The sequence below is a fragment of the Amblyomma mixtum genome, chromosome 1 (genome assembly GCF_055824585.1).
Source record: "Amblyomma mixtum isolate Tamu chromosome 1, ASM5582458v1, whole genome shotgun sequence".
NCBI lineage: Eukaryota > Metazoa > Arthropoda > Arachnida > Ixodida > Ixodidae > Amblyomma > Amblyomma mixtum.
In genome coordinates, this window is record NC_143012.1 from 57520287 (window position 1) to 57592375 (window position 72089).

The following is a 72089-nucleotide window of genomic DNA, read 5'->3' on the forward strand; positions in this document are numbered from 1 at the left end:
CATCGAATTATGGACGACTAAAGGCTCCATAGGAGAGGCGCAAGACACTTTACAATTGGCAGTTGATATCATCACCTTGAACCTGACCAATATAAGCCTTAGGTGCTCCCCGCTCAAGTCGGAACTGCTGATGATCAGTCCACTTCCCCGGGATCCATGCATACACCTCCGTATGTACGACGACCACATACCCCTGGTTTCCTGGAGTTGGTCTACAGACTTCTTGGACTCCAACGTCATTGACTCCATATACATATACAGGACGCTTTGGATGCAACCTTAACTATACAACTCCGAAAGAAGCAAAAAAAACAAATTGAGGGCCTTGACCGCAGTGTGGCCACATGCAACCAGGGCCTGTCGGAAAGGGAAACCCTTAATATGGCAGACGCCCTCATCACCAGGCACTTGACTTTTCACGTTCCTTACCGCTTTCTCACAAGACAAAGCTGTTGTTTTTATTATAAAGGCGATCACCTCAACGCTCCGCCTACTGCAGTCGCTTAGCACAATGGAGCGCATATTGCAACCGCGCAAAACGACCAGGAACGAAGAGAGGAAAGCGCAGGACAAGACGCGGAATATGGTGCAGGGAAGTGGAAAAAAGAATGAGTGCCGCACTGAGCACGTAGACAGGTTCGTTCCCTGCAAAACTGGGGTGGTAACACAAAATACCCCTCACATGTGGGAATTGCTACATAGGGCAAACTGGACGTTGCCTGAATGTTAGACTTGAGGAGCATCGCGCCGCCGTTGAATCATTGGCGGGGGCGGGGAACTGGCAAAACATTGTCGCCATTGTCGTAACTCAACGCCCAGGTTCCGCGACACAAGTGTCTTGAAAAAATTAACGACCCGGCTTAGCAAGGAAATTTTTGAAGCCTAATGCATAAAAAAAGAAAATGACCATTGCATCAGCTCCACTTCAGTATCTTTATCCAAGAAAGAATTCAACTGTATAGATGCTAACTTGTGCCACGCGCGCCAACGTGCCTGCATGATGTGATGGCGTCGGCTGTTCATCAGGTGTGATTACGAATCTTGTATAAATGTGATTTTCTTTGTAGTGCACCTTAGTTGAAGTTCCGCGTCTTGTCCTGTGCTTTCCTCTCTTCGTCCCTTGTCATTTTACGCGGTTGCAATATGCACTCCATTGCAACCACCAACTAGCTCGTCTTGACTTGCTACTTAGCACAAATCACTACTCGCAACGGGCATCTACAAAACTATCTCGGAACTACGCGAAGCCCAACGAAGCGACCAGATATTTCAACTAACCCGCACAGAAACCGGCCAATATCTCTTACGGCATCTTCGCCAGGCCCCAGTTTGCCTGCTCACCTGCCACCAGCTATCAAATCATTACACCTCACATCCAGGACCAACTGCGCATACAACCTCTACCCAGAAATATGAACTCCGAGCGACCCAGTGGCAGACGCCAGGCCCGAGCTTAGTATAGCAACAAGCACTATAGAGGCAGACGCGACATCTATGTAGGCGCGGCATAACACACCCTACCAGGCTATTGTACCGCTGTCCCCGCCTACTATCGAGGATGGCACCATCGGGGCTGCAGCCACCCTCGCCAACAACAACCCTACGGAGGCTGAAGGCGCGGCCATGGGCTTGGTGCTTATACACTATGCACAAGATCCCGACATCACGGATATCTCCACCGTCTCCAAAGCTGTGTACCATCCCTCAGCAAAGGATCACCACGTCAATCGCCCGACGCATTCTCGCATCAGGGCACACGCTTACCCAAGAGATAACCCTCAAGTCGGTTCCTGGGTATGCTTCGATCCCCGGTAACCGGCGCGTTCATGCGCTAACTCGAGAACTATCCCCTGGTCCACGAGAGATCGGACACCCCAAACCCACGCAGGAAGACTCTCGGGCTCTTCTCACATACCATTAAAATCAGCATTTATTACAAAAACAGCCGCTTACCCTCCCACCACCTCACCGTACACGAGATTCAAAATACAGTGCAGTCTGGCGGCAACTGCAGCCAAAGTGCTACATTCATCGTACCTCCTTCATCGCCACCACCCTACCTTGACCTTCCTACTCTGCTTAACATATGGCGCGGCCAAGGCACCCTCATACACTACCTGTGGAATGGTTTATGGGGTTTAACGTCCCAAAGCGCCTCGGGCTATGAAGGACGCTGTAGTGAAGTGGTACAGAAATTTCGACCACCTGGGGTTTTTGAACATGCACTGTCATCGCACACAGTACACGGTGTGGGAATGCCCCCAACCGATGGCAGTTCCCCCATACCCAACCCGTCCACCTCCTCATGGGATGACATACTGTTAGTTGCTCAACCAGCTAGCCAAACATGGTAAGTGTAGAGTTCTCAGTGAAACCCATGCGCCTGGACTTTTGGTCAAGAACAGAAGGTTCTTTTTGTTAAAATAAAGCTGTCCCTACCCCATCCCCACACTATCAAAGGCGATATGCTGGCCACGCCCAGGTAGCACCGAACATTAGAACATAATCTTATGAAAACTTTATGCAAGTTCAGTAACATTGTTACATTGAAACATTCCATTAACGGTTAGAAATTAACACTTAAGTTTATATGTTACAAATAAAAATTAGTTTAACACTGAAAGTAAATATTATTCTAATCCTTGCTTTCAATTCTTGTTATAAAGTTAAAATGAACAAATGATGGTAAATGTTGCAGCATAAACATTTCTTTAACGTTCCAAGTCAGCAATATTTCATTATTGTTTTTTAAACGTTATTGTGTTTGAATCATAAATATAAAAAACTGCAAATACATTTCTAGCAGTGGGTCCCAGAACACTCTCCACTAATTTTACAATAAACATGTTTTTCAACTACCAGTGCTTCGCAACTAAATCTCTTAGATTGTGCTCTTCATAGGTAACGTGCTCAAGCAGATTACTTTGTTACAAAACTGCTTATTACCCTTTCGCCACTATCGCTCATGGGACACCCCTCAGTAATCGGCGTATGAGCTTGACTCCACTGCATGCTTTCGGAGGTAAGTACATACTAGTCACATGTTGGGCTCTACTGTGGAGATGTAGTGGCGCCTTCGTTGCTTGTCCATGCAAAGCGTTGATTAAATTGCCACATTGGTGGGCCTGCATACTAGGGCAGGGCTGCTTCATTATTTTCTACAATGTTAAATTTACGTTGCTAAAATGTTTAATTAATGTTAGGAAAAGTTTATTAGGACGTTAATCTGTAACGTTAAGAAAATGTTAGAAAAAAGGACATTAAGAACACTTAACGTTTGACCAGAACAAAAATGTAACATTGTTGTAATGTTTCGGTGCTACCTGGCCGGCAGAGGGAAATGAGTGTGTTTTTAATACACCACAGGTAATGACGATCAAGTGCCTCGGTACTGATCTGTCTACTGCCGAAGCACTCGTAAAAACTGACTTTGCGGTAAAGAGAAAACGTCATGGTAATTCACCAGAACTGACAAGCCCCTGCACGCAAGAAAACGTAGTAAAGTTTGTAATGTGGCTCATCATAGAGATACGTAACGATTACAAAAGGCAGGCAGGACTATAAATGTGACTTCCAAAGCAAGCCATTTCTTGGGTGAATTAACTTTTTCCTGGAATCATCGAAAGAATGTCGGCATAGCAGCGACAGTGACTCATGTGCCCGACAGTCGTGGGGATCGAAGTGGCCGAGGCTTGCGATGCCAGTGCACGTTAAAAAACCCCATGTGGTCGAAATTTCCGGAGCGCTTCACTACGGCGTCTCTCATAGCCTCAGCCGCATTGGGACGTTAAATCCCCCCTCCCCAATCCCACTCATTCTTCCTGGGAGGCTGCTTTACGGACCGCTCAGCCCGCCGGCCAGAAATGGCTGGTGGATCGGGCTTCACGTGAAGCACAAGCCCGTGGACTCCTGGACCAGCAGGGGACTACCCTGGAAGATTTTTTGTGTGTGTGTGTTTAATAAAGTTGTTTCCATCCATCCAGCTCTCGATTCCACGCTGTTCAAGCCAAACTTTGAACACTGTGACCACAGACGCCATGAACGGACACTATGGCGCTCACTGTGACTTGAAATACTCAAGTTATAGGCGCTCCAATCACAAAGCAGCGGTCGTCCAGCTGTGTCGGAAAGTTATGCACGCAGCTGGCAACAGAAAGTGCATTGTCTTTCTGCAGTGTCCAGCACGACACATTCAAGCGATGTCTATCTATCAAAAGGTAAAAACAGGCCTAATTTAACACAAACCACTCAGAAACACCCGTCCTGTCCGTGTGTCTGAGTGGTGTGTGTTGAATTAGAGATATGTTTACCTTTTCTTATACAATGCTCCACCAACTAACCTAGCGGAATGTACTGTTAAACATTCAAGGGACCGCGTAGCGCATACCGCTGCATAGTCGACGCCGAATGCAGGCGCTGAACTGAATGCTGAGCATGATAGTATAGTCTGGCGATTTGCAGGTGATCACTTCGGGCCTAATTCACCCACATTAAAGTACTCTAACGCTGTACAACACCGCAAGAAGGCTCAGTACATCACACATCAGCGCAGCTAGTCATTAGGCTTCTCAACACTACGTCATTTTTATTATTGGCTGGCGAGTAAGCGAACCTCACAGCAGTGAAAAGTGATTGGTAGCTTTCGGCCTAAGCGACAGTGAACCTCTATGTTGCGTTGGACTATGCAACCGCTGTAGGAAAACAGCCAAAAAAAAGTTTGTTTATATGACGTGTAGTGGGGCAGTCTATCGCGCTTTGGGAGGTCCGACCCCGGGAAGGTAAAGAACAACAGTTCGTCTCACAGCCGAGAGATTTGGACCGCCAAAGCGAGCCGCGGTGCATGGCCCGGATTCAAACCCGGTAGGCTGTATACATACCGAGTGTTTCACCTAAGAAGAGCTGCGAGTTTTGAAAATGGGCTTTTTGATCTATAAGAGCGCTTTTTCAGCATAGCATTGTCAGCAGTGTAGCGCGACAGAATGCAGTTAAGACTTACTAACCAGTAGGATGGTAACGGATATAAGTAGTTAACTTTTAATTATTATGTTAGTCTCCTTATTTACTGATAGGCAGCGTAAATAATATCAATATCAGTCTTTAGAATTGCGAAAATGCTGTGGCCCTCAGCGCTCTGGCCCAACATATTTTGCCTATTTGGACGTGTTACGAGCACTGGAGGGGTTGTTGCTTCGCCTGCAAGCTTTTCGAGAGCGCGTGCATTTTGACGCGATGTAGGTAAAATTGTTGGGTCACGCGCCGAAAGTAATTGCGTTTTCGAAATTCTAAAAAAACTGGTATTGATATTACTCACGAAGGATTTCACGCATCTCACTAAATAAGAAGACTGAGCAATAATTACAAAATTTAGTTAACAAGCCGACTAGTTAGCACGTTTTAGCTGTACTCTGATGAGCTATACCGCTGGCAATTCTATTCAGAAAAAAAGCACTCTTTGCAGTGCTTCTGAAGATGTTCTGAAAAATTGCAGAACATCTTCGGTGAAACACATAAGGTGTCTTTGACAAAGCCCGTATGCAAACATCTTCGCGAACAGTTTCCAACATTGCGAAATCATAAGTGAAAAACTGCGATATTTCGCCAGCCTTCTAATCACGTCTGGCGCGCATACGCCAGTCGTGGCTAAAGACGATGCTAAGGCCTTGCGTCGGCGGTGACCAACAAGATAGCTGAGGGGAAAGCTAATCGCAACAAAGCGCTAAATAGATAGCCGAATGATTCCCGGTAGCGTCGGAACTTCGCAGCGCCTCGTGTCTGCGGCAGCTTGCATGAATGTGGTCCTACTTCTTGCCATGGCCGAACAAAAGGTATCAAAAATAAAAAGAACGCGACGAGTTAATGCAGACCAGTGCGACACGGTTATGTATGCCAGAGCCGAATAGTTGGGAATTTCACGCCAAGGGCTTTTGCGACAACGTTGCGAAGGCTCTCTCCTTCTGCGTACAAATTGTGGCTAATTAAGGGGGCGCGGGCTCAGTTGTGCGAACGCAGAACGGCACATCAAGCTGAGGCAGGCCGCGGGCAGCCAGCAGCAAAATGCCCTCCACAAAGTTCAGCAAATGGCCCCCCCTTCACCTCCACACAGTGCAACAAAATGCCCTCCACATAGTTAATGCTAGTGCAAATGTGTTAGTGCAACTTGAGTGGGCTAAAGTCTCGGCGAAACTTGGAGCCCCCTCGCCAATGTGTGCGTGCCAGTGCAATCGATGCGAAAGACGGAGCACTCGGGCCGATGCGAGTCAATTGCGTGCCTTTCTATGACCTAAAAAGTGAAGGCTTCTAAGGTGTTATGAAGGGGAACGGCTTTTCATTCTTTAGAGAACAGTTCTCTACCGTTCCTCGTGCACCTTGATGCATCCTCTCATCCATTTCCCCCAGTGCAGGGTATTGATCCGGTATCCTCTTCCAGCTAATCTCCCCACATTTCCTTTCCTCTCTCTTAAGGGAGAATGTTTTAACCCACTGGTACGAAGGTTCAATCCCTGCGGTACCGGGAAGAACAGCGCTTCTGATTCCTAAACCTGCAGTACTCGCTGAGCGACAACTTCGGTGCTTACATCCCTCCCTGCTTTCCAGAACAAACGATCCCGTCGGGGCGTGCCTTTAACTTCTATAGATCACCGATCACCCCTCAGCTACACATCACTGCGTGCTGCCTATCAGTGATTGCAACTGCGTCTCCGCGACTGGCGCGAGAAATCACATGGGGTAAATACAGGTCGTTACGGTATCTTCGTAAGTGCGTTCAACGCATTTTCCACACTAACAAAACCTCGAGTCGCGCAAAAATCGCGAATTCAGCAGGGCGAGTAGCAGAACTGACCCATTGTAATCGCACTTACCGTTCTTGCGGCCGCATGTGAAGCTTTGGGAAGGCATCGTCCATGCAAGTCGAGTTCACCCTTTGAAGAGGCGACGCCGAAAACACCGCACTTCGTTGACAGGCTCTGGCAGCAGTGGCACCTTTGCAGAAGTTCGTTGTTTCGCGATTGAAGAGGTTATCCGCCGTGTTTAGCGATGGACAGGCGAACAGCTGGCACGAACACGACGTTGTCAGGCGCCGGTGATTGCTGGGTTCTTCAATTCCTCTCCGTTTATAACTTGACAATACTTTCAAGGCCCCAGTTAATGCAGGGTTTCACCTGGCATCACAGTTCGACGAGGGAGGCACGAAGGGTTTCATTAGTTCACTCAGTCAAGGTCAGTTTCCAACGACGTCACCAATAATTAAGATAATTACACCCGAGTATCACTGAAAGGGCGCGGCCATGCTGCCGCCCCATCGGCACTGCCCGGTAGGCTTAGGCCTAATCTCGCTAATTCTCGCCAATTCTCGCCCGCCGTGCCGAGAAAAAGCGGGTGGCCTTATCCTTTTTCTTCCTTCGCACGTGTACCATCTGACGCTACAGCAAAAACCTTTGTTTCTTTTCTTTTTTTTTAGGCGGCGATCGCATTGTTTCACCTAGGTTATAGGCTCTCGCTCGACTGACTTTTTTCAGGCTGCTGCATGAAAATGCAATGTCACCTGTTCACCCCGATAGGAGAGACGGCAACGGAATAAGGCTGGCTACCGACAAAATCGCTTCACTTGACCGGGTGCCCTGGATCGTTACCGTAATATCACAAGAGCATGAACAGCGAAGGAAAGCACATTGCGGATACTGCGAATATCGCGAATATTGCCAGAGCACCCCCCCCCCCCCCCCAAATTTTCTGAGCGCCGCATCTCCCCTCTCTCCCTCACTCCTTTCGGCTTTTTTTTCGCCGATGCTATTCCCATCGCATTCATATATAAAAAATCGCTGTGGCTTAGCTTGGTTAAGCCCGGTAATTGCGAAAGCAATATCCGTACCTACGCCATGGTTCAGCTGGTAGTGTAGCTGGTGGTGGTGCTTGTGGTTAGACTTGTGGTGATGTATCGGTTATGCAATCCAATTCAATGCAATCCAATCTAATCTTATCTAATCCAATACCATGCAATCCAATCCACGCCGCACGCGGCGGGCGCAGGAGTTAGGCAGCAGCTACCAAGCGCGGCCTCGCCTCGCGACGGCACAAGTTGGAGTCCTGCTCTTGCAGCTGTGACGTCACATCGCTAGGCGCGCCGCTCAAGGTCAGTGGTAGCTGCCACGGCCTAATAGTACGCGGAACTTATTGCTGAGAAGAATCACACCTCTTCGCTACCGCACGAAGTATGGCACTCCTTTTAGTAACTGTAGGCACAGTTCGTACCTCTTCACGTCAGCCTACTTTTTCATCCTTTGAGTTGTCCTCATATGATCATAAACTATTACGAAAATAAAGAGTGGTTTTTTTAAGCGCCTCTGCGGCCGGGCGCAGGTTCACACGCATGAAGTATTTTTGACAAATGCCATTCATTCGCAGTTACTGACTGTTATTGAGCAGAAGTTCTTGTGTTGTTGTAAATCACATGAAAGTATATAAAACTGCCGCGACTTTTCGTTCTTTACGCATGTTCTTTATGAATCAAGTCCTCGCAATCCTGTGTACACTCCTATTTTTATGTAGATAATAGAGTGAACGAAACGACGGACCGTCCGGCTTTATTAGAGCAATTAAAAGTATTTTAACTCTACGGACTACGATACTGTTTGGGCGCAGGCTTTCTTTTACTTTTTTTACCGGCGGCGAATAACACCCCCGAAAAATATTTTTGGCTACCTCTTGCACTCTTGCCAAGGCCTTGGACTGCATGCTTCCCATGCTTTTGAGGGAGCTATAACCAGGTCTGCTGGAGGCAGATCTTCCACGCAATACCAAATTATCTGATCCAGCGTTCCTAGTTCGCTGCAACGCTGGCAGTAAGGATTTACCAGATCAGAAATATATTTGCACTGACCCGCGAATTTGGCAGCGACCGCGTCTGCAGTCGCAAAGCAGACATTTGGGCTAGTTGGTGTGAATTCATGGTGGAAAGCAGCGCAAACTAAGACAGAAAATACAGAACAAGAGGGGAGACACTACAAGCGCTGAAGTCGCCTCCCCGCGGTGGCTTGACCTCGGCCGAGCGACGAATGCGGGGGAGGCAGACTCGCCCCAAGATCTCTGTAATAACTCGCAATGGCCTGGCAGCTGTCCAGCGTCTCGCTTCGCAAGGCCCGCGCGTCGCAGTCCTCCTCACCAGCACGGCTGACAAAACCTCGAGCGTATTGGTGAGCGACCCCGTTCACGGGGATCACTGCATAAGCCGGGACCCATCATCATCATCATTATCATCATCAGCCTATCTACTCCCACTGCAGGGCAAAGGCCTCTCCCATGTCTCTCCAATTAACCCTGTCCTTTGTCAGTTTCCGCCACTGTATCCACGCAAACTTCTTAATCTCATCCGCCCACCTAACTTTCTGCCATCCCCTGCTACGTTTGCTTTCTCTTGGAATCCACTCCGTTACCCTTAAGGACCAGCGGTTATCTTGCCTTCGCATTACATGCCCTGCCCAAGCCCAAGCCGGGACCCAAACCAGGCCAATTACTTTCCTGCCTTTTGACATCGTGGTACTCGGTGGCGGAGATTCGCCCTCGCGCAAAGTTGCGGAGGACCGTCTTGGAATCGCAAAGAATGGTGCTGGCGCCTTCCTGAGTAATTCCCAGCGTTGTAGTATCCTCTTCAGCCATCAGAACTCTGCTCGCGTAACTGCCGAGGCTGCTACATTACGCTGCATCCACAAACACGGTGCTTCCATCCCCCCGAGTATTTTTCTCTGAGCAGCTGTGCCTTGGGCCTCTCCGTCCATCGTGACAGCCCACCAGCACATTCTTACCCGATGGGCACTAAACCTCCCTTGGACATCTTGTAGACATCCTAAAGATCCGCAGGACGTCCCTGGGACTTTCAGTGCCCACTGGGCAGGGAGTGGTCCGACTCTAATGCATTGACGGATTTCTACCGGCAAAACTACCCGGTCGAGGGAGTTTCCGTCCCTAATATCCTCAGGCTTCGTGGAGTCCCGCTTACGTCGTCCGGAGCCTCTGCTCCTGCGACGTCAGCTGAGCTTCCATGAGTTACTCTATGGTATTGTGCATCCACGGTGCCGCAGTGGAGGTCTCCAGAATAATGTCGACCAGCTATGGATTTTTTACGTGCACTAACATCGCACAGCACACGGGCGCCTACGCATTTCGCTTCCACTGAGACGCGGCCGCCGCGGTCGGGTTCGCACCCGGGTACTGCGGCTCAGTGGCGGGCGCCTAACAACCGAGTCACCGCGGCGGGTGTAAGCCAATCACTGACAAAGGCGTTCCAAACAAAGGACACTAAAACTGCGCTCAGCCTTTCTGCGCATGTGCAGCCCCTCGGCACTTCATAGCAGCATGTATCAGATTTAATGCAAAGGCGCAGGTTTGCGCAATTGGCGCAGCATTCCCACCACTGACTTTTTTTGTTTGCCCACTGCAAGTAAACCGTTAGATTTAGCTCTGCTTTTCTATCGTCCTTTAAAATATGTATTTTTTTAAATTACGACTGCTACCACGGTAACAGCGGCAGTGACACCACGTCCACAATTGTGTGCCTCGATGTGGTTACGAGTCACCCTAGTCTTCAACCAGCAAAATAACAGTTGCCGATATTGGTGACAGAAATCAATAACATTGTTTCAGTGAGATACAAGTGTTCTAAAGCACACTAATGCTTTAAACTGGCTGTGTATGCGATTTCGACGCTGGTGACAGTCTTCACTCCTCTAATGTAAGTCAATGTGCGAGGGTTTGCACAAAGCCGCTTACCATGCGGAAAGAAACGCTCTATATGCCCAAAAAATAGAATTTTAAAATGTTTTGCTACGTTTCTCAGCAGCACAGCTGGGCTTACGTTTATGTTCGCGAGGAGCTTTCGATTGCCGCCGAGGAACCATGGCCAATTTCAGCGCAGCAGACTGCGCGTGGAAGCTTATGCAATCGTTTGCCCTGGTTACTGACGCGCGACCTCTGGGCTGTGGATGCCCGACGGCAAATCGCTGCTCAGACTGAGCGAATTAACAGTGGCACCCATTCATTCAACTTACTCGGCATTTTTCCTTACTGAGATGCACGTAATTTAGACGAGGCCAATTCGTCAGTTCGAATGAACAAAAAGCTCGATTCGGGCGAGTTCGAATTTTCGATATTCTAATTTTAGTTCTGTTAATGCAAACAAGGAAAATATTGGATGAAAGTACTGTGAACATTGAGCTCCACTTACTAACAACACATTTTGCTCCTTGAAATCAACCAAGCTGTACACTTTCCATATGCAGCTAATGTCTGTTGTTTAAAAGCTTAAACGGAAAAAGAACAATTCACAAGGCCACTTTAAAAGGGGTGCTGAGGTGTAGACAGTACAGGCGTTCTCAGTTAAGCATTCATGTTTATTGAATAAGAAAAAATAAAACAAAAACAAGCAAGTGATAATGGAGTTATTTCGGCTTTGTCTCTTGATTAGTGACACAACGCACAAAGATGGCGTCGGGCGGTGTGTTACCAAACTCGCCCTGTTGTAGAGGTATGAAGAACCAATGGACAACAGCGAGCCATCAGGGCTAAAAGCCAGGGATGCAATGCTCGATGGGTACTTGTGGAACTGACAGAGACGCTTCTTGTTGAAGCCGTCCCAGATGTTCACGTGGCCGTCACTGCCTCCCGTCGCAAATGTGTTGTACAAGTTGTGGAATGCAATGGCGTTCACAGGGTAGATGAGCTCGATGCCATTGCTGTCTTTGGCACGGTGAAACTTGAAGGCGTACTTCTTTTGCACTTCGGGGTTTGGATCCAAGTATTAAACAGCCACGCGCCCTGTGGAGAACCATATAATCAGGAACCTGATGAAACAAGTGTAGGCAGGACAGACAAGAAGGTCAACCACCGGAAGTACAATGAGAAGTGGCCTTCCTGTTGTGGTCATTATTCTGACTGCTCTAAGTTCTCTCTCCAGTGGATAGCCAACTTGATCGAAATGAAACAGTCTAATGCATCTTGCCACCAGAAAACAAAGTTAAGCAAGTTGATTACTAGGAGGCTTTTTATACTTAGCTAGTACAAGCTAAGCGCCCTAATTCAATGGTTACACAAAAGCTCAGCGGCTGAGGCACTTAGCTGACGAGCACCACACCACGGTTTCAATGCCCATTTGCATTTAGCTAGGGTCAAAAACCTGACAGGACACTTAAGCTCCGCCTTTAGGGTATGATGTGATGGCGTAAATGGGTCCCTTCTGTGGCCTAGGGTTCTCTTGGCATATCACTTCACAGCCACGGAAACTATACGTTCCTTGGCCTAATGTAACGCTTAACCTACACTTAAGAATGCAATGCAATAGCATTACTGATCCCTCTCGCACAAGTACTCCTTCTCTGTCGCCTAGGTTCTACCTACATGCCCAAGTATGCAATATTGGCCATTCCATACTTCACATTTATTGAACGGAGGAAGTCCTCCTACCGACCCTGGCATAGTGGAGGAGCGGTTAAGTGACGTGCCACTGTCACAGCAGGTGGCTATGTTTGGAACAGCGGCTGTTTCATACACAGCAACTAGGCTTGTGAGATCCAGGCTGTGATAACGTCACAAGGTCACGTGACTTAGTGACAGGTGGGCCACCGGAATTTTTTCTCTTAATGCCGACGACAACGACAACAGCATTTATGCATTTTAACAATATTGTACAAAAGAACGCTTGTCCTCCCCTGTGGTTGTCGTTTTTTGCGCTGTCTTCCCACCAAGTATGAATGACCAACTAGCCCCGCACCATGTTTTATTGAAGTTCATAACAATACTGTGTCAAAATGCATGAGTACCAGTACACATTACAAAACTGCCGGTGGTCAAAAGTAACCTGGACTCCGCAGCAGGGCATCGTTCAGTGTCCTCTGTCTAGCTTTGGAGCATTAATTGGCAAGTATTATGCACTTTCCCAAGAGTTTCCTGTGTTGTCTTTGAATAAGAAATAAGCCGTGTAATAAGAAGTAAGTCCGGCGCGAGTGTGACAGTACTATAAGGCTTCCCGTTCACGAGCGCCTTGTACGCCCTTTGACAAACGGCACAAGTACGCTATAGGCTCCGAAATTACCAATTCGTGCCATCCAATCCAGATCCAAGAAGGACGGCTGCTAGGGAAAGCGAGCAGTCTTGCAGATGGCGATGCGGACTACTCGCTCGAGTGGTATGGAACCATGAGCGTCGCCGTGATGTTGTTGTCCTCACGATAATAGCTGGCTAATAACATTTCGCTGGAGGATAAATGCTAGAGGCCCGTGCACTATGCGATATCAGTGCACTTTAAAGAACTCGAGGTGGTCTAAATTATCCGAAGCCTCCCCACTATGGCGTCCCGCATAGCCGGACTTGATTTGGCCTAAACATAAACCCATAAACGAGTGTTTCGCTTTCCTAGTGGCCGCCGGAGCACAAAGTGAGACTGTGGGACTTCAAAGAAGCTAGCAAAGCCTGATTTGTTTTTCAGTTTGGAAAAGCAGAAAACCAGGTGTTGTATAAAATAATTCTGACGACCAAATGTCGTATCTGTGCGAAATTTGTCCCTCCACGGCTGATTTGTCCATCTCTTAGCTTGGAAGAGTCCACCGGTGCGAGCCGTCAGATCTCGTGTTTCAAAACGGCAGGATCACCGCATAGCAGCCAACGACCCTTTGGGCCTGGTCGGGCCGCGGCAGACCAAAGCCTGCAGTCAGGCTTTCCACCACCCGTTCTCCAAGCAGTGGCGGAATCTCTGTTGTGGAAACTGCGGAACAAGGTGCGTGGCCATGAGGAGGCGATCCCTCTGGACAAAAGGCCGCTTGAAGTTGTCCCCTATGTGCACAAGATGGCCCATAACCTCAAGAGGGTGGCAGGTAGGCAAGGCATTCAAATTGTTTTCTCAGCCCCTTGCAAGCTATCGCAGCTCTGCGGGCGTGTGGCGGAAGGTAAGCGCAGGGTCGCGTGCACGACGAAGCATGAGCACAGATATGTCAACTGTGCCACTGATGTGGTATACCAGTTCCCGTTGCGATGCGGCAGAGTATACGTTGGCCAGACAGGTCAATGTCTAAACGATAGGCTGCGACAGCACTTCCGCTCCTTGAAACCTGATAATGGCGCAAATCTGCCGAGACACTGCAGGGAATGCGATGGCTGCTACCCACAGTTCAACAAAGCCACCATCATCGGAAGGGGCAGGTCGAGGCTCGAAAGAGAGATTTTAGAGGCGGCACACATGCGCAAACTTGGGCTTGATATGTGTGTGAGTGAGCCTTCCGTGGCGCTTTTAGATAAAGAGACCCGGTTTCTGTTAAACCTGTGACGGGCATTTCTTTGTTGTTTTTTGTTCGTTTCTTGTTCGTTTCGATGTATATCATTAATTATCTTGTGTGTTCCACGTGTCACTATCTCAGTTCTCGTACGCTATGCGCAGATGCAACCTTTGCTGCAACATGTCTTTTTTCAATAAACTTCAGTTGCTAGTTACCGCTCGTCCTGTCCTCTTCTCGATCTTCAGTCCTGTCAAGTTTGCGGTTATTCCTCCTTCCCAACATGTCTGACCAACTGGCCCAAAGCTTCCCCTTGTCAGACCAAAGAGTTCGCGACTGCAGGGCGCCAAAGTTCCTCCTTGCCAGCACTTGTTTCTGTGGTGTGTGCGCGGAAACGTAGGGAGGGCGGAGCCTATGAGGAGGCTAAAGTCCCATTGGACATCGACCAGCTACCGGATTCCCTACCTAGGTGCCTGGGGAATATGAACTGCATTTAAGCCGCAAACTGTTGTGTGTCGGGAGCTTCATTTCCGACTTTTGGTCTCTCTGTTTATGTTGTAAATAAGTAAAATAACCCAACAAACCAAACCAAACCTAAACCTTCATTTGCAGCCGTGTTGTCTACGACTGAAACTATTTGTTCATGGAACGAAATAATTGCGAAATTGAAGTTTTCCAGAGCGCTCTTTAGTGCACCTTTAACCAACTCACTTAAGAGACAGTTCACCTTGAGCGCAGCTTTTTCATACAATCCTTCGGGGAACCAACCAAATGGTCTCATATTGTTTGTCTTATCTGAGAATTCATCTTAACTGAGTTCGTCTTAGTGGGAGTCTACTATCATATTCTTGTATTAAAGAGTTATTTTTGGGGGCAAAACGCAATGCTCTTGCTTCACTGTTGGGTGACGTTCTTTGCAAATCTGTAGCTTGACACAGTAGAAAGACTGTGCATCAAGGTTTTACAGATGCAAACTGTGGGCTTTGCACCAGATCTCAGAGGGCGCAAAGCAAGTATTTTTTACATCGGATGTATGCATGTGTGTGTATAAAAATTAATTAGTGGATTTTCAGCGGTTATGAAAGCAGTCCCAACAGAATTCTTGGTGGCGAGGCACGAGTCCCACCTGTTATGCCGACGTCAGGATTCTCAAACACACTACACCTTCAGACGTCACTGGAAGGGGGGATTGACAGAAAATCATGAAAACCCTTCCACAAAGCGTATTCAAACGCATATATTGCGTCGTAAGAAAGGGGGCCCCTCCGAGGTAGCGGGGGATTCCTGTTTTTGCAGCTCGACAAGCTCTCTCCAACTGATTAGGCTAAACGAAGTTACATTAGGTGGGGGCTCTCCTCGTTCCGGTTTTCTCGCTTCATACGTGTCGCTCGAAGTTCCATTGCCCGTGGTTCCATATACTAAGCAGCTGGTTAGAATAAATGGGCCCCTTCTCCTGCTGTCCGAGGTGAGGCCCTGGGCTGCAGCCCCCTTAGACCCCCCCCCCCCCCCCCCCTCCCTTAATCCAGCGCTGGCTGTACGTCGTGCGGGGACAGGCGACTGCTGGAGGTATCGCCTATCACTACTGCACCCGTAACGAAGAGGACCGCCCGCGGTTGGCATTGTGTAGGAGGTCCTCTCGGGCTGTAGCTGGTACGGGGAGAGGCGATCGCTGGAGGTGTCGCCTATCGCTACAGCACCCGAGAAAACCGCCCACGGTTGACGTCGTCCAGGAGGTCCTTCTTACTCGGGCTGCAGGTCGTACGGAGACAGGCGGCCGCTGGAGGTGTCGCCTATCGCTACAGGACCCTTAACAAAGACCGCTCGCGGTTGGCGTTGTCCAGGATGTCCTCCTTGCTTGGGCTGCAGGTCGTACGGGGACAGGCGAACGCCGGACGTGTCTCGTTTCGCTGAAGTCGCCGCTAAGAACAGACCCGCGCATTGGACTCCGACGTGGAAGTACAGCAGCGGGTAGGGACAATTGCAGCAACATGTGGCATCAGCAGGGTCGCTGTCGGCTTCAATCTGCAAATGTTGATGACGCTCGGGGATGGACTCCACCGTAGTCGGCAAGGCACAAGAGGAAAAGCGGGCGGTGCATTCGGGAACCCCCGTCGCCGCAGCCGAATGTGTATAGGCAATGGTGACTGCGGCGAGACGATGATCGTGTTCTGATCAGAGAAAACAAGGTGACATCGTTCGGAATCACAGGAGCGCCAGCCACGGGCGAAAGGCGACGGGTTAGACGGTAGCCATGTTGCTGCAGCTGAAAGGCTGGAGTCTGCTGCAGGCCCCTGGAAACCTCCGACTGCTGGCAATGAAACTATAGGGCGGCGCTGCAGGGCCGTTGGTCGGAGGTCGCAGGAACAACACATCGTTCGTTTTGCCTCTGTGCCCTCGAATCCGATATGAACGCAGTGCCGTTCATCTAATGGTAGACTTCTTAGTCCTCGTAGCGTGCCGTGTTCATTTCCTGTGTGTTGAAGAAGTTCACTGCTGTCAAGAAAACCGGGAGGAAAATTATATGAACTGATCAGAGGGGGAAATTGAAATCAAGCCAAAATGGACATCGCTACAAATCATTAAGTTCTATAGGAACTGTTAAAAAATTTAGAGGACGCTTGAGCTTCGCCTTTGAGAGTAGAACGCGACATCGTGTTGCAGGTTGCAGCGCTGTCAGGGGGTCCACGGAAGGCCATCGCCCGATCGGCGCGACGCCTTGACCGTTGGACAAATCGAAAATTTAGTTTTTTTTTTGAGGAAAGAATTGGTGCAGTAACAGTCTCACTTATCTTGGTGGACACCCGAACCGCGCATGAAACCCTTTTTTTAAGCAGTCCGCGATTATAGGTCGCCGTTTTGAATCCCTGTCGCGAGCTATTTTCTCCACCACTCCAACCTTCCTGTCTATATTTATTAACTAAAGAGGCTGTTTGGGCTTGTTGCTCAGTGATCATGGTTAAAGAATGCACCGCGAAAACATAAGGACAAACGAAGAAGTGGACAGCACCATCCTGTCCACTTCGTTTGTCCTTTTCTTTTCGCGCTGCATTCTTTAACTATATTTATTGGTCCCTTCTACCTGTCTATTTTTGTTAGGCCTAACCTGTGTAACTGAACCACACGCACGCGTTTTTTTTTCCCTTACCGCAATCACATCTTTTGCTTACAGCCTTCCTAAGCCTTCCAAGTCCCGATTCTTCGCTGACCAGCCCACGTGGTTTATGTGGCAAATGCCTGGGCAAACGTGACGACTTCGCAACTGTTGGCGTGAGCCATGCCCCATGCAAGTCCTTCGTTATCACCACACAATATGCTTTTAAGGCATCACTGGCAAGCGGGTGCATGTGGATTTCAGCTTGGCGGGTCCGAAGTTGACTCAGCATCAGTCATGCAGCTGCGGGCACTGTTCTCACAGTTCACAGGAATGCGTCCTCTTTTGGGAACTGTTGTAGCGGAGCTACACTCAGGCAGGCAGGCAAACAAGTGACGCATGCGTCGTCTCATAAGGGCCGCAACAGTGAACTCGGTGAAAATCTCTGTTCGCAGCACAGGTTAGTATTCGTCATGCTACAACTGGTGTAAATCCCTCCAAGTAGGGTCCATTGCGAGATATTCGCCTTGGATGGCGCTACAGGCAAACCGGAGACACAAACCACACACTTAGTTTGCAATAGTATATGCACTTGGTTTATTTTCCCCTTGGCATTCAACAATTCCTCATATAAACAGTGCGGCTCGACAGAACAGAAGGGAAAGCACCGATAGGGCGCCGCTTAAATTGCCTTCCCGTGGAAAAGGCGCGCGGAACAACAGGAAGTGAACCCGACACTTCCGCCGCCGCAGCGCCCCACGTGGTGGGCGCGAACAGCACGCACAGGCCGGCAGTTCTCCCTAAGCATGAGAGAAAGATACGCCCGCACAACGCCATGAGGAGATCCGGCAAAATGCTAACCATGGAGCAAACTTGGTCCGAGAAAAAAAGAAACAAATTGTCCTGGGACCGACCAGTGAGGAAAATGGCTCGCCTTTCCTCCTTAATTTGCAAGGGTACACCCTTGCCATTTCTTCAGCCGCGAGTGAAAAATTTGCGACCGCCTCTAGAAAGCAACGACTGTCAAAGTGAACGAAAAAGAGTGGGCCACAAGCCAGGATGTGGAACTTGCATGCTTTACGAGCACATGCTTCATATGAAAGTGCGTCACACGAACATCAAACTCCAGAGTCAAAAATTAGCACTGCGTACTGTGCCAGGTGAATTGTCCAAATCCAGGAGTAATAGTGAACTTCCTCAGCCTTTCTTAACTGATTAACAGGTAGCATCATTTCCAAAAACGTAGCACACTGTATACCTCCTCTCATTGCATGTGCTACATCTCAAAAAGCTTGGCAAACAGCTGTATATGATTCTAATTTTTTCAGCTCTCAGCCAAACCAGCAAAGCAAAAGAAAAATGATTGACAATATGCTACCAAAAGAGACCAATACATTTAAACATTTTAACTGCTTGTAATATTACTGCTTGCAGCACCCACTGCTGTCACCAGGCTCGTCAAATTATTCCCATCGGTAGTAAGAGAGTAATTACCCATTAGCATTCACCATTAGCATTTGTAGCCATACTGCTACAAAGGAAAGGTATACAGCTTCCCAAGAAACTACGTAGTTAAAGAAAAATTCATTCTGGACTGGGATTCAAACCCAGGATCACTGCCTCACCGAAGCAGTCACTCTACCAACAGAGCTAACCAGGTATGGCTAGCATATTATAGGGCAAGAGCAAACTGATCAACAAATGTAGAAGCTTTATAGCTTTCCTTTGTTTAGTCATGGCTGCACTTGGTGGATACTAATGAGCAATAGGGAGTTTATTACGAACCTATTCCACCTTGGGAGATTCCCCTGAAACACTTGACCTACTCCCATAGGCGCAGCAGTGAACTGTTTTCAGTTGGAAAGGTACTCGAAACAGTCTAATCACTGGACACAACAAATAAAGATGAAACCTGGTGCCCACCTATGGCCAAGTGCCTTACAGCCAAGCACAGCAATAAGCAGGCAGAACAGGATGTCACAGAGAAAGTAATTGAGAAGCATTGTTCCTGAAACTTCTCCTGTAAAGCCACACATAAGGCCTGGCCTAGGCATATGTAAACAGCGCGCACAACAGAACATCCAGTAGTTTTTCTTGCAATTTTGGCCGGCTTTGTTACTGTAAATTACATCCGCTAGCAATATGTACTTGACTGAAGCCCACTGCTCCATCTGTATCTTTTTATTTTAATTGAATTTTCATCCGCCGTGCCCATCATTAGATAATTCTGCAGTGAAGGTTCACCAACCAGCAGCAACTGGAGCTTTTCCGCAGTTTATTCAGTTTATTTTCTTCAGCCAATGAGGCGGCCACCACATGCTAGTGAATGCTAGTGTACAACGGATCAGCACAAAAATGCTGATCTACTGAACAATCAGTACCAGCTCTTTATAATACCAGGCTAAAGCATAAAACAGCAGCATCAGCATGTTCCCCTGAGAGTATATAGATGTCATAGCAGCAGCAGAGTGTGCCTAGTTACTGGTGGAGTGCACCCACAAAAGAAGAAAATGTGTTCATATATACCTGCTACACTGCAAACATACTTATGTAGAGCTATGCGTTCGACTGCAGAAAAACAGAAAAAGGTCTACCAATGCAACAGAACTACACCTCCAAATAAAATGCGGCCAAGAGGATGCTCTGGCGAACGCTCTCAACGCACATCACAACATTTGATAACATCGATTGCTCGAATGTCCGACCTGAACATTACCCTCTTCACAAAGCATTGATGGATGCGAGGGATGCGAGGGAGATTTTGCTTTGTTAGTATATGCTGCATTGCCACTCTGAACAGTTTCACAAAATTTTATAGACTTAGCCTAATTACAGCTTGTGTGTGCATCACAAAAGCATGCGCACATTCTAGTTAAACCGCAGTGGGTGCAGTGGTAAGGATGTTTCCATTTTCGCACAAAACATCTTTTCCACAACTTCTAAGCAGCAAGGAGAATCTACTTAAGTGCAGCCTCCTTGAAGTGACCAGTGCACGTCCTGTGAATGCGTATTGCACTAATTAGAAATAACAGCAGTGCTTAAAACAACACACCTAGACGGTGCACAAAGACTGCCTGATTGCCACTGGATCTCCCTGGACGTCTTGAAGACATCCTGAACATCCGCAGGACATCCAGGGGAGTTTTAATGCCCATTGGGTGATTACTAGATGGCACTGCTGGTTTAATTTGTATTCTCCGGTACCAAGAACAAAGCTGGCCACTGGATCTCCCTAGGACGTCCTGAAGACATCCTGAACATCCGCAGGACATCCAGGGGAGTTTCAATGCCCATTGGGTGATTACTAGATGGCACTGCCGGTTTAATTTGTATTCTCCTCGTACCAAGAACAAAGTTGAGAAAGCAGTGCACACACATTCTGCCTGAGAGCATCCTCTAGAGTGTTGTTAAAGACAGCAGAAAATGGAGCTAGTATAACTGCAACACGTGTGGCACATGCATAAGAAGCAAGACAGCAAAAGTACACTCTAAACATAAGTATGCCTATATGGGAGTAAAAAGGGAATAAGTTATCCTCTACACTCCTTTATATAAAAGGGTGTGCACTAGAAGACAGCTTGCACCCTATTTACTCCTTACCGTTTAGAGTGTAAATGCAGGTGGTATTTCTCAGGGGGATAAGCGCTCAAAATCAGACATGCCGCCTTCGTTAAAAACAGTGATGGTCCGACAGCTACTGCTATGCTGGCTTCCCGCATGAAGTTATCTGTGCAGATTTGTCTTGTTTGTGTGGACAAGAGGCAGAGAATAACGCTGCCACTTCCAGTTCTTTTTTGACACTGTAGACGCATTGAGAGAGGGTCAACTAACACAACTAGTTAAAGGAAACAACAAAATGCAGTCAGCAATCTCCAAGGGATGAAATCTGTGCTGATGAAAGCAGTGTAAAAGCGTTCAATGGGACCTTTCCTGAGGTGCCTTCAAGGTTACGAGAATGCACCTGACCTGCTTCTCCTTTCATGGCACAGGGAAACCTAACAGGTATCACACATCAAGTATGCCTACCACATCTGGAATAAAAACAGTCAGCAAGATAGTAAAAAGCAACATGGCAGAGCCGCTGAGATTATGCCAAACAGCGCTGCATTCACAGCTTTGGGTTACTGTCACTACACGTTAGTCCTGCTGCTTCTTAAAAATAAAAAAAAAACGGTCTGCAGTTTGAAACACCACACGCCTTAGATCTGCTCCTTGAAAGAAACACGCACGTGATAAGCTAATTTTTTTTCGTGACACGTATTCCCTGGGCTTCTTGAGTGGCAGATACGATATACAATGCCTACATATACTTGGTCCTTGACTGCTTCCAAGAAAACAAGAGAAAAAAATATATACACGACGCATGTGCACCTTCATTTCATGTGCTCCCATCCCAGATGCACAACTGGGCCCGATTCTGGCTACATACCGAGGTTTTCGAATCCCGCCAAAAAATATAAAGACAAGTGATAGGGGATCTCAAGACTGTTCAGCGAACAGCTGTTTCTAAATTTGGTGAATTCGGGGGCAGGATCCGGTGTTTTTCTGCTGCTGCCTCCCTGCGGTCACCAGCGTGGGTGCACTTTTCCGAGTGTATCCCGTGTGTCTGCGTGTGGTGTCGCGTTTCGGCATGTGCAACTTGGTTTTGGTCCCATCGAGTGCGAAGCTGCAAGGTGATGGCCTGAAAGGCGGCGCTGCTCTGCTATGCCCCAGAGCACTCCAAAATTACCTCCTCGCCCCTTCTTCTTCCCTGCCAACCCTCTCATGCACCGCTTTTCTAATGACAAACTGCCTTCTTGAGGGGAATACAAACGACATTGTGATGTAGAGAAGTATAATAATGAGCCGTACGCTTAGATAGGCCTGTTCGCCCACCGACCAGGGAAATGTCACAACAACGTATTCATCGGTGGTGGAGGGACTGACTGACTCAACTGCAATGGTCCCACGCGGCATCTCTAACAAATGAACAAAAAAAAAAGTCTATACCTCACATTTCAGCGCGCGAAAAAAATGCTATGGGTGCAAGCACTTCTTGCCGTCCGAGAAGTAGTTAAAACTCTTGGTTAAGCCAACAACGCACCTCAGGCCTCGTACAGTTCCCCTGTCCTTCCTCTGCCGAGAATGATTAGTATGGTCGCTTGGAGTGCGCCTGTTCTCGATGCATCGGCGAGCGAACTTGAGACCGCTTGCGCCGACGCTTCGCTCTCGTCGCCAGCACAAGGCTTTTGTTTAGCTTCTATGCAGTGAGGACCCTTGCATACGTCTGGAAGTAGTAGCTGCCCTAGCAGTGGCAAAGTAGAGGGCGAGGGGGAATAGCGAGAACAGTCGAGAAGCAACCCAGGAGAGGCACGTGGCCTGTCACAAGAGAAACACTTCCTCGAAGACTCGGAAACAATGCGATAGCCACTCCTCCACCACTCCTCCGTTTTGCCGCGGCGCTGGTTTCTAGATGATGCGATGGTACACTGTGACGATGTCTTGACAAAAACAAGAGTTTAAGAGGTTTTAAAAAAACTAGAATGTATGCAAGGTACCTACAATGACGACAATGAGACAGAGAGAGAAAAACAACAAAGGGAAGAAAATGCTGAATGGGGGCAATGACACAACTGCAATGGCACCCGCAAAGCCATGGCTTCTGCAGAGACCGGGAACCTGCCCGGATTTAGAAAAAAGAAACAAAGAAAAAGGAAAGAAAGCTCGCACACTCGCGTGCGTCGCATACACATAACGAAGTGACGCACTGTTTTTTTCACCTCAGTCCATATGGATAAAGGCACGCTTGACACAGCTGCAAAGGTTGTGTTTGTAGGAGTGTTAAGAGAAGATCAAATGAGGATGGGGGAAAAGACCAGAAAGGAAAAGAAAGCAAGCTGTACCCTTGAAAATGTGTGCACCACAGGCAAGTCTGTTTGCCGAGAAAAAAAAAACACTTCCCAAGTGCGTTGGGAGGGCAGTGGCTTCTTTTTGCTTCTTTTTTTCCCGTGGAGTCTTTTTGCCCATCGAAAGCAGTCTGCGTATAGCCTCACCGGCAACAAACGAGCACCACTTGCCGTCACATGACGCCATCTAGTGGCAACTGCCGCACACAGTCACACTTCACCACTTGGCACAGTGCAAACGAAGCAACTCTAAGATGCGCGTCCATGCCGCCGTCACGACAAAGGATCGGCCGTGGTGAAGAGGGATGCCGGCGGTCGTCGGGCTCTGCGCGGGGCTAGGGGCTGCCGTCTCCAAGACTGAGGTGTCAAGAACGACAAGTTCGACGGCTCCGCGGGCGTCGCGGAGCAGTTCGACGGCCTGCTGGTGCGAAAGTCCTTCGAGTGAGTGGCCATTGACGGACAGAATGGCGTGGCCGCGACGCAGGCGGCCGTCGCGGGCTGCGGCGCCTTCTTCGAAGACTGTCTTCACGTAAATGGGGAGGTCGCCATGCGGCGACCCTGCACCGCCCACGATGCTGAATCCCAGGCCTTCTGAGCCCCGCTCCAGGGTCATAGTCATGGGTCCGTTAGCAGTGCTGGATGGAAAATGGTGAAAAAGCAGAAAGCGTGAGCTGGGTTATTTGAACTGTACTAGGTGAGCTTAGATATCTTTGTGAAAATGTAACCAACCTGCTAAACTTCATGCTGCATTTACTATGCTTTGCATTTGAAGAATGGATTTCTACTTCACCGAATAAATTACAGTAGAACCCCCTGTATTAAACTAGGTTAGAGTAAAACTCGGATATAGTAAAGTGAAGCTGCGGTCCCATTTTGCCTTCAATAGAACCCCACTATAGTAAACTAGGTTATAGTAAAAACTCGGATATAGTGAACTGAAGTTGCGGTCCCATTTTGCCTTCAATAGAACCTCACTATAGTAATCTAGGTTATAGTAAAAACTCGGATATAGTGAACTGAAGTTGCGGTCCCATTTTGCCTTCAATAGAACCTCACTATAGTAATCTAGGTTATAGTAAAAAGTTGGATACAGTAAAGTGAAGCTGCGGTCCCATTTCGCCATTCATAGACTGTACATTTTTTTTTTGTTATAGTAAAGCTTTTTTTTTTTCAAAGAAATGGCTACAGTAAAAAGCGTCTGCTCATGGTAATGTACTTCCCGTGGAATGATAACATCACCGAAGACGCGAAGTCTAGGATCACGAGGCAAATAGATACCCAATGCGCTCTTTGAAGTGGCTTTACCATTGGGCTCGGCAGTCGCAAGGAAAAGCCAACGTTTCGAAGACCTTGAAGCCGTGAGACAAAGTGCGCGGTGCGCACGGAAATAGTAAAGCAGGCTATGAACGTGGAAAGAAGGTTGCGCGGCTCGTTGAGAAGGGGCAGGTAGAAAAAGTGCAGTGAGGGGTAGAAAAGGGAAGAAATTTGCGTGCATTCGAAACACGGCAACGCGAAGCACGGGGGCGGCAAGAAATGGAGGCGCAGGAGAACTGCGTAGGCGGTTTTTCCGCGCTTGACTTCGTTGCGCGCGTTTCTTAACTAATGCCTCTTAAATGACTAAAGCCGCAAAAGACGATGCAGTGATACGGAAAGGTTTAGTTTTCACATGGAATCAAACTCGCTTTATCTTTGTAGCCACATTGTATTCGTGTAAATGCGGCACTTCCACAAGACATAAATGATGTCAAAAACACGATAATATGCGATAACTGATAATAAATAATTATCACATAAAGAAACGATAAGAGCATAATGTAAGGTATTTCTGAGTGTTTATTTCATAAACCAACACTTCGTGCTAAGTAAGCAGCCAAAGAGCCAAAGCAGCCGGAGCCATTAAGTTCCCTGCCATATTAGCCTATTAGGTGTGAAGTATGGCTCACCTTGAGATTCCTTGGCAGCAGGAAAAGAGAGATTCAATACATCTCCATCAATTTCCACAGATATATATTCCAAAATATTTCAAATTCTAGCAGAGGACATTTGAACCTGTCATGTAGAAAAGCTTAGAAACCCTGCTATTGAAACTGAAGAGTGCTTGATCATAACCCAACCAAGAATCCGGATGTCATAACACCCTTCAAGTCTTCATTTAGCTGTTTCATAAAGCTGAAAATAAGCCGAACACACTCTACCCTCTTCAATGTGCGCTCATTCCTTCTGGAGCTCGGACAGGCTTCAACACTTAGGAAACATGTCCCAAAGGAATAAAGCTGTATATTACAGGGAAAGAGCTATTCTGAATATTTAGCCTCGCTTTCTAGATCCTGAAGCCGATACGGGCCACTGCAAAAACGGGAACAGCTGCAATTTCGTTACAATAGGGAATCCGTCCAAAATGTGTATGCTGGCCACGGAAGTGCCAACACACATTGTCCGCACACAACATGAATTGTGTCGTCCTCAGTTTACATGGCCGTACGTAGGTACGCCGATTGGCACGTGAAATTTGTGGGCAAGATCCCCTGCAACTATAGTGAAGTAATAGCCACAACAAATAAGTAGCAGGACAACTTGGAATTCGTTATAATGGCATTTAACTGTGGTCGTACATGGAATTGCAGCCAGTCTTATATTTGAAGTCAAACTTCTTTTTGGCCAGCGAGAGGCGCAAGTAAGGGGGGGGGGGACAAATAGGCGGCAATATACAGTACATATTGCGCATTATGACATTCGCAGAGCTTTTTAAGATGTGCTCAGAAAATTTCAACACTCCCTTTTGGAAGCCGTAATTTAAAGCAAAAAAATGTGCAAATTGCGTGAGTAAAAACGGTATTTACACAGCGGCATGCGTCTAAGCGACAACTCCTTGGACAAATAGCTGACTTTGAATGGCTGATTAATTAAGTGGTTTGTGAAATGACTGACAGAGATAGAGAAAAAAAGGTTTAGGTTAACTGACTGGTTGATTAACTGGTTAGCAGGCTGATGAAGTTTCTTATCGTTGGGTTGGCTACCAGATTGATATTGAAGGAGAAAAAAGTGGTTTTGATTGACTGGCTGATTGGTTAGTTGATTGGTGGACTGAATAACTCACTGAGATAAAGAAAGAAAAAAGAAATCAGAGGGCACTTTGACGATCTGAAGTGCACGAGGCGAAAGCCTTTTCATGCAACTTTGGCTGCACGGCCGTAGGCACACACGAGGCGGCTATGAGGCAACTTGGACTAGCTAGCCATGACTAATTAGTCATGACCCGCGACTAACTACTAGTCGTCATTGGTTAATGACTTAACTAGTCATGATCGTTTGGTTTGGTTTGGTTTATGGGGTTTAATGTCCCAAAGCGACTAAGGCTATGAGAGACGCCGTAGTGGAGGGCACCGGAAATTTCGACCACCTGGGGTTCTTTAACGTGCACTGACATCACACAGTACATGGGCCTCTAGAATTTCTCCTCCAAAGAAATTCAACCGCTGCAGCCAGGATCGAACCCGCGTCTTTCGGGTCAGCAGCCGAGCACCATAACCACTGAGCCACCGCGGCGGCTCTATACTCCGTTTCATACATCATGTGCAACGCTGTGAAGGCTACGGAAGTAGTCCGCAAAACAAAATAAAGAGTTGGTATCACTCCGCGCTGTCCTGTGGCCGTGTGGTCTAACACGTCGCCCCAGAGTGTCGACAGGCCGCAATGGGGGTGCATGGGTTCAAATCCCACGTGGTGAAACTTTCTTTTTTTTCGCACATTTTTTTTTTCATCGCAAGTTGCATTTCGCGTGACTTGATACAGAAATCTTGTTTTGTTCACAATCGCTTGAATATTATGCCATGTTCTAAAAAAAATGCATGCATCTATTCTTTGATGCATACCGCGTTAATGTGAGCTGTCTGAAATTCGTTGTCAGTGAGCTCGCACCTGCTTTTGGTCAGCAGTGGCGGTTTTCTTCCCGATTCTGCAGCATTGTGACTATGCTTTTTAGATACAAGCTAGAGATTTGAGCGAAAGATGACGTTCATTCGTCGGGTTTAATTAATAAGCACAGTGGTGAGTGCTCCGCCGTGGCCCAATTAACAAGTGGCCGTGTGCAACTTTAGATTTCGCTGTTGCCGAGGAACCCACTCTTTTGTGGGCCTCTCTTAAGGTATCTGGCATGTTATGAATTGTTCTGAGCAACCGGTTAGCGGCTGATCCAGTCTTCGCCAAGAGTCTGGGACTGACTTTGGCACTGTGCTGTAGAGTAGCCCGAAGGACTTGGCGAGAGCAGTTATTTTTTACTGATCGCAAAGTTGAGAAGCAAGATGTCTGTTAATTTAGAATGCTGGTTTGAATTTAGAATACAGGAGCGCAGAAAACATAATCTAGACTTCTTAATCGCCTATTTTCTGACTGTGTATGCGTAACTATCTTGTGCATATCTGCAATTCTTTTGTTTTTGTTAAGGTATCTTTCGTTTTTAAGCAAAGCGCGTTTTCCTTTGTCATTGAAAATAGCTCTATAACTTGGCTATTACATGCGGAAAAAGAGCAGTATTTTTAAACTGATGGGTCAAAATATTTTTACACACACCACCTCGATATGGCCTGTTTCCTGTGTTGTGTTAAATTTAGAACATAGTGTTGACTCACACAGTGACAGAAAAAAGCACTGCCTCAAGAGTTACAGATTTGTTGTCGTGCACAAATGTATATGAAGGCAATACAGAGGCAAGTCAACTTGTCTCTATTTCCCTGCTCACCTTGAAGAGCAGAAGCTGCTCAGGCAGCATTTTCATGCAGCCAGGTAAAAAGAGTTCCAGGGTGTGGGAGCGTCAAGTAAGAATGCAGAAAAAGTTGTACAACGCTAGGAAAAAATATTCTATAAAAGAGACAGGACAATAAAGAATGTTGACACCGCAGTGCTTGCGAGAAATGGTTTATTCTGGAAGCAACCAGTGGCCCCCTTGCCCGAAGGCGCAGCCAATCCCGTTGTTAAACCTTTCAGGAAAGCATCCTGAGATGACTTCACAGTCTTGTCCTGCCAGACGTTTTCTTTTGTGTGCCCTGCGTTGACCCAGGTTTCATCTAGGTAGATGATGCACCTGTAAATGCGAAACAACCGAGTGCACGAGTTAATGCTATTAAGTACGCAAACATACTGCAGCATGTAAGCAGGCAACGCACTGCAACAAACACACTGCTGACCACTGTCGCACAAATAGCCGCTCAAAGACAATTGAGAAAAATAATTATCTCGGCTTTATTGCTCCCTTGTTCGGGATTATATTTCGCGCCCAGGCGGCATTTGGTAGCCAGTTTATATTCACTGTATGTTTGCATGGGTTACTTGACTAATTCGGCCACGTTTGAAATCTTTTCACTCGCGGCGACTGCGAACAAAAATTCCCAACGTTCGCAGCAGTAGCGCCAGTAACTCGCACCACTGGAGCAACGGGCAGTCTAAGGTGGGTGTTTATTCGCTCCTAACGGAGACGACGAGATGGCACTACCCATTGCTGTGCTACGACATTTTTGGCAGTTTTGTTGTTTTTGCTTGCCGCACCAATTCGGATTTAGTGATTAAATCTGACCCATGCAGACACGTGCCCCACCCAAATGTAGCGCAAAACTGGCCGTTAAACGTCACCTCTGCGCCAAAGGTCCGCAACAGCAACGTGGTTAAGACGATTTCCTTTAAATGTGTCATTCTCAAGCAGCAATCACTGTTACGACTACGAGGTTGCAACGCTAACATCAAGCTCTATGTGAAGCGAGTCTAAACGTGCTGCGTAAGAAAATAAGCAAGGAACGATTCGTACCTGCCATGTTCTCGGAATGCATTGATCACCCGCAGGTACCTGCGATCCCAGGCAATGATGTCACTTCGCTCGATCAGCGCAAGGTTCCGTTTTCTTTTTTCGAATGTGAGTACGATGTCCTTCATCAACCTCCACAACGTCGTTTTCTTGAAGTTCGGCAGGTCGTCGTCCTCATTGACAGCCTTTAGCACACTGTCCAGTGTTGGGACTTCCCTCTTCGCGTACATACTGTGCACTTTCAGACGGATGGCATGGACTGTGAAGCTGTCATTCTTGACTGTTCGCGAGCTGGATATCTTCACGTCGCGAGGTCTTTTCTTCGGAGACGCCAAAGGCCAACACAGACGCTCCGCCTTCATTTTGGCAACGGTACGGGGAGATACTCCGGTGTCCTCGCTCACAGCGCTCAGTACTTCCTGAACAGACTTCTCCGGAAAACGGATCCTGGTACGGGAGTGCCTTGACAGCTTGGATGCACGAACCTTCGCGAAAATGCGTACAGGAGAGGTGGCCGCGGCCGCTGAGCAGGACGCCCTTTTCTCAAAAGTGAAAGGGAGCCGGACGGAAAGAGTAAACACGGCCAGGGTTGCGGAGACAGCGAAAACGTGAAATGGAAAAATACGAGAAGCGCAAAATACAAAATCACAGATCTCGATCGATTCGCTCGCAATAGCAGCGTTTTTTGTCACTCTGATGACAAAAGTATTATTCACGAATCGTGCCAGCAAAGCATTTCTTATTTTCCGCTCACCACAAGCAACGCACTATTTTGTGTCACGGATGCAGGTTGCGCAAAAAGGAGCGCTAGCTTTGGCAGCGTTGCACCTGATGTATGAAACGGAGTATAGTCATGATCGGTTAATGACTTACTAGTCCCGACTAATTAGTTGATGACTGGTCGATGACTAACTAGTCATGATTGATCAATGACTAACTAGCCATGACTAATGAGCCATGACTGGTTAGTCATTGATCAGAAATTACTAGTTAGTCATTAGTGGTTAGTATTGTAGTTATGACTGATTAGTCAAGACTAGTTAGTCATTAATGGTTAGTAATTACTGGTTAGTCATGACTTGTGACTAGTAACGACTAGTTCCGACTTTCACTTCAGGTGTAACGGACGGATGGACAGAGTCATGGCTGCGAGTATGAGCGCTTAAAGGCTTTAAAAAAGGGCATCCACTCACGAGTCTGAGCCCGAGACGGACACCTGAGTGGCCCGCTGGGAGGGTGCCCGGCGCAGTCGCCCCACCCTCAAGCAGATGCGGCCCATGGTGGTCTTGAGCAGGGCGGCCGCTTCCTCCTGGCTGGCACCCACCAGGCTGTGGACGTTCACCTCCAGGATCTGGTCCCCCTGGCAGAGGCGGCCGTCCAGCTGGGCCACTCCGCCACGCACAACCTGCACGGGACACACACACACCACTTCACTTTTCTCGCCGCATGCGCAGATGGCATGCTGTAAAACAAGTGGTAAATAAAAGGGGGGTACTGCGCACAAAAGACACGGACAAGAAGATAACACAACATGCGCAGACCTGGGCAGAACTGCGCTTGTCGTGTTATCATCTTGTCCGTGTCTTTTTGTGCGCAGTACCCCCCCCCCCCCCTTTTATTTACCATGATTGACCGACAAGCCCAACAACGTACGCTCTTAAACGATGTAAAATAAGTGTTCTTGCCGAAATGCCCAGCAAGCAAAACACATGCAATGCAGAGCATAGGCAGTGTCCTCAGCTGAGCGACCCCGGAGTGAGTGGCACACACTATGTGCAGTGCCTTTGTTTGAGCAACCACAAAGCATGTGATGCAGACTACCTGCAGTCTCCTCAGCGACCCCAGAGTGCACAACAGAGTACCTGCAATGTCCAGGTCTGACCAGCAACAATGCCTGTGACATAATACCCGTTGTGTCCTCAGCTGAATGGCTCCAGAGCACGTTATGCACAGGGCATGCAGTCTCTTTGTCTATGTGACCGCAAAGCATGTGATGCAGAGTGTGCAGTGTCCGCACCTGAGAGACCCCAGAGTGCATGACACACAATATCTGCAATGTCCTAGTCTCAGCAGCCACAAAGTGTGTGACACAGAATACGCGCAGTGTCCTTGCATGAGCGACCTCACAGAGCACGATGCGCAGTCGACGCAGTGTCTTTGTTTGAGCATCCACAAAGCATGCGACGCAGAGTATGTGCAGTTCAATTCAGTGACCACAAAGTGTGCGGTGCAGAGTATGCGCAATGTCCTTAGGTCCATTCGATTCACCTGCACTTGCTGCACCAGTTGTATAAAGTTCTGCGGCAGTACCGCTTAGGTGCTGCGAGCGTGCAGCGCCAATTCTGGCAGTTGAAGTGCAGCTTGGTACTGGCTGCTTGCCAGTGCCAAGCTGTCGCTACAGCTGTTGTTACAGCTGTTGTTAGGCATGAATGCTTTGCAACTGAACCAGTGAGGCTTGGTTTCGATTGCGCAAATAAGACAAAAGCAAAGGAAAGGTAACACACTACACAAACAAGCGCAGACCTTCGAATTTATTTGAGAGAGCTAGATAAGGCAAATTTGCAGACTTCATTGTGTATCTCAAAAGAAACAATCCAGCCATACATTGTGAAGATGATAGAAATTTACTTTCTCTGACTTTCTAACTAAAGCTGGAAGTCTGTCTTCGTCTTTTCTCGCAACTGCAGCCAAGCACTGAAACAAACTCCCTAGTCTGGGAGTTCTTACTGAGCCAATGAAAGACAAGCTCAGCTAGACTCTCAGTTGCAATTGAAGAGAGAATCAAAGAGGACAGCCTCTGAGAAGGCTAGGGGGAGTGGGAGAGAGAGAAAGCACGCACCTCAGAGATGAAGACACGTGGAGCGTTGCGTCGACCAACAATGCTCAGGCCCAGGCCGCGCCCTGCCTTCTTGTGCAGCTCCACACTCAGAATGTCCTGCTGCGGCTCTTCCTCGCGAAGCACCAGCATGCGCACCACAGACGAAGTCTGCCGTAGTGACCCGATGGCCGCTTCGTGGCACGCCTCCCGCAAGTCCTCGCCATTCACCTGCACAAGTGCGCCACATCATTGCCTCTCTGATGGCTTCTCGCCTTTACTGTCGTCAGGCCAGTGGCCTCTACTCCCTATGATCCCCAGTCACTGTCAGCCCTGGGCAAGTTTTGGCTGTCCTATATATAAACATTAAGTTTATACCAAGACATCATGTAGACCTAAAGGCATAACAGCCCATGCCAAGATGTTAGAAAATTAATCCCTCATAAATCACTCATCTTGGGGTCTGTCATAAGCTCTCTCCGTAATGCTATAAAGTCGTGATTTCTGTTGCACACCATCACAGCTCTTAGCTCTGGTGAGATTCTTATTCAATACTCGCACTGCTGCTTTCTGTGGCTGCCATATTTACTGACACATAGCGAGAGACCTTGGCGCAAAACATTTTGCCCAAAGATTGGGGGTCAACTTGTAGTTGTGGCAAAGGCAGGTTGACTAATGACCATGATCAAAGAAGGTCCACCTGTGGTTGCCATCAGGTACAGTGTGGCGTGCTACAGTCAGACACAACTCAAGGAAAAAGCAGCAGATTCCCCTCAAGGGAGGCCATATAGCCAATGGCACGTCGACTGTCATGATGTCGTGGTTAATCACATTGAACATGGTAGCATGAATGTGCAGGGGGTTGGCAGGAGCAAGGGGATTAACCAAGGATTAATCGTGACGTCATGGAAATTGGCCGACACCATTGGCTGGAGGTCCTCCTATGAGCGGCATTTGCCACTTTGTTCTTGACTGGTATCTGACTATCACTTCCCTCATAGCATCAAGTTCAGACACTGATCCTAGTTAGGCCATTAGTAACTCCATTAACCTGCCTCCTTCTCCTCACTAGAGGCCCAAACTCACTTCACTGAAGTCAGGGGGTTTATATTGTGATGTGTCGTACGATGCTCATGCAACGGCAGCCAAATTAAATATTCGTGCCATTAAATTTTTATTTTTGCAACTTAAAACACAGAAGTTGGCCTAAACAATTAATCCTTCCTTTAGCTACAAGTGAGCTTCAATCGAAAGAGTTAAGACGCAATCAAAGCTGATCTGTATTTGAACGAATGCGAAGGTATTTGAACGAATGCGAAGGTATTTTATCTCTTGACAGATCACCCCCATTTAACGCCCCTCTCAGACTTCCCAAACTCCCTTCCTCAACATAACTTCGCCTGGAATGCGTGATGCGGTGCCTCACCTCAAGTATCTGGTCGCCCGGTCGTAGGCGGCCATCCATTGCGGCAGCACCATCGGGGTACACTTCATGAATGATGACCGCACCCTGTTCCGAGAGAGAGGCACACAGTCGAGTTAAATTTATGGTTACTCTCAGTGCTCACAACAGGAGCCCAGTGATATCCCTTTGTAGTGGCCCCAGGAAAAGGATATATAAAGTAGAGACATTTTGCTAAACACCAAGAATCAATTTAATTCAATCTTATCTTTAAGAAGTTTCAAGGTGTCCTGAACAAGAGGCTTCTCCGTACTGTAGTTCAACATTAAAGGAGTTAAACTTCCATACACAGTACACCCCAACAAAGCATAAAACAAAGTGTTACAGAGTAAGCAAGGCATGTACAAAGGTAGTAAAACTATTGTGTCTGCCCAAGTCGGAATTTCACAAAAGCCAATTTCATCGAAATTTGGAGTGTCTTCAATATCAGCCATAAATGACTGGGTCACGTGTACGCTGTAATTTAGAAGTTCGAGCCGCCAACTAGAGCCATTTCCAGAGTTGTGCAATATTTTTTTTTTTTTCGCACGAAGCTTTCTCACTTTTCTAGAATTCTCTTGTTGGTTTTACGCTGGATAGGTCGTGGGTAGGTTTCCTTTCTAGGCAGCTTGAAACGCTTTCCAAGTTTAAAGAAAAGCTTTTGCAAACAATAAAATCGTGACGTTCATCCGATGAATTGGAGCTTGGTGTAGGAGGACGGCAAACACAACAAAATCCGGCGCCCAGAGAGCAAACTATGGCTGCTAACGGAAAAGTAAACGAGTTTCCACACGCGGAACGGCGGGTATCCTCATATGCAAGCGGCCCAATAGTTTTCCCAAGCATCTGCATATCACATTCTGTTAACGGCAGTGCACTACAGTTAGATGAGGCATTGTGTCTTTGAAGGAACTGTTAAGGTTTACCTTAATTTTCATGCGCCTGATGACTTGTGAGCGATAAATGAATGCCCACCAATGTGGAGCTATATATCTGGCCCGTAAAATAGGATTCCTCGCCAGGTGAACATATTTAAACAGGCGTGGTAAAACAGGTTGCGTTGTTTTCTTCCGAAAAATGACAAACGCCACCCCGTTAGCTTCGTATCAGGTTCGTTACGTAGAATGTTCTGTTACATTTAGACCTTGAAAATGCGCCTGAGTCTGCTTTCCAGTACTTTACATTCTGTTGTAAGAATTTATAGGTCAAGTTTTATAATCGTCACTATTAAACTACAGCTGTTAGTTCAAGCAGAAGCGCAGTTTCAGCTGAAATGACGTTACGAGAAAGATGGGTCAGCTGCCTTCAAGCACCGTCACCTCCCCATGTTGGGGCACCACGGAAGCGGGGTGAACTGAAGTTGACATTTTCAATGAACGATGATATCCACAAAAGGAGCCCAGTTGTATAAGCGCAATGATTCTCGTTGCTTGTTAGCTGCAGCCTCGATGTAGCCAGCCGTCAACTGGTCTTTCTACTGCTTTTAAAGAATGTTTCGCGCGTCCCTTAGCAGCCTTCCGGAATCTACCAAGGCCTGCAACAAAGATGTTTTGTACAAAAACATTTTTCCAGCAATGTGAACAAACCTTCAGTGCTGTTTCGCTGTGTGTAATGAAACATTCAAACCAGCCTGTATGGCTTAGTTATCCAGAAAAATACGGCCCTTCACCCTTGACGCTCCGGCATGACTGGGTCAGAAAAGAAAGCTTCGCACTGGGGCGATTAGTTTCAAAACAGCCATAGCGAACAGATCTGAACGGGCTTATACCTAAGCGTAGCCTATTGGTCACAGCATGCACCTCGCGTACGGCATGTGCTGGGTTCGAATCCCAGAGTCGCTGGATAACCACCGCATTTCTAATGGTTATAGATTTCCCCCCGTCATTGCGCTGGGATCTTCTGGTATGAAATACTGGGGACTGGGGGGTTTCGCTCAACCCCTCCCCCTCCGTGCGGTCAGATCATCGATCCTCGATTGACCGAGATCCGTCTGGTGTGCTAAAACCGATTGAAGCCCTTTTGTAACTTCTCCTTTTACCGCATACCCAGCGCGCTAATGTTCGGATAGGTCTCTCCGTTCTCTCACACGCGCATACGCCGGCGTATGCGTCTCTCAGGAAGTATGTGACACGATTTCCACCAAGTTCAACCACTGGAGTTTTTAAGATTTAAGATGGCGTCAGAGGAAGGGTTATCGTTGCGCCAATATCAAATCACTCACATCACTCGCGGCCATCGTTGAAACCTTTATTGCTGCTCCTTCCTGCCTGCTACACAACAGGCCTTGTTTAGCTCGTTCGACCTCTCCAGTTATTAGCTGCAGCTTTTATTTTTTGGACTGTGGAAGTGCTACCACTTCGTTCTTCGAGACCGTCTCCTTTACTGCTCTTGCATTTCGTTTGGGACAGAACGGTGGAGGCTAACAAAGATGGTTCAGCTTTAGTTAAGGACAACGCAGATAGCTATGGGAAGAAAAACGATGAGTGTATCGCTAAGAGATCGGCAGCGGGCGGAGTGGGTGAGGGAACAAAGGAGGTCTAATGACATCCTAGTCGAAATCAAGAGGAAGAAATGGACTTGGGCAGGGCATGTAATGCCATGGCAACATAACCGCTAGTCCCATATGGTAACGGAGTGGATTCCAAGAGACGGCAAGCGTAGCAGAGGCCTGCAGAAAGTGAGTTGGGCGGATGAGATTAAGAAGTTTGCGGGGATGCGGTGGCGGCAACTGACAAAGGGCAGGGTTAATTGGAGAGACATGGGAGAGGCCTTTGCCCTGCAGTGGGCGTAGTCAGGCTGATGATGACGGTGATGAGACCTGAAATTCTTCGTTACCATGTGGCGGTGGTTGTGCCGACACATATTCACGGTTCTTGCTTTTGTCCTCATTGTCAGCAATCCCGACGCAGTGTACCAAACCTTCTTTACCATTTCCTTTTCTCATGGGAGAGTCGGTTCGTTCCACTACCAAGCCGTCGCCTCTTCTCTGGCCTTGCTTTGTTAGACCCCTCGACTAAAGTGCTTCACACTACAGCTACCGTTGTAGCAAAATTTTACCTTCTGAAGACAAATCAAGGCGATATTTTCGCTGCGGAGGGCATTGTAGTCAAGGCATTGAGGGCGATACTTTCCCTACATATTCCGGTTGTTTCTCCTTAGGTGTTCTGAAAATTTTCAAAATAGGCTATTTGAGTTCGCAGGACAAACTTTTCGGCATAACATTTTCAACGGTGCAGAGCTTCAGAATACATCTAAAACATGCTAACGTATAGGGTGCTTAACTAATATATAGTAAAGTAAAGGCGCCAAAAACCACACAAACACACGACAAGAGTGTGTGTGTGTGGTTTTTGGCGCCTTTAGTTTAGAATGAATTACCAATTAGTCCAGCAAGAAGCTCTGTTAATATATAGCAGTACTCTTTTCGGCTGTTGCTGTTATTAAGTCTCCTTATTTATTGAGACCCGTGTAGCACACCGTTAGCCATACCCATTACACTTTTTAGAATATCGAAAAAGAGCTCCTTATATCATCATTGCGGCCCAACAATTTTTAAGCGTGAAATGCTTTTAGCTCCCGTTGTCGGCAGTGTGGTGAAATCACGCCGAGACCGAGAGCCATCATCCGGGCACTGAATTACACTCATCCGGGCTCTAAAACGAGAACATCCGGGCACCGTATGAGATTTAAAGAGATTTAACGAGACTCTCTAAGCCCTCCTACGGGACCGGCATACAAGCGCCGGTTGCTCTCCAAACGAGTCACAAAAAATAACTGCTGCCAGTGTCTTCTCAATGTTTATCAAGATATCAGTCGAGCTGTGCATTTGATAATGCACGGAATTATAATTTCCGATTTCTAATAACGCGTGCAAAAAGCACATACATGCCACAATACACTTCGTTGTCATACGTGATCTCTTAGTGGCTTTGAGAAAAGGCCGCTTAGAGAAAGAGGGGAGCTCCAGGGCGAGAAGGGCTTTCGGCTGAAAAACTGCTTTCGCGCGCTCCCCAAGGATGGCGCTGCGGTCCTATACTCACGCATGTAAAAGACCGGCCGCAGGGCCTTCATGCCCTTTCCCCCTCTGGCAGGCAGATATATACACGCTCGCGGAGTATTCGAACTCGCTGCATATACATTCTTGTCAGGCCTGCGTCTCGTCGTGTCCGCGTACGCTTCTGCATCGTCCTGGATTTCAATGCCGCCCCCGTCACAGCTGCTTAAGCCGAGCAATGGAGCCTGTGTCAGGCCCGTAAACATTTCATGCTTACTCTACTCTCGGTTACGGGAGAGGCGCAATTTTGCTATTTTGCGCCAAACTACGCCCGCTTTCGAGAAGCAGGCAGGCAAAGCAGGTAACTCGTCGAAGTAACAAAAATGTGTTGGATCACTGCGTCGAAGGTTGCAGCATTATCGAAATTCTAAACACGGATATTGATAATATTTGCAGTGGGTTGAATGTTTTTCAATAAATAAGGTGTGATTTTTGTTTTAAGGGGGTTTAACGTCCCAAAGCAACTCAGGCTATGAGGGACGCCGTAGTGAAGGGCTCCGCAAATTTCGACCAACTGGGGTTCTTTAACGTCCACTGACATCGCGCATTAGACGGGCCTCTAACATTTCGCCGCCATCGAAATTCGACCGCCGCGGTCGGGATCGGACCTGCGTCTTTCTGGTCAGCAGCCGAGTGCCATAACCACTGAGCCACCTCGGCTCCAGCCAATAATTAAGGAAAAATCATTAATAGTTAAAAAGTTTACGATTCACTATGAGTTCATCAGCCTACTGGTTGGCATGTCTTGGCCGTATTCTGAGGCAGTACACCGCTGTCAATGCTATTCCAGAAAAAGTGCTCTTCTACTTGAGCCTTTTTTAAAAATTACTGACATCTTAGTTGGAATATTTGATATATCACCATTAAAAACTTATTATACTATTTTAAACACTGGCTTACGCTCTAAACTAGTCTATGAAGTCAATAGAAGGAACGCCGACCAAAAGGTTGTTGTTTGACATGAAGACGAAGACGTTTGGGCTTCCATACAGAAGCCTTGATCACTGGGCGGAATGCCCAAAGCATATCGCTTAAGTGCGCTGCAGTAATCGCCCCAGGCATCTTGCGTACGTAGGCGGGAGATTGCCTGCGTTGTGGTTGAGGGTTTTTTCTGTTGATTGAATTATTAGGGATTCCAGATATCGACGTGACAGCCAATTCTTCTCTCTTGCGATGACTGAAGCTTCTTCCCAGGCTATTTTGTGCGTCGCGGCTTCCACGTGTTCCGCAAGTGCATTAGAAGCAATCCTCTTGTTCCTGACGTCGTTTTTGTGGTCCCTCAATCGTCTTTCGAAATTCCCGCTCTCGCCGATATAGCAGTAGTCGCAATCTGCGCAGGGAATCTTGTAGATGACGCCAGGAAACTTCTCTTTCTTTATCTTGTCTTTGACAGACACCAGCTCGTGCCTCAGCTTGCACGCCCGAACGTGAGCGACGTGTACGCCGTAAGTGCGTAAAACTTGAGCCAGAGACTCCTCACGCCCGGTAATATGGGATAGCGGCTCGGGCTCGGCGCGGGGGACCAACTGGTTCTGACGGGCGTGATGACCGTTGAAGAACGGAATCTACGAAGTGCTTCGGGTAGCACCGCTATGGGCGCATCTATATCGGTGACAACCGCAAACCTTACCATGGAAGCAATAGAAGCCCGTGCACTGGCCACCTTCGAACCGCACCCAAAAGTTTTTGTACGTTACGTAGATGACTCTTTCTGCATTATCAAAAAGGATGCATTAGGTGCCTTCACAGATTACATTAATAGCATGGAAGACTCCATTCAATTCACGGTTGAGGAGGAGGCTGCTTGCCGTCTTCCTTTTCTGGACGTTTTGGTCGAACGCCGTAACCACCGCCTTTCTTTCAAAGTTTATAGAAACGACACCCACACAGGCCGGTACCTTCATTTTAATTCCGTGCACCCGGTTTGCCACAAACGCTCCGTCGTGGCTTCCCTCGTCCGACGTGCGAAAAACATCTGCCCAAGACCAGAAGATCGGGCTGCTGACCTACGCCAAGTGCGCCGAGAACTGAGTGAATGCGGCTACCCGAAGCACTTCGTAGATTCCGTTCTTCAACGGTCATCACGCCCGTCAGAACCAGTTGGTCCCCCGCGCCGAGCCCGAGCCGCTATCCCATATTACCGGGCGTGAGGAGTCTCTGGCTCGCGTTTTACGCACTTACGGCGTACACGTCGCTCACGTTCGGGCGTGCAAGCTGAGGCACGAGCTGGTGTCTGTCAAAGACAAGATAAAGAAAGAGAAGTTTCCTGGCGTCATCTACAAGATTCCCTGCGCAGATTGCGACTACTGCTATATCGGCGAGAATTTCGAAAGACGATTGAGGGACCACAAAAACGACGTCAGGAACAAGAGGATTGCTTCTAATGCACTTGCGGAACACGTGGAAGCCGCGACGCACAAAATAGCCTGGGAAGAAGCTTCAGTCATCGCAAGAGAGAAGAATTGGCTGTCACGTCGTTATCTGGAATCCCTAATAATTCAATCAACAGAAAAAACCCTCAACCACAACGCAGGCAATCTCCCGCCTACGTACGCAAGATGCCTGGGGCGATTACTGCAGCGCACTTAAGCGATGTGCTTTGGGCTTTCCGCCCAGTGATCAGGGCTTCCGTATGGAAGCCGAAATGTCTTGGTCTTCATATTAAACAACAACCTTTTGGTCGGCGTTCCTTCTATTGACTTCATGAATCTTCTTCCCGACCAGACGAGTTTTCGTCGAACGTTAGATTTCACCTAAACTAGTCTAAAATGATACGATGCTCTCTCTAGTAGTCGACGTGACCGGCGTGATTCATTAAATCAGATTCCTTGACATGATGGTCAAGCTTAAAACTAGAACACCTGTAATTTTCTTTAAAATATCAGTTTTAGTGGGATGATCAACGCTTTTCATCAGTCACCTAATACAATTTTCCTTCTGAATGAAAAACTGCCAGTGTGTCTGAAAGCCGCAGTTAGGGTGAAAACAATCGGTGAAGTAATTATTGTACTTATTATCCCTACAGCAGGTTTAAAAATTGTTCGAAATATATTTCCTTACCCTGCCTGCTTTCTGGACTCTTACTCATTCTCCACATCTGCATAGAAAAGTTTCTGGAAATCCAATAATTGCATCGAGAGGTGAATGCCCTTTTACTTTCATTACACATTTGTTTTTATCGTTCGGCTCTCCAGCCCATTTCAAATACTAAGTCGCCTCCCCAGCTTTTAAAATGAATGTATGCGCTCCGAGTTAATAAACTAAATAAACTTACTTTTCTATTACTTCGTCATATGAATCAACGACTTTTTCTTAACCCTTCCCAAATTGTTTTAGCCAATTGCCATAAATCTCACTACAGGCGAGCACGTTGAGGCCTCCTTACCATTCCATTAACGGCCTTCGTTGTAATATTGTGCCTTGGTCGCGCTTTAAAAGACAAGTCAGAAATCTTCCGGCAAATAGTTACCAACAATTATAGCAACTGACGAGACCAAGCTTAATCTGGTTGAAAATTGGGCGACTTGCATATTCATTCCGTATTCGAAATGCTTTGGAATGATAACTATGGCGGGGGATTTAACAGGAGTTTGTAGCTAAGCGCAAACGCAGAAATTTTAATTCGAAAAGTTTGCGACAGAACCAGCCGTGGTACCTTCCCGAATAAGACGGAACACGGGTCTCTGAAAGAAGCGCAAGGAATAAACCCGATAGTTGGTGCACAGAAAGAACTTAATCTTTACGATTATATCTATTCTTTAATTGGACAAGAAATGCAAGATCAGTCTAAGAAAGAAGATTGCCCGACATACTTTGGGCCAAAGGTTGCAGAGCGCACCCGAAAGCACGGGTCGAAATTGAAATGCTCGCCAGGCGTAACCCGAAGCTTTTAACGTTTCGGACGTTCCCGGGAAAGCCATTACAGCGGGGAGAGCCCTAACGAACTCGGAGAATCCGCCGAGCCGAGTTCCGGCCGCAATTGTCGACAGCCGCAATCTATTCTAGACTGTATTAGAGCCGAGTGCAATTGAAAGGTTGCGGGGGAAGTCAGAGAAGGGGGAAACGGGGGGAGGATTTAGAACTGTAGTGGAAGCTAAATCTAGCTCTTCCAAGCGAAAGGCGCGATCTCCGGTCCGTAATTACCCAACACCAACTGGGGCCCGTTGCCGGGAGGAACCTTATACCATCGGCACGCTGATGGCTTCTCTCCTGTCCTGCGATTTAAATACGAACAAGTAAAAGGAGCACTAACGCAAAGCAACGGGAGTTACCAACTAGAAAATCCCGTTGTTCAGGCTCCCTTTCCAGGAGAGTTTAAGTAAATTCCAGAAGGGATCACTCCACACTAGAAAGCCTGGCGCATAGGCCAATGCTAGAAAGCTGCTCAGTAGAATATGATATGATGCGCAGACGAACCTCAGCAACTTTGCTGTGCGGTGTTAAACATTTGTTGGGTGTTAACACTACCTTGTATTTAGTATGCAGCCGTTTATGACGAAGCATATTTGTTGGCTATGTGCCAACGCGCAATGATTTCGTAAGTCGTGAGGCATTGCTAGTCTTCTTTAGCATACATCTCGGAAGGTCTCACTTCCAATTTCCTGGCTGAGCAAGCGTCTTTGCTGAGAAGAAAGCCGAATTTAGTCAAAGCCGTCATCCCAAAGCTACTGACGCTTACACCTCTATGCTTACACCTATCAAGCTTCCCTGCCTCCACCAAAAGACTACGCACCATCGAGGACAAAAGTGGTATACTCCAGGCAGCGGGAGCAGGAGCAACAAAAAACTGCGCTGCAACTCCATTTACAGGCGGCATCTGGGATCGAGAGAGCCAATGCGTGGCCTTTATTATCAGCAGGCAAGACGCTTATGGCTCGTTTCAATGTTTCGTGCATGAGGTCGCCAAAAGGCCGCAGTTTTCCGTTGCTCCGGCTCCCGCCGTATGGAGTATACCACTTTTGTCCCCGATAGTACGAATTCGGTTTAAATGTGTATTCTGCATAGTATGTATTCAACTAAATCTGCGTCACTACACGTGGTTTCATGCTTTCGAACGGATAGGCAGGCGTAGTAGGAAACAAGGATCAAGATTCTAAAAACAACTGTTTGACGAAACACTCCAGAATTCTGTTTGATTACATTCTTGGAAGCACCGCGTCTCCAGAAAGGTGGTCGAATGCTCAGAAGCCCGCCTTTTGCTGACATCTTGCTCGCATGAAACGGGTAACAAGCACCCCGACAAACGAAACCGTTTTAAGTACAGGTATGTTCGCTCGGAAGAGTATCGCTAACCCTGCCAGCACTGCACCCGACACCGAGGTCTATAGGCTTACAAGAAAATTGGCTGGTTGAGGCATTTTCCTATTTGCTACTTAACCCTCCACCCCTAGCAAATGCCTCACTATTCATCCTCCATTATGTAGCGAAAGTACCCAAGAAGAAGGGTGGGCAGATTTGGATAGGAACAAGGCGACGCGCACTAGATGTTAGCATCTTAGATGCGCGAAATAGCCACGGATAGAAGCGAATTTTCCATTCCGCTTGCTCCCGGCACTCAGATTGTGTAGAACTCTGGTGGACAGAATTTCAGAGCATGAACTAGTCTAAAACAACCCTTTTCCAAAGTTACCTCCCTTATTCCTTGCCGTCTCTATCCAGGCCCCACTTAATTTGTTGTTAAAATTGGGAACGTTCTCTTCGCCAGTACCGCACCTGCTTCAAGCTGTGCCTCCAGTTTTTATTGCAGTAGCTCGATGGGAAACGCAATAACAGCATTTCTGTTTACTTTGGACACAGGTTATTACGTCAGTCAGGCAACCTTTTTGCGGAAAATTCTGGCAAACAGACCTTCTTTTGTTTTTATGGGGAGGACGGGGGCAGCTCAAGTTTGTGGAAAGTCATCAGTTTTGTAATTAATTTTATTACCAAGTTCATACGTGGAAATCAGTCCTCTACAGCGCACATTCGTTGAATGTAACCGAAGTAGAAACTTCAGCCGGGGCTACAATACCACGACTTTCTGAAAGCTTCTTTGTCTACACCATGCTATTTTTTTTATTAATACGAGGCCGACATAACAAGTTATCATGAAAGGACAATAAAAACCCGTATGCATCTAGTTCTATTCTGTATGTAACATTACCTCCCACCATATTCGCTTGTGCGTCGCGGCCTCTCAGCATTACAAAGGATAGCGTCAGGCGATCATATATAACTTAGCCTGGTCCTTACAAGTCTGGAGAAGAAAGAGCAGTGTGTGGTTATTGTGTTCTTTTAAATATGAGCGAGAAAGGAAATTCTGATTCTCCGATGAACGATGAAAAAGTTTGGGGATACTTGTTTTTAAGTTTAAGGTTTGGTTTGTTTTATGTTTAAGGGATTGTTTTCAAGTTCAGCACCCTAGAGCTACAAACCAAACTGAAACGCGGAGCTTTGACAGTAGCTCATAAAGTGCAGCATTATTGATGCGACGATCGTATTACATACTGGTGCATTGGTGGCTACGGGATTATTGTGAATATTTTTTTTATATATTGAGTCCAAGCATTTCCGAAGAACTGGAGCTGCTTCTTTGCGCCTGCTGGGGGTTATATAAAAAGGGCATAACATATTTTTGCTCCATGGTGAACTTTTTGCGAAAAGAATATTAGTAAACTTACTTTCTGATTCTCGTCTGGAAAGCATTGAACTTTCGTCTCTCATATCGTTTTCTTTGCTCCTCTAGTGGTTCTACCGGTGGGAAATCTCCAATGTTTGCATTCACGAAAACAAGTATAACTGTTATCATTTTATGCATTGCTGTGGTTCTACCAAAATGTACTCGCCCGCCCAATTGAAGATAGCAAAAATACCTAGTGTTGGTATTAAATGTGAAAGCGCAAGCGCTTAGTGAGAAGACTGTTCGATGTGATCTTTGGTCGTAGTAGCCATTAAATAGTTTTCCTTCTTCAGAGACGTCAGAAATTTGAGAAACATGAAAATTTTAGCTTCTTGAAAAGATTTAGCAAAAATTTTATTAATTGTAATCATGAACAGATAATCTTTTTATCAACAAAATGAGTAATGAAAGACAATAAGGATCTACTCAATGAGGCATTCCCAACGTATGCAACAAAATATATTTCATAGCAGATTGTTTCCTCCCTGTATCTCTCTGGAAAGAAACTAACAAAAGTTTTGCTTGAATTTCTTGTGGGACACTGGAACACGTCTTTTTTTTGCGACTTGTCCTTTTTTGCCTTCCTCAGATACAACAGAAAGTCAAATGTTATTCGCTATACTACGTGCTACCAAAGACGTGACCGCAAATGAGCCCTTGCAAGGCGAGAGAGAAGGGTGAAAAAAGAAAAGTAGCCGGCAGTAGTGTGCTGAGAAGGCGGAGATGAGAAGCGATCACCGTGGGTGGAGACAAGACACGTCAGCAGCTGCCGTCCGCTTCTTCGTCTCGGGTCACGTTCAACCCCGGGAAAACCTTTTTTGTTTCTCGCTGGGACGTCGGGGTCCGGGTCATCAGCAGGGAGAGGAACACGCCCGAGACAGTGAAAGGAGACGCGGAAATGCCGAGCATGGAAGAGGCACCGGGAATACCACTCCAGGAACATAAAAATGAGGGACATTACCGAGGACGCAAAGCTCGCGAGCGACACCGGCTGCACGTCAAGTCGGAGGCCCTCAGAGAACTTGAGAAGCGACATAGAATGGTGGGGGAGCCCGGTTTCCGAGAGGAGACGTGGTCATCAGGCCCGGAGGCCCTGTCGGCTACATCTGCCGTCATCAGACGACGCTATGTTTCGAGAAGCTCACGTGCTCATCCTTCTCGTCTGGGCTTCAGCTAACGCGTATTGTTGCGTGCCTTGCTTTCATATCAAAGTGTAAGCGTGTGCAAACTTTATATCCATATTAGAATGCAATACTATTTTCCGGATACAATATGGTGAATTCGGAGTTATCAGTTCTTAAGTTATAAGTACCTGGAACTTAATATAAAACGAAAATGCCTCGAAATTGAAAAATAAAGAAAGGCGTTTGAAATTTTAGCTTGACAGGCGATTGATAGTCTGCCTTTCAGTGAGATCATCACACCTTCCTTTTACAAGCATAGAATGCTGATCGTAACGGCCGCCTGCAATAAGAAAGTTTCTATTTATATCAGAAATCTTATGAAAGAAACAAGCACACTATCAAGACCACGTATTTAACTGTTGAATTTGCACACAGTCATAGGCACGCTCAATACCACGAGTCCAAATCTGACACAAACTATCGGTTTCGAAAATTCACGGATATAATACCCCATACATGAAACACCTAGCCTAAGTGAACTTTCACTTCAAAACATGTCTGAAGCCAGATAGGCAAAAACTGTTCTTGAATATTTTTGTAGCAGCTAACATAGCTTCTTCTAGACCTTATAAACTTCCTGCTCTAGTTGTTGTATGCCTCCTAAAGTGTGATTTGTGATTAATATTTGCATATATTATTATTTCTGCTGTGATCTTTATTGTGTTAATTATGAAAACATATACTATTGCCAAGCGCTACATTATTATTATTTCCAAGGGGAGGGCAGACCTTTGCCAGGTGTTGTAAGACGACTTTCTCTTTCTTCCGCCGACTTGCAGTTTGGGTACTGACAAACCCAAATTAATAAACAAATAAAATGAATTCACAAACAAATTGCCGGGATATAAAAAATTGTTCTGCCAGTTGTTCTATACGGACCCTTTGTATTTGATTCTTAGATCTGAGATATAATATTAAACTGAAAGGAACAAAAAAAGGACCATACTTTTTGTGTATAACTCTTAAAGTTGGCCTGAATCAATACGGAGATTTAATTCATGGCGAAACGTGAATTTGTTGCAATTGCGCCATTACTACGACCGTTGAACAAATACGTATCCACTCTCACAATAAGCATGTAATAAATACAGGCATATATTCAGCCATTCATCATAGGACCAACACGCTCCTTCTCTTAAAGCCATTTAAATAATGCTCCGTCTGTACCTGATTTTCGAGTAATCATTTTCTCCCTGTTCTGTCAATGAATGAAAGAAATCGCAAGCTGAAGTCCCGAAATCCTCGTTGGTGGTCATTTTCGATTAGAAATCACCCATTTCTCATATAGCCGAACGTTCATGTCGAGGATTCAGTTAGCGTTTTCACTTAGAGGAAGTTTTATCTCTTTCACGTTCGAAGTAGTGTTTTTAACTATCTTGGCAGACATCTTCTCTCCTTATGCTTCGCATTTTACTCCACAACGTTGTGTTGTTCTGCCACCTATGTTTCACTGAATAGGTTCGAGAGTTATTCTTTGCCAGAACAGCAACGTTATTTTCTGTTTGGCCTTATTTCTCTATAACAGAGTTCATACCATGCTTCAAAAGAAGAAAACATACTTGAATTGCATTGAATTTCTTTACAAAAATTGTATTGTGTATTTCTCAATCTTGTTTGATGCGCTTTAAAAGGCTAGAATTAAATATATGACTAAAAAATAAAGTAGCTGGTAAGTAAATAGTAGCTGAACGAACTTGTACTCGGTGGGTGTTTTAAATATCATTCGGGAACTATAATTGAAATGTATATGAGAAGTATGAAACAGCAAATCTATTCCTCTTTCTGACTGATACAGCAGTCTTTTTCTTTTTCTGTTTTTTTTTACATAGCGAGAATTGGTGATTGCTTTGCTGTTCTAGTTGATGAAAATCCGCAAGAGAGATTTGGTGCTCAACTAAACCACAGCACTACTCTACGTGAGAAGTCTGCTTCTGGAAGCATCCATTAAAGCTCACGTGACTTGAGCTATACAAGCGTCAAAAAATACTCCTTGTATGTGGGATGATGGTAGTTAATTAGCACAGCTGATCTCACAAACTCTCCTTTTTTCGTCTTACTGGCTGAGGTTCCAAATTTACCAGTTTTTTTTTTCAAAGCTACACAGAGGAGACAGTTCGGCGTGAAGCGCTAATGAAAAAAAAATTAAGCAAAGAGCAAACTATATATGCATCGTCAAAACGGCAAATATTTGAGGCACTGTTTGTGGGCATTGTTTTTGGCTCTGGGAACTTTAAATTTTGTTTGCTTTGAAATTTGTGAGCTTGTAATTTCGTTGCTTTCGGCTAACTCCATCGAAACAACGGTGTTTCATAAATAGCGGCTACATTTTTACATTTGCATCCGCAATGCAGAAGGAGCAAGGATTCCTATTTGCTTTCGTATGTACAATACACCGCATCTACTGCAAGTTGAGCAGCGCACATGCATGTTCAAAGCAGCAAGCGCGTACGGGTTCAGTATTTTACTTGCGGGACAAAGCGCGAATATGATACGGGCGGAAGTGTGGCATGTAAGAGTTAATTTTTGGCACATCTATTCAATGATTGAACCTTTCCGACTGAGACTAAATGTGAGGGCAAGTTTTTTTCTAAAGAAGCTGAGCGGTAAAAACGGGTGTGAACAGAACTACAGCGCCAATAATAATATTGTTGGGAGTACAGTCCTTCATGATGGACGGGGTAGAGTCAGTGGGCATGCGTCAACTGGGAGTAGCTTGAGAACCCACCGCGGGAGTCTTCGTAGCAATTATACTTTCTCCCTGCGTAGCCAAAGCCCATGGTACTATTTGGAGTCTCACGAGACTGCCAGGCCTTCAGCCATGCCACATGGGAAGGTTAGGTTTTCGCTCAACGGAGACCAATGGTGGTGAGACGAGCAAATTTGTGCGTCACGTCACTAAAACATTTAATGACGACGAGAGGCACATCACAGTGTACCAACAGTTTTTGGTCACGGCCGCGCTGCCTGAGCGGTCGCCAAAGCTACATGAAGCCATCTGGAGCGTAGATGACGTGCCGATGGCGCTTATCGTAGCGTATCTTGTAGTGTTCTTGTGAAGCTAGCGGTCGCAGGCGGGCGACACACCGCACTACTTCGGCAAGATGGAAGATCTATGTTATGCAGGGGTAGACATTGACGAAAAAAGGCAAGATGATGTCCAGGACATAGCGTGACGCCTGGAGGTGTAGTAGAAAGAAAGGGCTATATCCCGCCATCATATGGGTCGCAGTGTTGAAAGGACACGCGACAAAATGGAGTCGGGCGTTTCAGTTCTTGTGATCTGAGGTAAAATATATCGAAAGCGTGCTGTTTAACTTTCTTTTTTTGAACAAAATAATAGGATTCCTTTCTAGGTGATAAGGCGTGGAGTAGCGGAAATTTCTGCATAGACGCAAGATCACCTCCACGACGTCCGTAGTGAACTAATGGCCTCGGTCAGTTCAGAAATTCGCGGTGGTCCATGGCGTAAGATCACAGTGTGAAGTAGGAACGGCGACACTTGGTACTCGGTAGGCGACGAGAGGGCAGCAGTTTCACAGCAACGAGTCAAATGGCCGGCACAAACAATGATCCAGCGATTGTCATCGGAAGACTTCCAGAACGGACCTTGCAGGTCTATTCCAGCGTTCTTCAACTGGGCTCTAGGAGGCGTCACAAGGTGTATCAGACAAGCTGGAGCCGTCGCAGGGCTTTTCTGGTGCTTGAATTGTGTGCAACTAGCGACGCACTGTTCAGTCGTGATTTGCATCTTCGGCTAGTAAAACCGTTCTTGCGAGAGGCGGAGAGTCGATCCGATAAGAGATGACCACGCTTGGCGTCGCCGTGCACTACGCGTATAACAGACGGGCAGTCTTTTTAGAAACATGGGTAGAAAGCATGCTTCCGCGGAGGAGAAATTCTGTTTCCACAGGAAACAATCAAATGCACAAAAGGGGTCAGTAGCCATATTGCCTTGCGTGGTGGCGAAAAGGGACTTGAGACCCATATCTTTTTGTTGTTCGGCTTGAAAGGCGTGAATATCTGGAAATCCCGGAGTGACGACAGAAACGTAGTTGTCGCAGGTACGGTGCCACTCTCAGTGGTGGGAAGAGGTAGCCGCGAAACACAGTCTATGTCAGCGTGTCGTCGATCTTTTCTCGCACACGACACACAGGTTATACTCGTGCAGGCGAAGGGCTCAGAGCTCGAGACAACAAGGATTTCGAACGTTGGCCTTCAAGCAGAGATAGTGGTGGTCAGTAACGATTCCGAATGGGCGTCCGTACAAGTGTGTGCGAAAGCGCTGAACTGCGAAGATCATACCAAACTTTCTCGTTGAGATACTGTGCACTACCGCTCTGGCTTGAATAGTCATCGGCTCGCATATGTGGAATAACAAGCTCTTGCTCGTCGCAGCGTTGCACTAGAAAAGCATCAACGCCAAAACCACTTGCATCTGTGTGCACTTCGGTTAACGGGGAAGAACGAAAGAACCAAACAGGAATTTCTGCTAACAGAATGCGGTGTCGCACTCTGCGATCCAGTGGAAAGCAGCTCCTTTCTGTAGAAGACGCGTCAGCGCGTAGGCATTGTTAGAGAAATGGTGTATAAACGCCGCAAATAATGGCATAATCCTAGGAAACAGCGGAGCTCTTTGACGTTTTTTAGTCGTTTAAATGGCTGAATAGCCGCAGTTTTCGGAATATCTGGCCGCTCACCCTGTTTGCCGACGAGATGTCCGAGCACCAACGCTAGAAGCACCACGACGTGATACTTCTTCCAATTGCGAACTAGACCAGCTTGATGTAAGAAATCTAAAAAAAACAGCTTATCTTGGTTGTGATCATTAAAGGTCTTACCAAACAGTATGACGTCATCACAGTAGCACATAGAAATGTCCAATTTATGCTGCGCAAGACTGTATCCATAAACCGCTCGAAGGCCGTAGGCATATTTAAAAGTCCGAAGTGTATAATGCTGAGTTCACACTGGCCGTCTGGCGCAACGAAGGCCGCTTTTTCCTTATTCTCAGGGTGCACAGGAATCTTCCAGTAGCCTCATCGGAGATCTACACAAGAAAAGTAAGAGACGGCGGAGTGGCTGTCTATGGCGTTATCTATACGAGGTAGTGGGTATACTTCCCCAAAGAGGGATGGAATACCGACTACAATAGTCGACGCAAAAACTCCCCGTACCCTTCTTCTTCCGCAATAAAAGTACTCGGCCTCCCAAGGGCTGCATGACTCCAAATTATCCCCTTTTATCAACTCTAGCTCAAGCGGGGCACAGTATAGAAATTTTGGCGGATCGCGCGGAAAGAACAGGTGTGGTTGGTGTGACGAGCGCGAGAAGTAGGGCAAGAAGCACTCTGTCAAGGTGCAGAGTTGACACCGAAACTTCGGTTTTCCCATCAGAATTCGGTCGGAGTACACGCATCACAGTTTTCCCTCTAATATTCCTCCAGACCAGGGAGATTTCTGCCGAATTGTTCGCGCTCGGACGGCAGTTTATGTAACCCAGTGGAGGCAAGCATTTCATGCTGACTTATACCAGTGAGCAAAATGTTCAGCGTGTGAAATTGAGAAATATAAATCGTTCCTCCTCGAGATTCACTTTAAAACGGCATCTCTGATAGACATTTCAACCTTGCTTCCCTGTAACTAGGCTCTCGCCGATACACCAAGCCTCAGTAAGAGGGAAGCCAAGAGGTGCGTTTCTATATCTAGCTTGTCCCTACACATTGTTCGAGGCACAGCTCTACTCAGCATTATATATAATGCCGCGATCCATGTAATAACGCAGTCTATTTTTCATGCCTCAGGGAATCACGCCGCCAATATTTCTGTACCCTTCTCTTAACTGCAGTTTAAGTTCATTACTTAGAATGCGAGCCTCTAGCGGCTTTTGCTAGTAATCCTTCGGTAACAAGAAAAGTTCAAGCTACGCACCCCTCCTTTTCGATTCGAAAAAATATAAAAGTAATACATTTGAAAGTAGGTGTTTTTGTACTTTTAGCTAAGATTTTCTGCTGCGCTTATTTTATTCGAAAGTGATGAATGGCTCCTCGCCCAGTTTCATTCGATGCGAGTTTACTTCTACCCGGTACAGTCTATTTGTCGGTGGTTTTGAATGTTGCTTTTAACAAGAACAGGGGACCAAGTTTAATAGAAGCGCCGGCTCCAAGCTTATTCTTTCAGCAAGAAGACGACATTAATAGGCCAAAGTAAGGAGCGTCAATGGTCCAAGATGGACGCCGCACAAAGGACTACAGTTATAGGAACGACATGCTTGGTACTGTCCATGCATTTGCCTCGCTAAAAGCTGTTTTCCTCACTTACGTTGCAGGTTTTGTTTCGCCGCCGTTTCTGAAAGCTTATTCCAGGAAAGGCAAAAGCAGAGATGTGCTTGGTAATGTTCATGCACTTTACCGTTAGCAGCTGTTTTTCTCGCTAGTTTTGCCAGTTTGATTTCGCCGCCATTTCTGAAGGCTCATTCCTGGAAAGGCAAAACACTCTTTATTGTGGAGCTGTGAGCTTCCTGCCGCCATTTCTAATAATCCCGCTGGCTTCCATAGCCGGAGATGCATGCACCATACGCTCCCACGTCGCATCTCCCAAAATAAGCTGGAGCAGTCGCCCATTTCGCAGGGCTCTTTTTATGCATTCCGGCACCAATTGCTCCCGTTCTGCGCAGTCGTTCCCGTTGTAAAGACGCATTAAAGAAAAAAAAGATGAAATGCAGGCAGCGAGGAAAACGTCGAGTAGTTTGGGAGGACGCCGTCTCGGCGTCGCACCACTCGCACAAAAGCTGCCTGCTCGGTCTTTTCCGTCGCATATTGTTCTTTTCTTCTCCGCGGGCGCTTATAAAGAGTGGGTGCGCTTTGTTCGAAGTAAATTGCCCGGGAACGCTGCGCTATTCCAGAGAAGGTCGCGTCCGACGGGCGCCTGCAACGATGCTATGTCTTCCGCTTCTCTGGCGTCCTGGGTTTCTAATGGAGTGAGACGTGGGGTCTGTATTGTTGTTTTTGAAAATGTTGTAACGCTCGGCGTAATTTGCGACGCACTTAATCGTTACAAAAAAACTTGAAATGCTTTAAACTTTGTGCGTGGGTAGTCTTTGTGACGAGAACTCGCTTTAAGTACTTCGAAGGGTGGGGTGGGGGGGGGGGGGGGGGATACAACTAAACGGGAACGCGTTGTGCCGAAGAAAACACGACATATATGCGAGTGGTCCGATGCGTTGCATTAAAAGGAAGTAAATAGAAAAAAAGACGAATAATCGCGGACGAAATGTACTTTTTTTTTCAGCATGAGCCATTCTGGGGACTGTCGACTGCCATTACTCTTTTAAAACGTGGTGCCGTTGGGAATTGTTGTGGACGAATACAGTTATACCAATATCATGCACGATTTTTCTATCAAAAGCTCATTTACTAGACACAGATTTTAATAACTACTACGCGGGGTTCTAGGCTTTGTGATCTAAAATAACACACGTAATATATATAAAAATGAAGTTCATGCTATACTGACTCTATAGAATAAAAGGGAAGCCGATTGTTTCCTTTCCTAAGATTAATTCCCTCCTCTTTTGCTCCATTACCACGTTTGATTCATAAGAGTGCATGACGATTTTGAGTTCCCTGAGTTTTTTTTCTTTAATGGAAGAGGGCTTCTTTGCAGTATTAGAGATATGTTGCTGTTTGTTGTTGATGTTTCAATCCGTATCGACAGGCCATCATTAGGACTGAGATACACGTTCTAGCTGTAGCTGCTCGGTTTTGCATTTCACAAAAAAAAGTGAACAATTACTTTGTTTTATGTTAAATTATTTAAAAAACGCTGTCTCACACTGTCCACTCGTCCAAGTGCCTGGTTATCTGTGTGTGCTCTTGCCCGAATCTTGCACCACAGAGACTTCTATAGTTGAGATCATAAGCGATGAGATTTTGTGCTCAAACGCAGTCACCCGTTCCTGAGGGGGTGGTGCAACAAGGCTTAGCAGTATTGCAGAGATGCGTGTGTATTGACGTTATGCACTCCTTCCATGTAATGTGCAGCGGTGTACGACGTGTGTGATATAAAAACGTCATTGAGATAGGAATGAAACCGACCAGTTCATCTCTTCAGGTTCAAGAGCGCAAAATAATGTGGTTATCGCACAAAAAATGGCCTACACAACATAACAACCAAGTAAATTTTAGTTGAAAACAGCATCCGAGAAATGTCGATACCAGTACCATGGGAACTTGAAGGCGTGACTGCACGCGTTTATTCTAAGGCCGTCATTCCTTTGGCGTGCAGTACAGCCGATACGAACCTTTTCCATTTTTATCCAGCTTTTGTTAAATCAAAGACGCTAATTTTTCTAGCCCTTGCATTCTATTGACGCATCCTGAAAAGTTTTGCTTGAAATGCAGACTTGAACGCAGAAGAACGACAGAGACCTGGGGTACGCCCGGGCAAGTTGTCCTTCACTAATTTCTATGCAGGAACGACGGGATCCTTCCACAAATGCGCGCCTCTGCTGCGTAATATACCCTTCATTTTATATCACCGGAATGGTACATAAAACCTTAGTCGGCTTTGTGTACACTCGATCACATGGTCTCTAGCATAAAGACGTAACTTTTTCCACTCCATCATCTGTGAAACATAGTTGGCATGGCGCAGACAAGAGATAACTTGCATTCTACCAACTACCTCTTTACGTGGTGAGATGATGCGGTACTTCGTGCACAGACGGGAAGCTAAATTATGATGACTCTATATGCCTTCAAGCAGAGATTTTAATTTTAGGGGAAAAAAGGGGGGGGGGGGCATGATGCAATGGCAATACCACGGACAACTTGAGAGGGAAAACTGATATGCACGGCAGTTGAATCAGATTATTTATGCTGTTGATTAATATAGTTCTGTGGGTGTTTTCCAGAGTGCCACTGAGTTGCGCATCGGCAATTCGATATTTGCGTTTCTGGATAATGCACAAATTTTTTGAATGCCGTAGCGTGTTCTTTCAGGACTCATCTTATAATTCAGGGCAGAGTTCAGTAAAATAATCATTATTTCAAACATGCCTCCTGTTTTTCCGCTAGTTTTCCCCGCCTTGTCCCTGATTGCTCATCAGTTTGACAACTACTTCACGAGAGCATAAGGTTACCTGAATGCTGCATGTATTCTAAGGTCTTTCCCATTTAAACTAAAGGTAGAGCTGTCGTCGGGAATAATTTAGTCTAAATACCAAGTACGCGAAACGCTTGCTTTTTTGAACGGATGTTGCGAATATACGGAGTACCTGGGTAAAGCCCTTATCTCCAATAGCGAGAAAGCCAAGAAGGTAAATGTATTTTCCTAACTGCCGCATTCAAGAAGCGGTAAGAAGATAAGAGCCTTTATTTCTTTCTATTGTTTACTCATCAGTTCGAAATTTTGTTTCAACACTCCCGACAAGGGCATTAGTGCATTTACAAGTTCTTCCCTTGTGGTTTCATAGCCTAGTGGCCTTAACGCTATTAGAGTCTACCGTTCGGTGGGGCGGAAGTTAATGCTGAGATAGTTTTGGTCATGCCATGTAGATGCTGTTGAGAGCGTCATGAAGAAAGGCTGCTAGATAATCCAAGGATTTCAAAGAACACACTGATCAGTACAATGTTGTGTTGGTCCAGGAAATGATCCGTGGTGATACGACGAGCCCTTACGCTGCAGCCAATCAAGGCGGTCTGGAAAAATAATCGCTAACTGGAGCTACTGCAGAAACAATACAACCGCTACGTTGAACAAGAGCGCCACAAGTAGCTGTAAACATATAGAGGCAGAAAGTATTTCATGGCTTTCTCGCATTGCACGTACTCCTTGCGTGAATGGAGGACAACTGGAACGAATGTTGAGAGGTGCATTTGAATTTGAACACTTCAGTGGAATTTGCATGTGAAAATGCCCTTGAGCATGAGTGCAATGGTCCCTTGAAGGGCTAATAGGATATAGCACCAGGTTTATTTTCCGCTTATTTGTGAGAGGAGCGGCGGAAATTGACTTTTAACACTTTAATGCTCAAAGCTACAATACAGGGTGTGTTACTTCTAAAGCGCGTTGCAAGACGTGTAGAGCAGCCGCTTCCTGTGCGAGAAGTAATGGTTTTTAATACATTTTGTTTCGAACACTCGTCCACATTTTTATTGACTGGCAACTTACCGTGCGCTGAGAACCATGCAGCTTTGATAAAGATGACTCACTCCGAAAGTAACTAAAAAGTTCAGCTGGAAATCTAAAAATAACAAGCTTATTTAGTATGTTGATGAGCATATCGGATATGCTCCCATGTAACCGCCACTCTGAGCGGAAGCCCTTCATTTGTACAGCAGAGCAATCTGAATATACAGAAATATTTTATCCGAGTTGGCTGCGGAAAGCTCAGTTTTATTATTATACCTAGGCTGAGACATTGCGCTCCTCGTAAGGCGCAAATGTTTCATAACAAGGTTGGCAGGTCGAGATACGCTTCCATGTCTAACATTCGATGACCGAAATTTCGAAAATTCAAAACTTACGAGGTACTTTATAGAAATATTGAAGGTAATGATTCATTTTTGTGATATTTAGCAAAATCTTTCTTTTAAAGTGTTTCCATCGACTGTATCGAACAGTCAAGACTGCCATAAAAAACAACGTGGAACGCTTTTGAAGGTAACAAACACCTTAATAGAAAAAAAAATGCAAGACTGCTGTCGGGCGATCTGCGGATATAGTCAACGTTATAGTGAAATCTTACGCTATATGAAAATACGGTGTTCCTAAACGGTTTCTCGCTTAAAAATGCTTTTGTCCAGAATTGTTGGCTTCAATTAACGCACCATGGCACGCCAGGGAAGTCAGGCCTTTCGAACAAGCTTACATTACTTGAGTTTTGTAGCTGCATAGAATTCAGTTCTTTTGATGATGCCGTATATTTTCAGATTGCTGAAGAGACAGCGGTGCCAAATTAAGCTGTCTGTATCGATTTAGGTCAGTGTTCAAGAGAGAAAGAGGCTGATTCCATTGAAAATTGTGCTTTTTTTTGGTGGTAAGAGCAAAAAGAGGAAAATACAGGTATCTGTACCAGCGACCGTTTTCGGAAACAAACTGCGTTGACGTTAACCAAGTTTGCATGTTGATTACGCAATGCTCAGCTACACTGCCATTCGATTCCCTCTAATAGGGATGGAGTCCTTTTCATCACTGTAGTCATGAGTTTGAATCGGGAGGGTGGGAAAAATGCTCAGTTTATACATGACCAATTTGTTGGCAATCTATGTATTTTGCTGCCGTACAAATGTCTACAAAATCATAAGGAGCCATCCAGTCACTTGTTGCCAAGAACAAACATTGGATCAATTCGTCCTGAGTGTTTATTTAGTTTATTAGTATGCCAGTCAAGTCAGTGTTTTATATCAGATTTTGAAATATTCTCTTTTTGGGAAGATTTCAGCCGCGTTTCTCACCTAAAACAATGTTTTAAGTAAGCTTCCTCTCTTCGATGAATGAGGAAGCCAGCTGCCAAGTGAAAGCCTTCGCCTGACACGAATCTTGGGTGGCAAACGGATTTCAAAATCTTAATTTGCGGTGCCATCGCGTCCTGCCAGTGGATGTCCACAAAGTGGCACCATGTGGACACAGTAAGTAAAGGCGCTTGAGCGCTAGGCTGAAGAAGGTCTGCGCCGCGATTACTGATGGTAATGGTGATTGTGTTACCGCCTTTGTTTCTACGGGGGAAAGCTGTGAAAATTAAAAACACTATAAAAGTTAACGAAGCCTTCATAAATACTTCTTCTGGTTTAGTTGTTATGCAGGAAACGCAAACATCGCATATAGTTGGGATTAATACCTTCAATGTCACCATTTATTGAAAAAACACTTGCCAGTGATCACATATGCAAAGACCTATGGGTAAGAGTGTACGAATTAAAAGTTAACGAAACTTATTAGACCAACTGCACCATTGAAGAATGCAGCGAGACACTGTATCTTGTATGCTCCAAGGTCCAAATAAACTTCTCTTCACGGAGACATTCTATCCGGTATGCAGCGGGAGAGCAGCGATTGACTGATTGAAAACTTTATTTAAAGAATGGCAATTAACGGAGCCTTGGGTGGTCCGCCTATCCCGGCAGCCCAGTGGCCCGCGCCGCAGCGTGGACACTGCGAAAAGTCCTCGTTGCGGGTAGGGTCCTAGCTGTGCAGAATAGCCTGCCACTGCTCCATATTGAGAGTCGGAAGTCTGTCTATGGCAGGATTGAATTGGCAGCGAGCCACATTGTTACGAACGTAACCCGTATAATAGGCGTACCTTACACAAGCTATTGCTTGTATGGTGTGTAGTGTGTTTGTTTAGGTTATGCTATGGTTTGCTATAGTTTCTAGCATGTGTACACATGCATGAAGCGGATAAATACGTAGCGCTATGCGCACGTGCATTCGGCATCTGCAGACTTCAACGCACGTCCAACTGAAGTTCTGTTATTATGAAGATAAGAAAGGCGCCCTTACGACCTTAATTCCGGCTGACCACCGAGCAGCCGCACCTTGTTGTAGGGAATAATAGGCGTTACAATGGGAGAGGAAAAAACTACATGTACCAACTGTGGTAGAGAGAGAGAGAGAGAAAACTTTATTGTTAGTAATACGTTGGTGAAGTTCTAGGTTAGTTCAGCAGCTCCAGGTGGCCGGCAGTTTGAGTCTGTCGGCGACCTCCTGCGCTCTTACTGTGGCCCTGGACTGAACGCTCGTGTCCGGGCTAGCGAGAACAGCTTCGCATTTTTCGAGTGGGAGATGTGACTAGATCTGGTTTAGGGAGTGAAAGAGTAGGTACGCCCACTCCGGAAGCTGCGCCCATAGTCTTAAGGTGGTCCTTCGTCTTAGGGTACTCCGTTACCGCAAGCTCAGACTCCTCATGCAGTCATAAAAATCACGGCACTCCAATTTACTGAAAGCGCTAAAAAAAGCGTCATGTCTCACACTATACAAGAAAGTCTAAGCCGATGCAGTACGTGAAACAGGTCGCGATTTTTAGCTTTAAGCAGAAACATGAAACGCGCAGGATTTTTTTCACGCTGGAAAAATTTCGAAGAGGCAGTAAGGTTTTAATGGAGTAAGCTATTTTCCGTCAGCATCTTTGTGACTCTTTACCGAGAAATCGAGACAGCGCCAAGCCAGTACCACTGAGCCTAAAGGCCTTCAACTTTTCAGTGTGATGAGTTTGGTAATTCTCTTTTTCTTTCTTATGTAATGCATGATTTCAACTGCCTGCTTTTCTGAAATTTTTAAAGAAATCTGCCACGTGGTGGCAGCCAAGTGACCCAGAAGCGGTTGTCACTACTTCCTAGTGCTGAGCGAGAGCGAAATTCTTATTGCCGAGTTGAAACAGTTGAAATTCCAAGTCAGTTTCTCATTAAGAAGATACCGAGTCAGCACTTCGTACACGAGCAGTCCTTTTATTTCCATACAGGCTCTGGTAGAGTCCCAACAAAAGTGGATATTCTTTCGTGAATACGATAAGGGCAACCATGCAACGGAATCTGGGCCCATTTCTTCCCGTAGAAGGTTACCAAAACATGCAAACGAAATAATACGGAAACATTCATTGAATTTTCCTGCCGCAGTATTAACACTCTGCTTATGCGCATTTCAACGCGAGACTGAATGTCTGTTGCTGACTAGCGTCTTGGAGTTGCTGCTGACTAGCGCCTCATTGAATGTTCGTGACTAGTGTTGCCTCCTGGAACATGGACAACATGCGGCTGAAATGCGGACTGAATTCTTCGAAAAATCCCGTAAAAACCAAAAACAGAGCCGCAGTACCACTTGGACCTATCAAGGAGATAACCAGTCTTCGCAAGCCTCATGCTCCTTCTTTAGAATGTAATAAATAGACCATCCCGTTTTTTTTTCTAAATTAAATTATAAAGGATAAGACAAAGTAGTGTTTCATATATATGTGTTTTACCTGATTCTCCAGGAGCTCTGTTGTGCGCCCTACACAAGAGGAAATAAGGAAGGATCAGAAAGCGATGCACAGAATGAAAAAAGCTACAAAAACTTTTACTCCACGGTTATTCAGATTTTCTTGCGTGCCCGCTGCTGAAATTGAAGCTGCACGTTGTGTCCACGTACAAAAACCAAAAATAAGTCTGATAGTGTCGCATTATACGCCCTAACGATAGCACTGCACCATGTAGTTCTCCTGCAAGGCATTTGTAGTATCTTAAAAACAATTAAAAGCGGTGCGTGGCACGCTTTGCAACGCCTAGATGATGGAGAAATTTCAAGCTTTACGGCTCCAATTCCAGCCTGCCTCAGGAACGTTTTTCCCAATTAAGAAATATAATTCTGCCTGGAAACCCACTGCTCCGTTAAGAAGATTAAGTTTTACGACGTGGTTGTCGCGGCAGGGCAAGGTAAGAGCAAGAACATCTTTTTAGAGGAGAGAGCGTACAGATTGTTAGAACTAAGCAATCGTCTCCACAAAACAGCGCAAGCATGCTGTTGCAGAAAAATGTTTGGTGAAGTTGAGACAACAGTAACTTTGTACAGTTGAGCCCGCATATACCAAACCCGGGTATTTCGACACATGGGCTACATCGAACACAGCGAAGTTTATCGGAAGTTCCGGGTAAAAACACAGGAATGTCGCGCGGTATATCGAACTATAACTTTTTCAGTTGTTCGATATATCGAAGTGCACGCCGCGGCCCTGCAAAAGGTGCTTGAATGACTTTGAATGACTTTTCACGCTCTTGAATGACTTTTCTTGCACCGGGATGGTCCGCAGCATGGCCTTTAGCATTTGCTACCCGCGCTAGCAATGTGAAACCATTTAACGAGGTGAACGTGGGGTGTGCTAATGAATGGCGTCCGATCGCTTGTACTCATTTTCTACGTCACATGACTGTCATGCGGTGAAGCCAACATAACCAACAAAACATTGAGGCTGCCCTCGATTGCCATGCTTCGCTCGCCTTTGTCCCGAAGGCGTTGCAGAAACGAGCTGTACCTCAATCTTCATAAATGTTTATTGATGCGAGAACATTATATGGGCCTGTCGCGTCAGCAAAAAGTGTTCGCAATTTTTTCGCATGATTAAGTCGTTCTCTGAAGATAAATGTGTGAAAGTGTGATTGTGACAGATAGTGTGTGATAAAATGTCATCATCATCATCAGGCTGACTACACCCACTGCAGAGCAAAGGCCTCTCCCATGTCTCTCCAATTAACCCTGTTGTTTGCCAGTTGCGGCCACTGTATCCCCGCAAACTTCTTAATCTCATCCGCCCACCTAACTTTCTGCCGTCCCCTGCTACGTTTGCCTTCTCTTGGAATCCGCTCCATTACCCTTAAGAACAAGCGGTTATCTTGCTTTGCATCACACGCCCTGCCCAAGCTCATTTATTCCTCTTCATTTCAACTAGGAAGTCATTAACCCGCGTTTGTTCCCTCACCCGCTCCGCCCTCTTCCGATCTCTTAACGTTACACCTATCATTTTCCTTTCCATAGCTCGCTGCGTTCTTCTTAACTTAAGCTGAACCCTCTTTGTTAGCCTCCACGATTCCACAAAACGCGAAAAATACACATAGAGGTCAAAATAGTTAGGACGTCTATAGTAAATGGACGTCAGAACAGCCACGGACGTCGATATAGTATGCGGACGTTTTGCTTTCCCATTGCTCCATTGCGGGTCCCCGCAGTGATCTCAAAGTTTTCTTCTTATCGTGCACAGGTAAAAGGATTAGCCATATTATAATAGGCAGTGGCATGCTCCAAAGAACAGTGCGCTGCGGCTTCGATGTGAAGCTGATTATGCCTAGCAACGCGAGCGATGCGCTGCTTGCACGCCAGCGGGCTGCATGGCGCTGGAAGATGTGCATCGGTGACGTGGGTGGTATGCATTCTTGCTTCGTTGTTACAGACAAGGTGATAGAATGCCATCTCTTATATATCAAAATATCGTTATATCGAACTATTCACGATCCCTTTCGAGTTAGATATTGTCACGCAGGGGTGACTGCAGTCAGGCGAACAAGAAAACAGCGAGGATGTCTTCGAAACGGAACTTTTTGTTCGGGTGCGCCCGCAAAGAACTGAATCACTCGGCGGCGGCCGGCGTAGCAAGAAGCGTGCTCGGTGGTCGTCGAACAGCATGCCTGCCGCTGTCAGCCGTGCTCTTTTTAAAGCTGATATCGAACATTCGAGATAAAGCTTAGGAAGTTACTAGAACCTTCAAGCGCAAAGTAGGATCGGCTCCGCCTGGATGCGATCAATCGAGATAAATCTAGGCGCGTCTTGCGTCAAAAACGAAGCGATAAAGCGGCGCGTCGGCAGCCTTGAAGCATGAACAAACATATACTGCAAAGAAACGCTACAAAGATTCGCGGCAATATATCCGGGTAGGATTCCACAAATAAATAATTGTGACCATTGAGCTGGGAGTGATGCTAACAGAAAAACACTAGTAAGTCATAAATTCCCGTCTCCCATTAATGTGGTCGACTTTGCACATTTTATTTTAGCATCTGTTGGAACTGAAAGCAATAAAGGAGAACATAATAACAAAAAAAAAACCTCAAAGCCGCTTCATGCAAGGCTGCCACATCTATTCGACGAAAGTGTTCACAAAGTTTGGTGAGAGAGAACACTGATAGAAAAAAAAACATAAGCTCTATAAACGTGTTAGTTTAGCCAGACAGTGTGGTACATTCCAAAGAGCTGAATTTACCACCCTTAATACTTTACGCGTTTTGCTCAAGCAACTCTCTGCGCGCATGTCTTTGTCAGCGTCTCGTTTATCCCGATCTTTATGAACGACCAATCATAAACGAGTTAAGCGTAGGAGCAAACCTCACTAGATTGAGTTTGCAAAGAGTTGGAAGAGTTGGCGAGGCGCAGCGATCTATCTTTGCGAAAGCTACTGGCATGAGTGCGCTGGGTTTTCGGTCTACTAATTTTTGAAGCGGTCTTAGGCTTTCCGCGGACATAGCTGTAGGCGTTCCATTCCCATGGCAACAAATGGGCTCTTGTGTTCCTAGTGCTAATTATTTTTGTCACTTTTGATTCACTACAAAAAAGTTTAAATCTGCATCGGCAGATTATAAATCTGCATTGAAATGTAACCACGTTCACACGAGAGGAAAAAGATCTGAACGGGGTTACGTTGGCTAGCAGTTATGTCCGAAAAATAGATGCATACATGTATTCAACTGGAGGCCGAACTGCAAATTGGAAGCGGAGTTTCCACACTGCATATCGGTGCAAACTCGGACGAAAGAACTGCGTACATAGAACTTGTACTCATTCAGTCAAACCGTGCCGCAGTTTTTCAATATCGATCCCAAAACCAGCTTGCAAACTACTCAGGAAATGCCTCTGGAACTATCAGAAAACTCAAACCGTTGTTCTGGTTTACTGCCCACGTTTTGGTTGCGTGATGGTCTGATCTGAAGCTAGACGCTCAAATTCTAAATTCAAGTTGATCCTTGCTGGCCGCTTTTCTAGAACGCATCAATTTTAACCTAGTCCCCGCCAGCTACGATGCAGTTCCTCGACCAGTGCCCCTGTATTGGCATCTTTCTCACTGAAGGACGACAGCGTTCGTTTAGCCCCGTATTACATCCAAGCCTCGACCTGACAATACCGAGTTCTAGCTATTTTAAGTGATAACGAAAACCTGACAGGGATTTCTGTCCGATCAAGCGACTCAATAAACAATGCGCTGTTAGTTTCGTAAGCAGCCGTCTTCAATCTTCCACGAAGGCAAGAAGTGCGGCCTCCGTGAAAACCTTACGGCCCAAGGGGTTTGCCTGTGAGGCTTGCAGCGTGCCTGGTTAGGCACACTCAGGGAGCGTAATCTCTTTTAGGTTAAATGGTTTCGAGTCCTCAATCCTCCCAAGCTTTGGATTGTTTGATATTCTATGGTGCTCCACTAAGCAGCTTAGAAGCAAACACTTTCGGCTGTATACTTTTGACGGGGGCTGAACGTCCAATATCCATACCCAGATATTCTAGAGAAGGGCATTTTCTCAACGGAAAGTCGTTTATAAACATATTTGTTTCCCATATCGTATTATTGAACCGTAGCAATTAGCATATCCACCGATCCCCAATCATGAAGTTCGTAGTTTTCTGCTATATTTTTTTTTTTCAAAAGTTCACATGACAGGTTGTTGTCCGCTGCCTTTCGCTACCTACAGGTACTGCTTTTTCTATAGAATACCGTTCTATGCCGTCTGGCTCGCTTTCGGTTCCTCCGCTTCAAGCCATCTTGCTTCGTCTCCGATTTTTTAACTGCACTTTCTTTCACTTTCGGCTTCACTGAAACAACGGGAGTATTTTGTGCACTGTGTTTGCTACTACTAAGCACTGACTGCGTTAGAGTTACCTGCATTGAGAACTTGTCTAAGTTTCGTGTTTGTTAACTTTCCCAAATCAGTTCTCTCGAACCCTTCCGTGCTATCAGCTGTCGCTTGGCTGGTCACATTGTGATATCCGCGCACGGCACGGCAGAGAGCCCTTAGAAAAAAAACGATGTTACTCTAAGCAAACAGGGCACTGAGGTTTGCATTACCTCGTCGATAAGTTAAACAATCGTTAGAAGCCTAACATATGAAACGGGCTAGTAAACAGATAAGGTAGGCGGAAACAAACGACTACTTTGAATTTATGTGCTACGCAGCTTGTGTTGTTAGTGTACGTAATCTCCAGCAGTTAAATGATATTACTGAGAGGGAAGCAAAACAATTATCACAGAAAGAACACACCACTTCTCTTTTTCTCTCTCATTTTTTGCTTTTTATAAACAAGGAGCATTCAAACAAAACGTGTTCGAGAACTGGAACTGGCCAATAGAGAATAAGAAAAAAAGGAGAGTGCGAACATTCAATATACAATGCCGGAAAACATTCTACCGAGTCCTGCAATGACCATGAAACTATTTTTGGTTTGTTGTTTCTTTTGTAATGCTTTTCTCATTTGAAACTGTAGTTCAAAGAACAAACTCCATTTACATGATTTCTGTGGAGGTACCATATTGTTCAAAATATCTAAAATTGGAACTACTGAGCGCTCCCCGCCTGCAACGCACTCCTTTTCGATCATGCGCGTCGTTCTTCCGCCCTCTTGATACGCATCACAAACTCGCTTTGAAACTCAAGGCTTACAAACAAACGCGACTCGTGTGAGAATGCTGCGAGAAGTGTTTTGTTTCTAGCACAACTGTTCCCTGACGCTAGAATGGAGCCAGAAACTGCTTCAGCGCTGGTGTAGTGGTTCACTAGAAAAGTAGCAGCACAAGACAACTATGAAAAACTTGTGTCTGTAAATCTTATAAGAATAGCCTGCCTTTTATTCTGCATAGCTCTCCGGTGAAATTTTTAAGAACCCCTTAGCTGGACCTTTCAAACGTTCAAGACGAAAGTTAGTAAAAATAAACAGATACTTCACTTAATTCGCAGGCATGTAGACGGGCGGAGAAAAATTTTTCACTTTGTTGATTTTTTATTGTTACCAAGTTCTGCTGCAATTAGGACCCCTATGATTGCCAAGTGAGAGTGTCCTGCGAGGTTCTTTGTCTTCGCTCTGGGAAACAAGCCCCTCAAATAAAAAAATCCGAGTGAAGCAACTCTATGCATTTATACCATTCACCATTTCGACAGCATTCGATTTGCGTTTCAAAAATGCGATAGTTAAATTTGTCTTGATTCTCAATAGTCTGCTTTGCAAAGACCCGCAAAGCTGTCCTATCTCTTTGACGGTTATTTTACGGAAAAAAATATAAAAGACAGGAAAAACTAGCATGACCTTTTTTAAAGCTGCGGAAACAATTTTTCGTGTTATAAATCATGCCTTGAATGAAAACTCCTTCTCGTGAGCTTTCAGAAATGTCATTTTCATTCACCCTTGACATTTTCATTGACATTTTCAGGAGGAGAAGGATTTCACCTGAAATGCTTAAAGGCAACTATTTTTCTACACATATTTTCTGCAAACTCCAACGACGCCAAATTTAACTCTTCTTTATTTCTTCGTGTTTTTTTTTACTCTAAGCAAAAGAGTGGGCAAAAATGCCGCCTTGCGCGCATATTATTAGAAGAGGAAATGTGCAGCACACGAATAACATTGAAAAAAAAAAAGCATGTCGCCCACCAAATTTTCTAGAAAAAAAATGAACGCATGGGAAAGAATAACAAGAGCTAATCAGCTCTGCTATGTCGAAAAGTGTAAAAGACGAAAAGAGGAAATAGCTGCTGGAAAGATACTGATGGAAAAGAAAGCATCTTAAGCATACACATCACATTAAAATTTTTCGTTTTTTCTGTAGGTCTGCCACGCGCACTTTATATCTGGCGTATATTCACTTCACTTCAAAGGAAATGTTTTCTTTGTTTTGCTTCCTACGTTTCTCGCAAGATAACCAGAAAAAGGAGAAAGCGTGTTTTCTGTGCAAAAGAAAACTAGACATGTTGTTTCTGTCGACAATTCAAACTTGCACGTTTTTTTTTTCTACAGATGTCGAAAGCTAGTTTATCGAAAATCTATGCCACATTCTGTTTTCACTACACCTCTCGAAATTCCTTTTCTTATAGATGCACAAAAACCTATGATACTAACCGGCACTGCTTTTCCTCTCTATTTTCTCAACAACCAGAGATTTCACATCAGATGGTAAATTCTGGCAGACGCCATTTACGTTCAGCTCCTTATAACCGCTGTCGAAATCACTACTGCGTTTAGGCACAACTCGATATGAGTATTTCTCGACGAGATATTTAGAGGCAGAATAGTAGTTCCTGCGTTCTCAGTGTACTCTCAAGCATAGACGTGTCTCGTAATGCTCAACAAAAGAAAAAAATACGTTTTAATGCAGTCTCTGGCAGCGTTGAAAGCTTGACCGTCTTTACACAAACCTAATTGCCTTCGGAGAGCTTTAGAAAGCAGCGCTCGTCTATACAAAGTTTTTCCTTGAGTTTAAACTCGAGCTCAATTAGCACCCCGTAGCGCACAAAACAAGTATCAGATGCACACAAGGACGGGAAATAGGAAACTGCCCCTTAAAAGCATGTCTTCTATTTCCATAGGCACTCGGGTACTTCGGGAAATTTCAACTGGAAACAAGCGTAGTAAGTGACCCGGCACACAGGCTTAAACAAACTTCGCTACTTTCAGCGCATTAAAGCTGTGTAATAGCGAGCTTACGGTACGGCAAAGAACGGGTAGATTTCTTGCCCTTGGAGATTCCGCAACTATGTTTCCACAGACGCGAACTACATTAAAGGGAGTGTAACTAAACAGGACACATTAGGAATACCGCCACTTCACGCGCCTTGTGTACACTGCTCGTGTGGAATAGAGGAACGAAAGCTGCCTTCAATGGTTGGGTTTGATACTCTGAACTCACTTTTATGGCGTCTGATTCTGGTACGACGGCTCCGTTTGGTCGATACGTGTTTTTTCAGGGGGTAGTGGCGCTGGCGCGAATGATGTTGGGGTGCGCCGTTGGCAACGTTGCTCAATGACTCGAAAACTCGACGCAGTGGAGTGGAGTTTATTTGAACCAGCCCTCTTCGAGTAATGCCTTGAATTTATGTGCTGCAGAGACGCATCAAAATCTGATTCCAAAAACTTTGCAGTGTTTTTCTTCTCTTGCCTCTCTGCTTCTCTCGCTTCTCTTCTGTTGAAATTCGTTTCCTCTCTTTCTTCTGTTTCCTCTCTTGAAACGCATTTTAGATTTTGGTGCGTATTGGTGCTCCATCATAGACAATTTTTATGCGAAGCATACTACTTTAGCTACCACTTCAGCCCTTCACCGTGGTTATGCGCCTCCAAATCACGTGATACATGACGTCACACCACGTGACACGATGACGTCACGACAGTAGAGAAACGGGGGCCCACCTCGCGCCGTCGCTGTGGCTGTGCGCCTCCAAATCACGTGATACATGACGTCACACCACGTGACACGATGACGTCACGACAGTGGAGAAACGGGGGCCCACCTCGCGCCGTCGCTGTGGTTGTGCGCCTCCAAATCACGTGATACATGACGTCACACCACGTGACACGATGAGGTCACGACAGTGGAGAAACGGGGGCCCACCTCGCGCCGTCGCTGTGGTTGTGCGCCTCCAAATTACGCGACACGATGATGCTTCGCATTCTCCAGGCTTAACCAAGTTAAGCCTCAGCTTTTTTTTTGTCTTAATATTCAGTATTATAAGATGAAAAATTGCTCATTTTTGGCGCAAGTTATTTCTTCGCATTTAAGGCAACAAGGCATTCTTAAACTGCAGTTTACAATCCCTCTCGTACGAAAAAATCTCTATTTATTTCCGCTGGTCCTACCTGCTAAGCCAATTGATTAACGCTGAACCGTTTTGGCATGCATGCAACACGTTTTAAATTTGGAAGTCGCATTAATACTCTCATTGGGAGAATAGCGGCTATGTAATTCATGCGAAATGCAATCTTGCCCACCACCTAGCATTTTATGGCTCTCTAGAAGGCGGTCGGCTTCTGTGCTCCTCGCCACAAGAATTATGTTTCATTTCATGAGAATGCACAAACTTTTCTACTTATCGTTTGAAATACGGATGAGAATGGCAGTGAAAAGTCATTCATTCATTCATTCATTCATTCATTCATTCATTCATTCATTCATTCATTCATTCATTCATTCATTCATTTATTGATACTGTCAGCCTTTCTCAGGCTATTACAGGAGTGGAAACCTAATAAATTCACATTCAAAACAAGGTACATTTCACAACTGCGATATCGACACAAAAACAAAGGAAAAATCAACAGTAGACAGAAATAACGCATGCAAGTGCTGAGGCAAAACTATTACATTGTTGTACTACGGTCCAGGTAAGATTTTAGGCATTCTAGAAAGGCGTCGAGGGAGTTAATATTTACAATGGACTCTACATTAACATGTCTACGATCAATCTGAAGGGTGGAGCTTGTTTTGATAGGATCTAATTTATTATCATTGCCTGTCAGACCAACCCGTTCTTATGGTAGCAGTTGTTATGTTCTTATGTCAGTATTCTATGTGGAGAGTACTGACAGTGATGCCGCATGAATAAACGCGAAATATGTACCCCAGGATAGCCAGCATGCCACATTAGGCGTGCCCTGAGCTGAGTGTGGGATTTTATGTTGCGTTAAACTGGTACTCGCTCCGCCGAGAGCATAAGCGGTGCATTAAGTCACCGATCTGAGCTGCGTCATGAAGCATATTCAAGCATTTTGGCTGGCTAGTATTACCGTTTGTTGCGCACGCGGCACCACGACATGTGATAATTGTTACCGGATGCAGTGCGGGTCGAAAGTATGCGGTGTACGTAAAAATATTCTTCTCAATGATGAAAACTAGACTATTTGTGAAAAATTAGAAGACTAGTCGTTCATCAGTCCTATGAATGCTGAGTTGGGCTCGTTGGGAAAATTAGTATTCATGCTGCCAAACCACCTTGTTGATGAGGTCTCTGTCTTCCGTAGGATTCTTATACATTTGCTTCGGGGAATCTTTTTTAAAACTGTGTTGTTTTTAAATTTTCTTAAATCTGCAGGTCATAATATGCTCCAGAATTTTTTGCAATATTTAACTGTGGTGACTCCCCAAGTGCTCACCTCAACACACTAGTCAGGCATGTGAAGTTCCAGCCGTAAATAAACAATTATGTTTCTATACCAGTTCCTGATCTTCGCCGCATCTTCAAAAAGCTGTCAGTTCATTACAGTGTCGAACAATCACTCATTGGAGTGTTTGCGCTAGGACATTCAGCGAAAACCGACATATGGTTTAACTTGCCATTCCTCCTCGTGTCGTCTTTTGCCGTTCTGAAGGCTGAAGCCATGCTCGCCTGGTGATCTTTTGACAAAAGCTTGCTTATTCTGTTGCAAACTGTAAACTCTCAAGCCCTTATACGCGGCCCTGCGTTCATAAATTAGTCAAAATTGCAATCGTCCTTTTGAAAGAGTGGGCGTGCAAATTAGCCTAAACTGCATTTACAGCCCACTCCTCTTAACGTACGAATCACAGAGCAGAAATTTGGGGAAAACAGTATATGCATGCGCAGTGATTTTCCTTCCTACCATCCTCTTCGGTAGTGCAGAGGCACAATAAATGAACGCTTGGGCGCTTTTCAATGGGAACTCTAAGTGTCACACGAAGACACTCAAAATACTAGTCTCTTCAGGTCTTGAATTGAAGATCGTTATTCCTAGGTTAACTCCTCACAGCCTTCATATGTTGCTGCCCTTGTGAAAGACAAAGGTTCAAAGGCAACACAATCTCTTGCAACATTTCTGTAAACATTAAAAGCACCCGTTTAAACTTTGAACGAGAACCGCTGGGCTGCGCCCACGTGAGGTGAATGAGAAGGCAAGGATTGGGTATGCAGTATCGCTTTAAAATATATTTCAACCACTTTTTTCTAAACTTCCTTTTGGCGGATAGCTCCTCGCGCATCATTAATTCTAGTTTAGATGGCGGAGATTGATGACCACGTTCTATATTACTTTTTCTTGCTTACAAAGTTTCCTGCATGGCTGACATCGGCCGCCTTATGGCCTGAATTGATGGCAGGCTATCAATACAACGCGGCGAGTTTGACATCCGGCTTTATATTTATACCTCGTTCTTCGCTGTGTATGAGCAGAGTATTTTTTTATTCCTTTTTCACGTGGGCAGAAGGTCTGAATAGGCTCTTGAGTAATACTTTACGTAAGAGCAAGCTCAAGCTTCCTCTTTTGACAATGCGGCCTTTAACCCAGTATATATTTTGTTCAGTAGGGATTCTTTTTAAATTTATTTCTTAACAACTAAATGCCTTTTTTTTCTCCCTATGCTACACTGTTAGCTTATAAAGTGTACTAACCAAAGTATTTTTAAAACGTAGTGACCAGTATGCGCCAAGAGCAAGTTACTCAAGAAGCGCGGGAACCAACCGTAGGATACCGCAATGGGGCAGCGCGTCCGCGTTGTTTATACGCCTAATTCTAGCAAGTTATTTAAAAAGTCACCGAATGTAATAATGGAGTAATTAGTCGATCAGATCCATCAGAACTTAGCTATACTGCTACAAAGGAAGTATTTCAGCTTCCACCGGAACTTCGATTTTTAACAAAAAAAAAATCGTTCGATCGGGAGTTGGAAACCGGTACCACCGCCACACCGAAGCAGTCACTCTACCGACTGAGCTAACCGGGACGGTTAACATATGGTAGAACGGGTGGGAATTGATCAACATCTCGATGCGGGAACGATGTTGGTTTACTGTTTAAGGGGATTTCTCAAGGCGGGTTTAATTTCTAAAGGGAGTAATTAGATAATGCCATCTGATGTGACGGAAATTCCAGGCTCGTACCTCGCACTTGAGCGAATTTTCCTTGTACGAAGTCTGTGTGCAGGTTGTATAGCCTTCCATTGAAGCTCGGTATGGCTGCGCTAGGGGGGATGTCGGAGAGTGATTAGGCACACCATTATTACATATTGCCGCACTTAGTTTAGCCATCACTCTACCGGCGCCCCCGTGCGGTGTGTCTTCGACCTTTGTCGCGCGCCGGACTTCGTCCTCTTCTGCTCGGTGTTAGGGCCTGCCGGCTGCGCTCTGCCCAGTGTGCTCGCCAGATACTGTTCTGCCAGGGATAGAACGTCCTACCGGCGTCCGTGACAATATCGTCTTAACATTGGAGGGATTCTCCTGTGTTTTGTACCTAACCTTCATATACAGCCGTTGTTACCCTTGGGCTCTTTGTCCTCGACGTTTACTTCAGTCCAACATTGTTCTGTATTTTAGGCATTATTGTTCTCCCCTAGAAGTTGTGCCATAACGTTCGAAGGCTTCATGTTGTTGAACTGAAGAATTATTAAGCATGCTACAGAATACTGACGAATTCTCCTTCCGGTGCTCAGAAAACCTTTTCAATCATACACCTCAACATTCCCAATGGCTCACTCTTGGCACCTATACATGAGGAAGCCGCCGCGGTGGCTCACTGGTTATCGTGACCCGCAAGACTCGGCTTTGATCCCAGCCGCGACGGTGACATTTAGATGGAGGTTAAGTGGTACAGACCCGTCTACTGCGCGGTACCAGTGTACCTTCAGGAACGCCATGCGGTCAAAATTATCCGGACCCTTTCATTATGGCATCCCCGATGGCCCGAGTCTACTTTGGGATGTTCAGCCCCATATACCATTAAACTATAAATCATTCAAATGAGGGAAGAGTTTACCTAGGTGTTGTTTTTAGCTAATAAAGTATCCGCGCAACTTCCCCTCTCATCTGTTTAGGTGTTGATTTAAGATAGTTTTACTAGCTGAACATCTTCACCGGCGAGTTTCAAAAAGTTTTACCATTGTTGGCAACCAAAAGGCGTGCTTTATAATAAAATAAGAAAGAAAGTGGAGCATATTATAAATCCTCACTGAACTTCCGACGGTATCGGGGATGACCCAGAAGTGTCACAGCCCATACAACTGTGTAAGATATGCAGGAGTGGATACAGTGGCCAGTGCCGTTTGCAGATCAAGCGTGCTACCTAGTTCCGCTAGTCGCCACGAGCTGACTCTTCGCTTGGCGACAAAATTTGGAGCTGTATTTCAACCTTTTACACTGGTAAGAACAAGCTCCTTGACGAGAAAGTAGTATGTCTCGCCTAGTGTACTCGTATTTTTTAACTTCAACACCTCCTGATCATTGGCATGTATGGTCGCCGCCCCTAGTGTCCGTCACTAGGTCCACCATGTCCTTTGCAGCCCTTCACCCAACCCCTACTATACCTAAAATGTAGAAAACAAAGACGCTGAATCCAAAGATATGGCGCGGCTGCGCCGAACTGTGGGCGCTTGGCGAAACGCCAAGATAGAAGCGTCGCTCGATAGCACCCCGTTTCTGCTACAAC

The 72089-nt window shown here is 46.0% G+C and overlaps 1 protein-coding gene across 1 annotated transcript; it reads right to left on the reverse strand.

Moving 5' to 3' along the window:
• Positions 1 to 8113: 8113 nt before the first annotated feature.
• LOC149366370 (inaD-like protein) lies at positions 8114 to 33452 on the reverse strand. Its single transcript, XM_089570587.1, has 6 exons — positions 33267 to 33452; positions 31865 to 32071; positions 30219 to 30430; positions 23541 to 23866; positions 11507 to 11769; positions 8114 to 8152 (listed from the first exon to the last, which is right to left on the reverse strand). Exons 1-6 carry the CDS (start codon positions 33303 to 33305, stop codon positions 8114 to 8116), a joined length of 1086 nt encoding a protein of 361 aa, XP_089426713.1. The 5' UTR covers positions 33306 to 33452.
• Positions 33453 to 72089: the final 38637 nt, after the last annotated feature.

Bases quoted from the DNA above. Each gene is read 5' to 3' on its own strand.
- LOC149366370 (XM_089570587.1), bottom strand. From the start codon at position 33,305: ATGGATGGCCGCCTACGACCGGGCGACCAGATACTTGAG. The intron at 30,431-31,864 runs GTGCGTGCTTTC...TGTCCCGTGCAG, and splicing joins CACGTGTCTTCATCTCTGAG to GTTGTGCGTGGCGGAGTGGC. The intron at 8,153-11,506 runs GCGAGTTTGGTA...GCGTACTATTAG, and splicing joins CTTCATACCTCTACAACAGG to GCCGTGGCAGCTACCACTGA.